The sequence below is a fragment of the Phocoena phocoena genome, chromosome 1 (genome assembly GCF_963924675.1).
Source record: "Phocoena phocoena chromosome 1, mPhoPho1.1, whole genome shotgun sequence".
Lineage (NCBI taxonomy): Eukaryota > Metazoa > Chordata > Mammalia > Artiodactyla > Phocoenidae > Phocoena > Phocoena phocoena.
The window spans coordinates 74,456,275-74,517,222 of NC_089219.1; the positions used below are offsets into that span (position 1 = coordinate 74,456,275).

At 38.1% G+C, this 60,948-nt stretch overlaps 2 protein-coding genes across 2 annotated transcripts; one reads left to right on the forward strand and one right to left on the reverse strand.

Annotated features, from left to right (window-relative positions):
* The first annotated feature begins 32,353 nt into the window (after positions 1–32,353).
* On the forward strand, positions 32,354–51,584 carry RPF1 (ribosome production factor 1 homolog). The gene is made up of 9 exons (XM_065882393.1): positions 32,354–32,644; positions 33,463–33,519; positions 35,676–35,756; positions 43,710–43,805; positions 44,390–44,543; positions 49,638–49,720; positions 50,106–50,287; positions 50,461–50,587; positions 51,274–51,584. Exons 1-9 carry the CDS (start codon positions 32,417–32,419, stop codon positions 51,313–51,315), a joined length of 1,050 nt encoding a protein of 349 aa, XP_065738465.1. The 5' UTR covers positions 32,354–32,416; the 3' UTR covers positions 51,316–51,584.
* A 4,499-nt stretch (positions 51,585–56,083) lies between these two features.
* GNG5 (G protein subunit gamma 5) lies at positions 56,084–59,866 on the reverse strand. The gene is made up of 2 exons (XM_065897160.1): positions 59,786–59,866; positions 56,084–56,209 (listed from the first exon to the last, which is right to left on the reverse strand). The coding sequence occupies exons 1-2, from the start codon at positions 59,864–59,866 to the stop codon at positions 56,084–56,086; spliced, it is 207 nt and encodes a 68-aa protein (XP_065753232.1).
* Positions 59,867–60,948: the final 1,082 nt, after the last annotated feature.

Consider the following 60,948-nt stretch of genomic DNA (forward strand, 5'->3'; position numbering starts at 1 on the left):
ATGAAGCTATCTTGAAAGGTACCATTATTTTTATTGTGAAACTACTGGGATATTTCAAAGTTTTAATTTCTTTTCTTTTCCTCCTTACTTTTCTTTTCCTCCTTTCTTTTCTTTTCCTCCTTTGTGTCTTTTCATTTTTCTTTTACCTTCAACCTGCTTCCCAATTCAGGCACGTAGAAAATGATGCATTTATTGCCTCCTAGTAGCTTTGGGACAAGATGGAAAGCAGAAGAGGTCTGCAAATCTTTTTCATTATTCTTTCAGGATCTTAAGAGAGCACAATGGCTTTGTGAAGGGGATGAATGTTTCTGTGCTAAACATAGAAAAAGTGTCTTGGCCAGAAATAAAAAGGGAAGAAGACTGTCATAGACAGAGATTCCCTCTGTTCTAGGTTGGTGGCTGAGGGGAGAAGAGAGAGAGACGGAGGTCTGCAGGTACTGAGAGCAAAGCAAACCTGAGCCCACGTCTTGCCAGCACAGTAATGCAGCAGTGAGACCCAGGGAGAAAAGGGCTGCGTGCTGTGTCTAGGCTGGGAAGAGCACAATAACCTAAGTACAAAATTTCCAACTAATGTCAGCAGGTAAAGGTAAAGCAGATCATCCCTGCAGGTGATGTATAAACTAAGGTTTTTAGCTTGGAAGCCAACTGCACCTGGTTTGAGCAAGAAAAGAATGTATTATCTCAAAAATGGAATTTACTGGAAGCTTATAGGGAAGTTTAAGGAACCAAAAGCAATCTGGGAAGATCTAGCTTCAGAAAGGGGAAGATTGCAGTGATTTTGATGACCTAACAGGAAGTACGGGCTTCCTTCAGGATGCTGACACCAAGTACAACAGCTACAATCTTTTCCCATCCTTGAGTCACTCCTCACAAAATTTAAATTCCTGGAGGAGTTGGAGGAAACTTACTCAGATCCCTTGCTCAACTTTCAGCTAAGGAAGGTAGAATAACTTGTCTGATAATTGCAGGCAGTGGTAGGCATTGGAAGGGTTAACCGCTGAAAGGAGAATCAAATGCTATTACAGAAAATGACAAGAAAGAATGGATGCTGGGCAGGTATAAACAATATTTGCCAACTACGGATGGCCACTTTATATATATATATATATATATATATATATATATATATATATATATATATATATATAAATGTCATATACATGATTACTTTTTAAGACATTGTTCATGTGTGACAATCAGCTGGAAGAAGTTGAAGCTCAATTTGTCTGAGTACTAACTTCATCGTGTCACTCCCCTGCTTACAACTACTCATTGACTCTTCATTCTCTCCAATAAAGCTCTAAATTCCTTTATATTTCTCTAGTCCTTGCTTATCCCTCCAACTTCAATTCCTTTCCTTCAGGGCAACATACGTTCCCATAACACTGCAAGGAACTTGCAGTTCCTTGAATACATTATCTCATCCATATCCACGAGTCTTTAAACGTGCCACTCCCTGTGTTTGGAAAGGCCTTCCCTATCCCTTGTCTGTCTGCAGAGCCCATTCACCCAATTTGAAAACTTCCTCTTCAGGGATACCTTCTTCTCCCTATCATCCTTTCCCCACCACTTCTTTTCTTCATCTTGGTATCCCCACATAACTTTATTTTACTGTTGTAATTATTTGTTTATATGTTTGACTCCCCTACAGATACACGAGCTTTTGGCGGGGGTAGATTCTGAATAAGTGGTCATTGAATGAACTAATGAACTTCCCAATCAGACACCAAAATTCACCCAGGGCCCATTCTGTTTGTAGTCATATACGGGAGGTGTAGTAGGGAGTCACACAGAATGTTTACTACCACATTAATTCTCCATTAGGGGTATGCAGACTACCAGTGGGGAAGGAAAAATGTTCTAGGTAGGACACAGGTTTTCACTAGAATCTCTGAATATTCACTCTTCCTTAATCCCCATATCCACTTGCAAGCACAATGCACCATTTTCTGCCTACTTTACTTGCTGATATTACTTCTGCAAATTTTATTTGTCTTCATTTCATTTCTGTAGTGGTAAAGTTCAGAGTTCAAATTATTTGTATATTTTTAATTACTAGTGAAACATTGGTTTTTTATGGTGGATTATTTTATAGCATTGTCCCTAAGAATGTGGGTACAGGAGCCAGATTGCCTGGGTGTGGATCCTGGTCCTGGTCAGGTGACTCTGGGCAAGAATATTTTAACTTCTCTGTGCCTCAGACACCTAATCTATACAAGTGAGGTCCATAATAGTACCCAACACATTGAATAGTTGAGAGGACAAATGGGTCACAGATGTAAAGTACTTAGAACACTGCTTAGCACGTAAAAAGTGCTAAATAAATGTTAGCTACCATTCTTTTTTTTTAAACATCTTTATTGGAGTATAATTGCTTCACAATGGTGTGTTAGTTTCTGCTTTATAACAAAGTGAATCAGTTATACATATACATATGTCCCCATATCTCCTCCCTCTTGCATCTCCCTCCCACCCTCCCTATCCCACTCCTCTAGGTGGTCACAAACCACCGAGCTGATCTCCCTGTGCTACGCGATTAGCCACCATTCTTATTGCAATAAAATGTACACCCTAACATATAACCACATTTTTTTTGGCCATTAAAATAATACAGTAAATGAGAAGTATAATAAAAAGTGCATGAAAAGATGAGTTTGTTTCTATGATAGTAGGATTCAGATTCTTTGGTGAAGTAATCATCAGGACATAAGAAACAATTGAAAACCACTGCAACACAGAATGATCCTTAAGGAACTGATAAATGAATGGGGGAAATAGGGTAAACACAAATCCAAATCCACCCAGGGACACTTGAACATACTTTCTCATGCAAGAGCTTAGTGACTGGGAAATAACCAAATATGAGTCCAATGAGGTTATTTAATTTGAAGTGGTTGAGAGAGGAAGGGCATTGCCTTTTAGTTTGGGAAAAAGGCAGGAGTTTAAAAAATCTTGAACTTTGTGAAAAACAATTTTGCCCAATTTAGCATAAGGAACTAGAACTAATTAATGAATCTACTTACTTCATGAGTCAGTATTTATATTTTCAGTCAGTCTTGTTTCCTAGATCAGAGCTACAAAGTTTACTAACCTGTAGTCATGTATCAGAGAAGCCCAACTCATTTACTCTGAAGCTGACTTTTGTTAAAGGAAATTTAAATAACTTATCCACTCACTGTAACAACAGTTGAAATGAAGTTGGTGCCATATAAAACTGGCTTTCCTGGTTTTCTAAGCATTTTGGTCACTCAGTAAAAGTTATATAATAAAATACGCTGTAAGTTTGTTCAGGAGTTTCCAAATTGTCACTCTGTTTATATGGGAAGATGCTTGGAAATCCAAACTTATTTCTGTAGTTTGTGCTTATAACAAGTTGACTAAGGACATTGTATGTTTTGGTAGTTATGAAAATAAGCATTGGCCCTAAAGTCCAGGGTCAAAGCCTATTGATTTTAATGATAATCAAGCCTTAAGACTACTGAAATCCTAAAATATTACCTTTCCTCCTCCCTAATCTCTTATGGTTTAGCTTTTGATGGGATGTGTATTAATGAGTTAAATCAGATTACTGGCTAGGGAAAAATAACTGTGCTGTTTCAGCATGTTTGGAACAATATGTGAGGATGCCTTGGCAGGTGAGAGAGATATGTTACCTTGGAAAATGTCTTAAGTCAAATGGAATTTGGAACCTAACGGCTTCTACAGATGATGGTAAAGCAATAATAATGAATACTCTTGTTTTCAGTTTAGCTAAAATCTCCCCTTATGACCTTACTTCTACTACTCAAAAGGGTCAAAAACTCCCTCAATTTTCCCAAACTGAAGCCTACACATCTAAATAAAGTTATACCAATCCTTTCTTACTTTCTTTTTTCCTAAGGCCATTGCTCTTCCTGTGCTCTGGATCCCACCTGAAATGCCTTTTCTCTTGTATGTTCATTTCCTAACACCCCTGTGTACTCGATCTTTTCCATCAGCTTTCAAATACACTCAGTCTCTTTACCTCTAAAAAATCCTCCCTCAATCCCACCTCCTCTACTCTATACCACCCTATCACTGTCCTGCCTCCCACAGACTGATAAAAGATTTGTCTACTCTCTGTCTTCCTTTTGTCACTACACACTCCTTTTTAAACTTCTATGACCTAACTTCCATTTTCACTCCCCTGAAATGACAGTCACTAAGGTCACCAATGTTCTCTAGGTTGTTAAATCCAATGGACATTTTAGTCCTCAGTGTACCTGATCTCTCAGGAGCATTCAACACGTTGATGACTCTCTCCTCTATGAAACACTCTCTTCTCTTGGATTCTATTCCACCACATAATCCTTGTTTGGTTTTTTTTTTGGAATTTTAAATTTTATTTATTTTTTTATACAGCAGGTTCTTATTAGTCATCCATTTTATACACATCAGTGCATACATGTCAATCCCAATCTCCCAATTCATCACACCACCACCACCACCATTGCCACTTTCCCCACTTTGTGCCCATAGTTTGTTCTCTACATCTGTGTCTCTACTTCTACCCTGCAAACCGGTTCATCTGTACCATTTTTCTAGGTTCCACATATATGCGTTAATATACGATATTTGTTTTTTTCTTTCTGACTTACTTCACTCTGTATGACAGTCTTTAGATCCATCCATGTCTCTACAAATGACCCAATATCGCTCCTTCTTATGGCTGAGTAATACTCCATTGTATATATGTACCACATCTTCTTTAACCATTCATCTGTCGATGGGCATTTAGGTTGCTTCCATGACCTGGCTATTGTAAATAGTGCTGCAATGAACATTGGGGTGCATGTGTCTTTTTGAATTACGGTTTTCTATGGGTATATACCCAGTAGTGGGATTGCTGGGTTGTATGGCAGTTCTATTTTTAGTTTTTAAAGAACCTCCATAGTGGCTGTGTCAGTTTACATTCCCACCAACAGTACAGGAGGGTTCCCTTTTCTCCACACCCTCTCCAGCATTTGTTGTTTGTAGATTTTCTGATGATGCCCATTCTAACAGTGTGAGGTGATACCTCATTGTAGTTTTGATTTGCATTTCTCTAATAATTAGTAATGTTGAGAAGCTTTTCATGTACTATTTGGTCATCTGTATGTCTTCTTTGGAGAAATGTCTATTTAGGTCTTCTGCCATTTTTGGATTAGGTTGTTTGTTTTTTTAATATTGCACTGCATGAGCTGTTTATATATTTTGGAGATCAATCCTTTGTCTATTGATTCATCTGCAAAATTTTTTTCCCATTCTGAGGTTTGTTTTTTCGTTTTGTTTATGGTTTCCTTTGCTGTGCAAAAGCTTTTAAGTTTCATTAGGTACCATTTGTTTATTTTGTTTTTATTTCCATTACTCTAGGAGGTGGATCAAAAAAGATCTTGCTGTGATTTATGTCAAAGAGTGTTCTTCCTATGTTTTCCTCTAAGATTTTTATAGTGTCCAGTCTTACATTTAGATCTCTAATCCATTGAGTTTATTTTTGTGTATGGTGTTAGGGAGTGTTCTAATTTCATTATTTTACATGTAGGTGCCCAGTTTGCCCAACAGCACTTACTGAAGAGACTGTCTTTTCTCCATTGTAAATCCTTGCCTCCTTTGTCATAGACTAGTTGACCATAGGTGTGTGGGTTTATCTCTGGGCTTTCTATGTTCCATTGATCTATATTTCTGTTTTTGTGCCAGTACCATATTGTCTTGATGACTGTAGCTTTGTAGTATAGTCTGAAGTCAGGGAGTCTGATTCCTCCAATACCGCTCTTTTCCCTAAAGACTGCTTTGGCTATTTGGGGTCTTTTGTGTCTCCATACAAATTTTTTGTTCTAGTTGTGTAAAAAATGCCATTAGTAACTTGACAGGGATTGCACTGAATCTGTAGATTGCTTTGGGTAGTATAGTCATTTTCACAATATTGATTCTTCCAATCCAAGAACATGGTATATCTCTCCATCTGTTTGTATCATCTTTAATTTCTTTCATCAGTGTCCTATAGTTTTCTGCTACAGGTCTTTTGTCTCCTTAGGTAGGTGTATTCCTAGGTATTTTACTTGTTTTGTTGCAATGGTAAATGGGAGTGTTTCCTTAATTTCTCTTTCAGATGTTTCATCATTAGTGTATAGGAATGCAAGAGATTTCTGTGCCTTAATTTTGTATCCTGCGAATTTACCAAATTCATTGATTAGCTCTAGCAGTTTTCTAGTGGCATCCTTAGGATTCTCTATGTATAGTATCATGTTATCTGCAAAGTGACAGTTTTACTTCTTCTTTTCCAATCTGTATTCCTTTTATTTCTTTTTCTTCTCTGATGGCCAGGGCTGGGACTTCCAAAACTATGTTGAATAACAGTGGTGAGAGAGGACATCCTTGTCTTCTTCCTGATCTTAGAGGAAATGCTTTCAGTTTTTCACCATTGAGAATGCTGTTTGCTGTGGGTTTCTCATATATGGCCTTTATTAGGTTGAGGGAGGTTCCCTCTATGGCCACTTTCTGGAGAGTTTTTATCGTAAATGGGTGTTGAATTTTGTCAAAAGCTTTTTCTGCATCTGTTGAGAGGATCATATGGTTTTTCTTCTTCAATTTGTTAATATGGTGTATCACATTGATTGATTTTCGTATATTGAAGAATGCTTGCATCCCTGGGGTAAATCCCACTTGATCGTGGTGTATGATCCTTTTAATGTGTTGTTGGATTCTGTTTGCTAGTATTTTGTTGAGGATTTTTGCATCTATATTCATAAGTGATATTGGTCTGTAATTTTCTTTTTTTGTAGTATCTTTGTCTGGTTTTGGTATCAGGGTGATGGTGGCCTCATAGAATGTGTTTGGGAGTGTTCCTTCCTCTGCAATTTTTTGGAAGAGTTTGAGAAGGATGGGTGTCAGCTCTTCTCTGAATGTTTGATAGAATTCACCTGTGAAGCCATCTGGTCCTGGACTTTTGTTTGTTGGAAGATTTTTAATCACAGTTTCAATTTTATTACTTGTGATTGGTCTGTTCATATTTTCTATCTTACTGGTTCAGTCTTGGAAGGTTATACCTTTCTAAGAATTTGTCCATTTCTTCCAGGTTGTCCATTTTGTTGGCATAGAGTTGCTTGTAGTAGTCTCTTAGGATGCTTTGTATTTCTGCAGTGTCTGTTGTAACTTCTCCTGTTTCATTTCTAATTTTATTGAATTGAGTCCTCTCCCTCTTTTTCTTGATGAGTCTGGCTAATAGTTTATCAATTTTGTTTGTCCTCTCAAACAACCAGCTTTTAGTTTTATTTGTCTGTGCTCTTGTCTTCTTTGTTTCTATTTCATTTATTACTGCTCTGATCTTTATGATTTCTTTCCTTGTACTAACTTTGTGTTTTGTTTATTCTTTTTTCTCTAGTCCCTTTAGGTGTAAGGTTAAATTGGTTATTTGAGATTTTCCTTGTTTCTTGAAGTAGCCTTGTATAGCTATAAACTTACCTCTCAGAATTGCTTTTGCTGCATCCCATAGGTTTTAGATCGTCATGTTTTCATTGTCATTTGTCTCTAGGTATTTCTTGATTTCCTTTTTGATTTCTTCAGTGATCTCTTGGTTATTTAGTAACGTTGTTCAGCCTCCATGTGTTTGTGCTTTTTAAGTTTTTTTCCCTGTAATTCATTTCTAATCTCATAGCGTTGTGGTCAGAAAAGATGCTTGATATGATTTCAATTTTCTCAAATTTACCAAGGCTTGATATGTGACCCAAGATGTGATCTATCCTGGAGAATGTTCTGTGCTCACTTGAGAAGAAAGTGTTATCTACTGTTTCGGGATGGAATGTCCTATAAATATCAATTAAACCTATCTGGTCTATTGTGTCATTTAAAGCTTGTGTTTCCTTATTAATTTTCTGTTTGGATGACCTGTCGATTGGTGCAAGTGAGGTGTTAATGTCCCCCACTATTATTGTGCTACTGTCAATTTCCTCTTTTATAGCTGTTAGCAGTTGCCTTATGTATTGAGGTGTCCTATGTTGGGTGCATATATATTTATAATTGTTATATCTTCTTCTTGGATTGATCCCTTGATCATTATGTAGTGTCCTTCCTTGTCTCTTGTAACATTCTTTATTTTAAAGTCTATTTTGTATGATATGAGTATTGCTACTCCAGCTTTCTTTTGATTTCCAGTTGCATGGAATATCTTTTCCCATCCCCTCACTTTCAGTCGTAATGTGTCCATAGGTCTGAAGTGGGTCTCTTGTAGACAGCATATATATGGGTCTTGTTTTTGTATCCATTCAGCAAGTCTGTGTCTTCTGGTTGGAGCATTTAATCCATTTACATTTAAGGTAATTATCGATATGTATCTTCCTATTACCATTTTCTTAATTGTTTTGTGTTTGTTTTTGTAGGTCCTTTTCTTCTCTTGTGTTTCCCACTTAGAGAAGTTCCTTTACCATTTGTTGTAGAGCTGATTTGGTGGTGCTGAATTCTCTTAGCTTTTGCTTGTCTGGAAAGCTTTTGATTTCTCCATGAATCTGAATGAGATCCTTGCTGGGTAGAGTAATCTTGGTTGTAGGTTCTTCCCTTTCATCAGTTTAAGTATATCATGCCACTCCCTTTTGGCTTGTAGAGATTCTGCTGAGAAATCAGCTGTTAACTTTATGGGAGTTCCCTTGTATGTTATTTGCCGATTTTCCCTTGCTGCTTTCAATATTTTTTCTTTGTCTTTAATTTTGGCTATTTTCTTTACTATGTGTCTCGGCGTGTTTCTCCTTGGGTTTATCCTGTATGGGACTCTCTGCGCTTCCTGGACTTGGGTGGCTATTTCCTTTCCCATGTTAGGGAAGTTTTTGACTATAATCTCTTCAAATATTTTCTCGGGTCCTTGCTCTCTCTCTTCTCCTTCTGGGACCCCTATAATGCGAATATTTTTGCATTTAATGTTGTCCCAGAGATTTCTTAGGCTGTCTTCATTTCTTTTCATTCTTTTTTCTTTATTCTGTTCCATGACAGTGAATTCCACCATTCTGTCTCCCAGTCACTTATCCGTTCTTCTGCCTCAGTTATTCTGCTATTGATTCCTTCTAGTGTATTTTTCATTTCAGTTATTTTGTTGTTCACCTCTGTTTGCTTGTTCTTTAATTCTTCTAGGTCTTTGTTTAACATTTCTTGCATCTTCATTTCTTGCCTCCATTCTTTTTCCGAGGTCCTGGTCATCTTCACTATCATTATTCTGAATTCTTTTTCTGGAAGGTTGCCTCTCTCCACTTTATGTAGTTGTTTTTCTGGAGTTTTATCTTGTTCCTTCATCTGGTACATAGCGCTCTGCCTTTTCATCTTGTCTATCTTTCTGCGAATGTGGTTTTTGTTCCACAGGCTGCCAGACTGTAATTCCTCTTGCTTCTGCTGTCTGCCCTCTGGTGGATGAGGCTATCTAAGAGGCTTGTGCAAGTTTCCTGATGGGAGGGACTGGTGGTGGGTAGAGCTGGCTGTTGCTCTGGTGGGCAGAGCTCAGTAAAACTTTAATCCACTTGACTGCTGATGGGTGGGGCTGCGTTCCCTCCCTGTTGGTTGTTTGGCCTGAGGTGACCCAACACTGGAGCCTACCTGGGTTCTTTGGTGGGGCTAATGGCTGACTCTGGGAGGGATCACACCAGGAGTACTTCCCAAAACTTCTGCTGCCAGTGTCCTTGTCCTCATGGTGAGCGAGAGCCACCCCCTGCATCAGCCGGAGACCTTCCAACACTAGCAGGTAAGTCTGGTTCAGTCTCCTATGGGGTCACCGCTCCTTCCCCTGGGTCCCGATGCGCACACTACTTTGTGTGTGCCCTCCAAGAGTAGAATCTCTGTTTCCCCCAGTCCTGTCGATATCCTGCAATCAAATCCTGCTAGCCTTCAAAGTCTGATTCTCTTGGAATTCCTCCTCCCGTTGCCTGACCCCCAGGTTGGGAAGCCTGACATGTGGCTCAGAACCTTCACTCCAGTGGGTGAACTTCTGTGGTATAAGTGTTCTCCAGTTTGTGAGTCACCCACCCAACAGTTATGGGATTTGATTTTATTGTGATTGTGCCCCTCTTACCTTCTCATTGTGGCTTCTCCTTTGTCTTTGGATGTGGGGTATCTTTTTTGGTGAGTTCCAGTGTCTTCCTGTCGATGACTGTTCAGCAGTTAGTTGTGATTCTGGTGTTCTTGCAGGAGGGAGTGAGAGCACGTCTTTCTACTCCACTATCTTGAACCAATCTACAGTCGCGTACTCCTTGTTTTTCTTCTACTATTATTTCTCAGTCTCTTTTGCTAAACTTTCTTTTTTTTTTTTGTCCTCCTCTATTCACCCTTTACTGTTGGTGTTCCTCAAAATCAATCTTAGACCTACCATTCTTCTTATGCTATAACCTCCCTACTTGTTTACATGCATATGAATGCTTTCAGTTATTATGTATACATAAATGACTCCCAAATTTATACCTCCAGCTCAGACTTCTGAGGTCCAGGCCATATGTCTAACTGCCTACTTGAAAACTCCAGTTAGATGTTCAAAAGGCACCTCACACTTGAAATGTGCAAAATCAAACTCAAGGCCTGCCCTCTACCCTGACCACTTGGTCTTTTTTTGCTTTAACCTTTCCCTGTCTTGCCATCCATCCATTTTCTAGGTCAGAAATGGGGAATCATCCTTGTCTCTTTTCCCTCTCACTTCCCATATCCAATATTTCAGACTGGTAAATTGTTCTCTCCCTGTGTTCTCAGAATTGCCACCAAAGCTCTAAAGCTAACAACAACAGGCTCCAAGGAACCCCTATCATCTAAAGAGTGGGTTAATGAGAAGCAGCAGAACTAGCTTTGCAAATGCAAGCATCAGTCTCCCCCACCCTCCCTTTGCATTTTATACACACACACACACAAACACACACACACATACACACACACTAGAGTAACATAAAGAGAGTCCCTGGGGATAAATGATGTGTCTCTTTCCCTCCCCATATGCCGAGGTAATAAAACCAACCAAATTTCTTGTAAAGACAAGAAACGTGTGGAAGAAGGAAATACAAGCATCTCCTTGCTGGGTTGGACATCTACTTAGGCAGTGGACTTGTTAATTTGCTCTCAGCACCACCCTGAGCAGCAGAAAAACAGAACTTGAGAATAAAGGAAAGTGACATCAGTTCGAGTGGCACAGTGGTTGGATTTCCCAGAAGACACTGAAGAAGAAAGCCACACTTGAAGGGAATTGCTGGTAGGTGTCCAAGAGGGCCAGAGCCCAAGTGAGGGTGCCACAACACCAAGAGGCTGTGGTGTACATCGCTAAAGTAGGGTGTCAAAAGAGGTGGCCCCTCCCACATCAGAGAACTATGCAGAGGACCTTGCATGACCCTGTGAAGAATGCCTCATCAGACAGAGGCAGCATTTGATGCCTACCAAACAGAGTATATCAGCAGCAGCTCCAATTAAGTGGGAGACATTTGTAACCTTTCCCCAGCTCTACACTCAGGCCCCATAGGCCACGGAACAGAGAAAAAGGTAAGAAAACAGACCACATGGCAACCCAACTTCCAGAGACATCTTTCAGTCCTTGGGTTATAACTGGACTGAGTGGGGGTGGGTGGAGAAAGGTTTAAATTGGGTATAAGATTGGACTAGGCCAGACAGGACTTTTTAATAACAGTAAATGATCTGCAAACTATGATAATCTGCTAGAGATGTCATTAAGGAATTTGAAAGGAAATGGGATCAGCACATGTGAAGACAGTGGTTAGCAACAAAAGTAGAATCTTTTCATGTTTATATCCCACTGAATTAAGTCCCTTCAACCACCTGGTACACAATCGATCATAGAGACTCCTCTCTGCTTCCAGCACTCTTGGCCCTCTCCACACAGCAGCCACAGTGCTCTCGTAAAACACAGATCTGGTCACATAACACTCCTGGTTAAACTCTTTAGTGGCTTATCATTAACACACCTGGGATAAAGATCTAACTCCTTAACACTGCCCACAAAGCCCTGATTCCAGTCTCACCTGCCCCACCTCCCTGCTCTGTACTCCACCCACTCTGGTCTGTCCAGGCCTCAGGCACACCAAGATCAGCCTTCACATATGCTGTTCCTCTGGTCAAAACACCCTTCCCCACCCCTCCTTTCCCACTTTCCACTCGTCTAGAGTTCCATTCATATGTCACTTCCTCAGGAAACTATTCCTTAAACTAGGCAAGTATTCCCTTGTTACACACCCACAGAGCACAGTATACATCTTCATAACACTTATTATAATAATTACATATATTTATGTATTTGTTCAATGAAAAAAGAGCCTGAGTAGTTTTATTTACCTTTGTACTCCTGACACTTAGCACAGTAGCTAGCAATGAGAAGGCACACAAGAAATATTTGATGAATAAATGAATGAATGAGTGAATGAATGAATGAATTTCCATGCATTTACCAATGTCATTGAGTACATCTCCAACTAGGCATCACTGAACATATTTTATCCTCAGTAACAGCAACAAATGAGATAAGGTTTACCCTCAACACAAACATTGAGCAAGTCCACCTTAGCTCTTGTCTTCTCTGATTACAATAATAGACTACTAGTAGTAATATGAGGTACTTAGTGAGAGCACACTGAGTGCCAGACAGATTGTGCTAAAGTTTCTTTATCAATCTTATCTAATCATCACAACAATACCATGGGCTAGGTGCTTTTATTATCCACTTTTTTTAAAAAAGAGAGGGAAACAGAGGCTTAGTGAAGTTAAGGGACTTGCCCAAAACCACACAGCAAATGTGCATTAAGATGGGACTGGAACCCAGATATGACTGACTCTAAGACCTATGTTCCTCAATAGTCAAGATATGGAAACAGTCCAAATGCCCACCAATAGATAAAAAAAAGATGCGGGAGGAGCTTCAAGATGGCAGAACAGCAAGGCTTGGAGATCAACTTCCACCCAACAAATACATCAGAAACACAACTACATGTGGAACAGCTCCTACAGAACACCTACTGAACACTGGCAGAAGACCTCACACCTCCCAAAAGGCAAGAAACTCCCCACGTACCTGGGTAGAGCAAAAGAAAAAAGAAAAAACAGGGGCTTCCCTGGTGGCGCAGTGGTTGAGAGTCCTCCTGCCGATTCAGGGGACACAGGTTCGTGACCCGGTCCGGGAGGATCCCACATGCCGCGGGGCGGCTGGGCCCGTAAGCCGTGACCGCTGAGCCTGCAAAGAAAAAACAGCGACAAAAGAATAAGGATGAGACCTGCACCAGTGGGAGGGAGCTGTGAAGGAGAAAAGTTGTCCACACACTAGGAAGCCCCTTCGCGGGCGGAGACTGTGGACGGTGGAGGGGGGAAGCTTCGGAGCCACGGAGGAGAGCGCAGCCACAGGAGTGAGGAGGGCAAAGTGGAGAGATTCCCGCACAGAGGATTGGTGCCGACCGGCACTCACTAACCCGAGGGGCTCCGCTGGGGCGGGCGCGGGCTGGGAGCTGAGGCTCCGGCTTCAGCTTCGGTAGGATTCCAGGGAGAGGACTGGGGTTGGCTGCGTGAACACAGCCTGAAGGGGGCTAGTGCGCCACAACTAGCCGGGAGGGAGTCCGGGAGAAAGTCTGGAGCTGCCGAAGATGCAAGAGACTTTTTCTTGCCCCTTTGTTTTGCGGTGCGCGAGGAGGGGTGATTAAGAGTGCCACTTAAAGGAGCTCCAGAGACAGGCATGAGCCGCGGCTAACAGCGTGGACCCCAGAGATGGGCATGAGACACTAAGGCTGCTGCTGCAGCCACCAAGAGGTCTGTGTGCAAGCACAGGCCACTCTCCACACCTCCCCTCCCGGGAGCCTGTGCAGCCCGGCACTGCCAGGGTCGCAGGATCCAGGGACAACTTCCCCGGGAGAACGCATGGCGCACCTCAGGCTGCTGCAACGTCACGCCGGCCTCTGACGCCGCAGGCTCGCCCCGTATTCCGTACCCCTCCCTCCCCCAGGCCTGAGTGAGCCAGAGCCCCTGAATCAGCTGCTCCTTTAACCCTGTCCTGTCTGAGCAAAGAACAGACGCCCTCAGGCGACCTACATGCAGAGGCGGGGCCAAATCCAAAGCTGAACCCCAGGAGCTGTGCGAACAAAGAAGAGAAAGGGAAATCTCTCCCAGCAGCCTCAGGAGCAGCGGATTAAATCTCCACAATCAACTTGATGTACCCTGCATCTGTGGAATACATGAATACACAACGAATCATCCCAAATTGAGGAGGTGGACTTTGAGAGCAACAATATATATATTTTTCCCCTTTTTCTTTTTTTGTGATTGTGTATGTGTATGTTCCTGTGTGTGATTTTCTCTGTATAGCTTTGCTTTTGCCATTTGTCCTAGGGTTCGATCTGTCCGTTTTTTTCTTTTTCTTTATTTTTAGTATAGTTTCTAGCACTTGTTATCATTGGTGGATTTGTTTTTTGGTTTGGTTGCTCTCTTCCCTTCTTTTTTTTTATTACTTAAAATTTTTAAAATAATTATTATTAATTTTAAATTATTTAATTTAATTTTATTTTCTTGTATCTCTTTCTTTCTTTTTCTCTCCCTTTTATTCTGAGCCGTGTGGATGACAGACTCTTGGTGCTCTGGCCAGGCATCTGGGCAGTGCCTCTGAGGTGGGAGAGCCAAGTTCAGGAAATTGGTCCAACAGAGACCTCCCAGCTCCACGTAATATCAAACAGCAAAAATCTCCCAAAGATATCCATCTCAATGCCAAGACCCAGCTCCACTCAGTGACCAGCAAGCTACACCCTATGCCAAACAACTGGCAAGACAGGAACACAACCCCACCCATTAGCAGAGAGGCTGCCTAAAAGCATAATAAGGTCACAGACACCCCAAAACACACCACCAGACGTGGACCTGCCCACCAGAAAGACAAGATGCAGCCTCATCCACCAGAACACAGGCACCAGTCCCCTCCACCAGGAAGCCTATGCAAGCCACTGAATGAACCTTAGCCACTGGGGAGAGACACCACAAACAACGGGAACTATGAACCTGCAGCCTGCGAAAAGGAGACCCCAAACACAGTAAGTTAAGCACAATGAGAAGACAGAGAAACACACAGCAGATGAAGGAGCAAGGTAAAAACCCACCAGACCTAACAAATGAAGAGGAAATAGGCAGTCTACCTGAAAAAGATTTCAAAATAATGATAGTTGTATGTTCTCCATTCTATTTCCAAGATTTTGGATCATATACAAGTAATGTTTAACAAGGACCTAAAAGAACTAAAGAGCAAACAAACAATGATGAACAACACAATAAATGAAATTAAAAATTCTCTAGAAGGGATCAATAACAGAATAATAACAGAATAACTCAGGCAGAAAAATGGATAAGTGACCTGGAAGATAAAATAGTGGAAATAACTACTGCAGAGCAGAATAAAGAAAAAACAATGAAAAGAATTGAGGACAGTCTTGGAGACCTCTGGGACAACATTACATGGACCAATATTCGAATTATAAGGGTCCCAGAAGAAGAAGAGAAAAAAAAAAAGGGACTGAGAAAATATTTGAAGAGGTTATAGTTGAAAACTTCCCTAATATGGGAAAGGAAACAGTTAATCAAGTCCAGGAAGCACAGAGAGTCCCATACAGGATAAATCCAAGGAGAAACATGCCAAGACACATATTAAACAAACTATCAAAAATTAAATACAAAGAAAAATTATTAAAAGCAGCAAGGGAAAAACAACACATAATATACAAGGGAATCCCCATAAGGTTAACAACTGACCTTTCAGCAGAAACTCTGCAAGCCAGAAGGGAGTGGCAGGACATATTTAAAGTGATGAAAGGGAAAAACCTACAACCAAGATTATTCTACCCAGCAAGGATCTCATTCAGATTTGACAGAGAAATTAAAACCTTTACAGACAAGCAAAATCTAAGAGAATTCAGCACCACCAAACCACCTTTACAACAAATTCTAAAGGCACTTCTCTAGGCAGGAAACACAAGAGAAGGAAAAGACCTCTGATAACAAACCCAAAGCAATTAAGAAAATGGGAATAGGAACATACATATCGATACTTACCTTAAATGTAAATGCATTAAAGGCTCCAAACAAAAGACACAGACTGGCTGAATGGATACAAAAACAAGACCCATATATATGCTATCTACAAGAGACTCATTTCAGACGTAGGGACACATACAGACTGAAAGTGAGGGGATGGAAAAAGATATTCCGTGCAAACGGAAATCAAAAGAAAGCTGGGGTAGCAATTCTCATATCAGACAAAATAGACTTTAAAATAAAGAATGTTACAAAGGGACAAAGAAGGACACTACATAATGATCAAGGGATCAATCCAAGAAGAAGATATAACAATGGTAAATATTTATGCACCCAACATAGGAGCACCTACTGCATAAGGCAAATACTAACAGCCATAAAAGGGGAAACCAACAGTAACACAATCATGGTAGGGGACTTTAACACCCCACTTTCACCAATGGACAGATCATCCAAAATGAAAATAAATAAGGAAACACAAGCTTTAAATGATATATTAAACAAGATAGACTTAATTGATATTTATAGGACATTCCATCCAAAAACTACAGAATACACTTTCTTCTCAAGTGCTTATGGAACATTTTACAGGATAGACCATATCTTAGGTCACAAATCAAGCCTTGGAAAATTTAAGAAAACTGAAATCGTTATCAAGTATCTTTTCTGCCACAACGCTATAAGACTAGATATCAATTACAGGAAAAAAATCTGTAAAAAATACAAACACATGGATGCTAAACAATACAATACTTAATAACCAAGAGATCACTAAAAACTTCAAAGAGGAAATGAAAAAATACCTAGAACAAATGATAATGAAAATACGATGACTCAACACCTATGGGATGCAGCAAAAGCAGTTCTAAGATGGAAGTTTATAGCAATACAATCCTACTTTAAGAAACAAGAAACATCTCAAATAAACAACCTAACCTTACAGCTAAAGCAATTAGAGAAAGAAGAATAAAAAACGCCCAAAGTTAGCAGAAGGAACAAAATCATAAAGATCAAATCAGAAATAAATGAAAAAGAAATGAAGGAAATGATAGCAAAGATCAATAAACTAAAAGCTGGTTCTTTGAGAAGATAAACAAAATTGATAAACCATTAGCCAGGCTCATCAAGGAAAAAAGGGAGAAGACTCAAATCAATAGATTTAGAACTGAAAAATGAGAAGTAACAACTGATACTGCAGAAATACAAAGGATCGTGAGAGATTACTACAAGCAACTCTATGCCAATAAAATGGACAACCTGGAAAAGATGGACAAATTCTTAGAAATGCACAACCTTCTGAAACTGAACCAGGAAGAAATAGAAAATATGAACAGACCAATCAGAAGCACTGAAATTGAAACTGTGATTAAAAATCTTCCAACAGGGCTTCCCTGGTGGTGCAGTGGTTGAGAGTCTGCCTGCCGATGCAGGGGACACGGGTTCGCGCTCCGGTCCGGGAGGATCCCACATGCTGCGGAGTGGCTGGGCCCGTGAGCCATGGCCACTGAGCCTGCGTGTCTGGAGCCTGTGCTCCACAACAGGAGAGGCCAGAACAGTGAGAGGCCTGTGTACCGCAAAAAAAAAAAAAAAAAAAAAAAATCTTCCAACAAACAAAAGCCCAGGACCAGATGGCTTCACAGGCAACTTCTATCAAACATTTAGAGAAGAGCTAACACCTACCCTTCTCAAACTCTTCCAAAATATAGCAGAGGGAGGAACACTCCCAAACTCATTCTACAAGGCCACCATCACCCTGGCTACCAAACAGACAAAAATGTCACAAAGAAAGAAAGCTACAGGACTACATCACTGATGAACATAGATGCAAAAATCCTCAACAAAACACTAGCAAACAGAATCCAACAGCACATTAAAAGAATCATGCACCATGATCAAGTGTGGTTTATCCCAGGATTGCAAGGATTCTTCTTCAATATACAAATAACAATCAACGCGATACACCATATTAACAAATTGAAGGAGAAAAACCATATTATCATCTCAACAGATGCAGAGAAAGCTTTTGACAAAATTCAACACCTATTTATGATAAAAACCCTCCAGAAAGTAGGCACAGAGGGAACTTACCTCAACATAATAAAGGCCATATATGACAAACCCACAGCTATCATTGTCCTCAGTGGTGAAAAACTGAAACAATTTCCACTAAAACCAGGAACAAGACAAGGTTGTCCACTCTCACCACTATTATTCAACATAGTTCTGGAAATTTTAGCCACAGCAATCAGAGAAGAAAAAGAAATAAAAGGAATCCAAATCGGAAAAGAAGAAGTAAAGCGGTCACTGTTTGCAGATGACATGATACTATACATAGAGAATCCTAACGATGCTACCAGAAAACTAGTAGAGCTAATCAATGAATTTGGTAAAGTAGCAGGATACAAAATTAATGCACAGAAATCTCTTGCATTCCTACACACTAATGATGAAAAATCTGAAAGTGAAATTAAGGAAACACTCCCATTTACCATTGCAACAAAAAGAATAAAATACCTAGGAATAAACCTGCCTAAGGAGACAAAATACCTGTATGCAGAAAATTATGAGACACTGATGAAAGAAAGGATACAAATAGATGGAGAGATATACCATGTTCTTGGTTTGGAAGAATCGACATTGGGAAAATGACTATACTACCCAAAGCAATCTACAGATTCAATGCAATCCCTATCAAACTACCACTGGCATTTTTCACAGAACTAGAACAAAAAATTTCACAATTTGTATGGAAACACAAGTGACCCTGAATAGCCAAAAGAATCTTGAGAAAGAAAAAATGGAGCCGGAGGAATCAGGTTCCCTAACTTCAGACTATACTACAAAGCTATGGTAATCAAGACAGTATTGTACTGGCACAAAATCAGAAATATAGATCAATGGAACAGGATAGAAAGCCCAGAGATAAACCCACGCACATATGGTCACCTTATCTTTGATAAAGGAGGCAAGAATATATAGTGGATAAAAGACAGCCTCTTCAATAAGTGGTGCTGGGAAAACCAGAAGCTACATGTTAAAGAATGAAATTAAAACACTCCCTAACACCATACACAAAAATAACTCAAATTGTATTAAAGACCTAAACGTAAGGCCAGACACTATCAAACTCTTAGAGGTAAACATAGGCAGAGCATTCTATGACATACATCACAGCAAGATCCTTTTTGACCCACCTCCTAGAGAAATGGAAATAAAAACAAAAATAAACAAATGGGACGTAATGAAACTTAAAAGCTTTTTGCACAGCAAAGGAAACCACAAACAAGATGAAAAAACGACCCTCAGAATGGGAGAAAATATTTGTAAATGAAGCAACTGCCAAAAGATTAATCTCCAAAATTTACAAGCATCTCATGTAGCTCAATATCAGAAAACAAACAACCCAATCCAAAATGGGCAGAGGAATAAATAGACATTTTTCCCAAAGAAGATATACAGATTGCCAACAAACACATGAAAGAATGCTCCACATCATTAATCATTAGAGAAATGCAAATCAAAACTACAATGAGATATCATCTCACACCAGTCAGAATGGCCATCACCAAAAAATCTAATAACAATAAGTGCTGGAGAGGGTGTGGAGAAAAGGGAACCCTCTTGCACTGTTGGTGGGAATGTAAATTGATACATCCACTATGGAGAAGAGTATGGAGATTCGTTAAAAAACTAAAAATAGAACTACCATACAACCCAGAAATCCCACTACTGGGCATAAACCCTGAGAAAACCATAATTCAAAAAGAGTCATGTACCACAATGTTCATTGCAGCTGTATTTATAATAGCCAGGACATGGAAGCAACTTAAGTGTCCATCAACAGGTGAATGGATAAAGAAGATGTGGTACATACATACAATGGAATATTACTCAGCCATAAAAAGAAACGAAATTGAGTTATGTGTAGTGAGGTGGATGGACCTAGAGTCTGTCATACAGAGTGAAGTAAGTCAGAAAGAGAAAAACAAATACCGTACGCTAACACATATATATGGAATCTGAAAAAAAAAAAGAAAAAATGGTCATGAAGAACCTAGGGGCATGACGGGAATAAAGACACAGACATACTAGAGAATGAACTTGAGGATATGGGAAGGGGGAAGAGTAAGCTGGGAGAAAGTGAGAGAGTAGCATGGACATATATACACTGCCAAACGTAAAATAGATAACTAGTGGAAAGCAGCTGCATAGCACAGGGAGATCAGCTCAGTGCTTTGTGACCACCTAGAAGGGTGGGATAGGGAGGGTGGGAGGGAGGGAGATGCAAGAGGGAAGAGATATGGGGATATATGTATATGTATAGCTGATTCACTTTGTTATAAAGCAGAAACTAACACACCATTGTAAAGCAATTATACTCCAATAAAGATGTTAAAAAAATGTGGTTCATATACACAATGGAATATTATTCAGCCAGGAGAAAGGAGGATATCCTCCCATTTATGACAACATGGATAGACCTTGAGCACATTATGCTAAGGGAGATAAGTCAGAAAGAAAGACAAGTACCGTATGGTACCACTTGTTTGTGGAATCTAAAAAAGTTACACCTATTAAAAACAGAGAGTAAAATGGTGGTTACCAGGGCATGTGGGGAGGAGGTGCTGTTAAGAGAGATGGTGTTCAAGGGTACAAACTTACAATGAGTAGTAAATAAGCCTCAGAGATCTAAGCACAGTAGAATGATTTTAGGTAATAATGTTGTCCAAAAACTTTTTTTTAGAAACCTATGTTCCTAACCATTATAATACATTGTTTCCAAAACACAAGGCTTTCTCCCTCATTTAATATTTAAGATTGTATCTGGAGATATAATCTTCTAATCCTTACAGTACTGTTCTTTTCCAGTGCTATTTAACACCTGGGTTAAGATATAAGACTTCATGTTTGTATGTTTTGATTTTTCATTAAATTTTAAGTTACTGGCAGAGAGGGGCCTTTTATTGTGTTTTGCTTCTCTGGCTTCCTCACATGGCCCATGCTTGGTTGTGAGGGCTGAGAAATATTTATATGGAATGAATGAATAAATGAGTACTGGAAGTACCTTACTTAATAGTTCATGTGGACTAAATGTGCTATGTTTATTAAACACAATTCCAAGTTTAGGGAGACATATTTTTAATAAAGATGCCTATGGATCAATGCCATGACTCCTATTTAAGTGTTTGATATGACAATATAATGTTCCTCTGGAAAAGTTAACACGCTGTATTTTCTTATCTAGAACATCAAAACCTGACCACTTTGTTAGATGTTAGTTTCAAAACAATTGCCGAAATATTTATGTTAATTTGAGATAAAATATTAAATAGACAATACCTTTTATCAGCTATGTAAAGTACATTAGGTTCACCTTCATTTTGTATAAGGCTAGAAGGCACCATTCAGATAGTAAACCTCCACTTACCTGCTCAAATATTAAATCTCCCCATGAATGGTGTGAATGTAAAATCTTATTCAGGTATTTGAAAACTATTTTGTTACTGAGAAAGAAACCTAGAAGAGAAATCAATAATTCTCCTGGCTTCTGACCAACAATTTTGTAATTGTGTCAACCAAATAATTTTCAATTTATTACCTCACGTCAGGAAATCATAAAGATAATTCTTTCCCACTTACTACAACTGGGAGCCCCTGAGGTAAATCTCCTTATTTAGTCATCGATATGGGAAACAATACATCAAATATATACATTTTTGCTTAAATTCATTTTGCCAAAATTGTATGAAGCTTTATCATCTCCACAATAGAAAACATGGGTTGAAATAATTAAATGAAAAACAAATACTGCTCTCACATTCACTGCTTCCAACTTCATGCATCTGCCTCTTTAAAGGATCCACAGCTTACTTCATCAAGTGCTTTGCTCCTGAACATTCACTGCAGAGTCAAGAAAAGAAAATGAGTTATATGCAGCTATATGAGGTTGTGTTCACTTAATCATTTACTCTAAGTAATATGGACCTAAGGGCATGACACATTGTAAGTTAAAAGAGCAATGGCCTAAGAACTACAATTTGTGGTTTAATCTGGATGCTGTTTTAAATCTTTTTGAATTTCCGCTTTCCCACTGGAAAAATGGTGAAATTCCTGACTTGTATCTACTTATAGGAATTTTAGGAGGACTGAGATGATATATCAGAAACGCTTTGAGAATATCTGTTAGCTGTATCATAATTCTTGGTATTTTTAAGTAGCTTTGGCTTTATTTTACATAGATGCTACTGAGGAAGACTGGAGAGATAAATGTTTCCTTCTATTACAAGTCTTTTTCAGAATTTCTCAACACATATCAACAACCAGAGCAAAATAATATTTGTGATCCTTGATTACTTTAAAAAACAAAATACAATTTTTAAAAAGCACAAAAGAAGTAAGACTGGTAACTTTCTATTGAGCTCAAAATTTATTTTAGAAATGTTAACTTCACCATGAACTATTCACCTTCAGTCTTAAGTGTATTTCATAGGGATGATTTAAATTTCTGATATTCTGGTTTCCACTGATGAATTCTGCATTTTGACAAGTTTTGATGAAGTCTATTCACTCTAGACAATTAATACAAACCTAACTTGAATAGTTGATTTTGACTTTATCCCCTTGAGTTCCTAGAACTGCCTTGATTAAATTTTAAAATATAATTACAGGTAGCACATTGAGTCAGTCAGTTAGTCAGAGAAATCTGAGCTCTGAATGCCGGCTTCCTGCAGCACACTGCATTAAGTGCTCTGGAGGAGGGTGGCGGTAGATGGGAACAGTCATCATGAAATGATTTAAGGATTATTATTAACACAACATATCACCAAGTACAAAGTATTCAAGTGGAAACTGTATACACAAAAGTTCAAGAAATGGAGAATAAAGGAAGCACCTTTCCTGCTTTAACTGCCTGTCCTATACATTTAGTAAATGTGTTTTGTGACTGCTAGTAGCTTTGCTGGCATCCCAAGAAAACAAATTAAACAATGTTGGTCGACTTACAAATGGGCAGCCTGGGTTGGTACAGAGCAGTTCTTTAATTTGTTTTACCTGGTAATACTGCAACAGTTTTGTTAAGTGAAGGGTCAGGGAGAGATATTTTTAAGAAACTTTTTGTTTTGGAATAATTTTAGATTTACAGAAATGTTGCAAAAATAATACAGGGTTCCTATATACCCTTACCCAGTTTCCCCTAATGTTAATATTTTGCATTGCCATAGTACATTTTTCAAAACTTAGAACCAACATTGGTATATTACTATTGATTAAACTTTGGAATTTATTCTAATTTCATTCATTTTCCACTAATGTCTTTTTCTGTTTCAGGATTCAATCCATATATCACATTGCATTTAGCAGGAGTGTCTAACGTCTTGCTGCTGCTATTTAAAAAATCAGTCGTTTCTGGACAATGAGGCTAATCAGTCAAAATATTAATGTGAGCAGTAATAAAAATGAATTGAGTGTCCAAGGGCCACCTGGGCACACCATAGTATCAGATTCTTAACTAACTTTGGAAAAAGTTAAATATGGTTTTGTAGGCAGTCATTAATCTTTTATTTTTTTATTTTATTTTTTTGCCGTACACGGGCCCCTCACTGTTGTGGCCTCTCCCGTTGCAGAGCAACAGGCCCCGGACGCGCAAGCTCAGTGGCCATGGCTTACGGGTGCAGCCGCTCCGCTGCATGTAGGCTCTTCCCGGACCGGGGCATGAACATGTGTCCCCTGATCGGCAGGCGGACTCTCAACCACTGCGCCACCAGGGAAGCCCAATCTCTTTTATTTACCTAAAGGTGACGATTGTATCAATACAAGCTCTATCATCATTTCTAGAGGGGTTTTTTTGTTTGTTTGTTTTTTGTTCTGGGGTTGTTTTTTTTTTTTAGTATATCCATGAGAACATTTTGATGTGATCATTCTTTTGGTATCACCTGGTGTAGGCACCTAGATTTTCCAAACGAAGACATGGGAAGAGGCTGATTTGGTTCCCAGTTAAGGAAGCTTACCTTAGACACTAGAGAAAAAAAAAAAAACCTTAAATGGTCGGCTTATATGTATCAGAAGATAATTATGGATCAAGACCAGTGGGTCTCCAGTTTGGGCATGCACCAGGATCACCTAGAGGGCTTATTAAAATACAGATTTCTGAGTTCCATCCCCAGAGCCTGACTCAGAGGGTCTTGGCTAGCCCAGGCATTTGCACTTCTAACAAGTTCGCAGGTGATGTGATGCTGCTGGTCCTGGTACTAAACTTTGGGAATCACTTTTGTTGGTAGTTGCATGAAAGAAAAATAAAGCTATTTTGTTCTGACAAGGTATAATCATAGGTCCCTGGATTTATCTGTTGCCTACCAGTCAGATAAGGGGTCTGTTAAATCTCATTGCATGTATGTGCAACGACTAAGTTAGAAAAATAAAACAAATATATTAGCTTTCTGCAGTAGTTCTACCAGTCTGTCTTCCCTTCAAGCAATGTAATCATTTAAAAAATAATATTGTTTTTAACAATAATATTATAAACCAACAATAAATTTTTGGCCTGAAACAAGGCCTCTGACTGATCAGTGGAAATTAATATGGGTGGGGGATGTAACGCATAGCTTCAGCAGTGTTTCTCAGACTTTAATGTGTTTACGGATCACCTGGGGATCTCTCGGTCGGCCTGGGTATGGACCCCGAGATTCTGCATTTCTGTCGAGCTTCCAGATGATGCCACTGCTGCTGGGCCATGGATCATACTTCAAGTTAGCTCTATTATGCCTTCTGAAGGTTTTAGCAAATACAAGATGTTCTAGCATCTAGTGCTCCCTGGAGAACCCTGGAACTTCCTAGCATGTCTCTGTCATAGGAATAGTGCCTTGGACTAAGGCAAATTTTGGAATATACTAATCTGCCTCTGAACTCTAGACTTTAGAATAAAGAAGGGATAATTGTAGGGAAACTAAATCAACAAAATCTTCCTGGAGGGTACTGGTACATGGTGGAAACTTTTGGAACCTGGTCACTTACTGAGGGGTCCTTTATTTCTAATCTCCACTTTTTTACCCTAGTTAACCTAGTAAGTAGGAGTGACCTAGAGAAAAAATAGAGAAGAGTATAATCCAGTTCTGCAGTTTCTGCCCACATCGCTGCTGTGAATGCTGATCTTATGAACACGTCTTCAGTTCCTCAGACTGTTCTTCCATCTCCTTACCTCTCTGTCCCAGAGGTCCTACTGGCTCGTATGATGGAGATTCCAGGAAAGCTACCGACTTTTGTTATTTCCCCTAAATGAAGCTTAGCTTTCTTTCAATTTTTGTGGAGCCAAAGGCCAACATTATGTAAGACCTTATCATCCCTATTAGAGTGTAAAGGGATAAAGGATAAGGAGTCTTTTATCTCTATTTCAACTGGTTGCTATAAGAAAAAAAAAAGGAAACTTCAGAAAAATTGAAAAGGTTTGTTGATTGCCTCAAGAAAGGTTTGTTGATTGCCTCAAGAAGAAGAGTGGCTATGAGAATGATTCTTTTCCATCGTGGGTTGGAAAAGAAGAAAAACCTTAGTCAGAAACAGCTAATAGTATAAACTTTGGCTCTCCCAAGATGCTGCCTAATGATCCATCATAGGGTGGGATGGTGATGTGCATCTTGCACAAATGAACAGGGTAGAAGGACCCCCACAAAGCACCCCTCAGACTGTCTCTATCGGTGGACTCCCAAAATATTTTCAAGTTAATGATAAGGTGGCTCTAGCTAACTAATGGTGGCAATGGAAAAGTCAGACAATTTTCAGGGGTCCATAGATGAAAAAGGTAACAGTGAGATGGCCTAGCCTGAGAAATAGCCAAGGGAAGTATATATCAACAAGAGGCCCTCACCACTCACAAATCTCCTAATTCCCTGCTTCCATCCCCTGCATTGCATTATAGGTACTACCATCAGTGACCTGGAGCCAAAGGAAGCCCCTATTCAAGAAAATCAGAATTTCAGAAAACCTCTATCCCCCATTGTAAGCTTGGCAGCTTACTAGTACCTGAAGACTTTTCTGATGAGACTAGTAGTGATTTTAACAAACGTGATTTTTTGATATTGTAAAATATAGTGTGTCAACTTTTAGAAGAAATGCATAACTCAGTGAACCAATATTTTCCAGATGACCAGTGAATGCATGATATTACAAAATCATGCATGGGTAAAAGATCCATTAAAAATGAAAAATGGACTATTAGATTTTAATGTAACAGAGCATAAAGAGCTGCTTAATATGATTTCAGATTGTACATTGCAACTAACCTTTAAAAAACTTACAACTAGTCAAATTTTAATGTAATATCAAAGACGAACATCCATGGCTATCTGAAGAAGTTCTTAAATACTCCTCTTTTCCAACCACATACCTGTTTGAGGCCAGGTTTTTCTTTATATACTTCAACCAAAATGGTATGTCACAACAGGTTAAACACAGAAGTAGATATAAACCCAGGTACCTCCTATTAAGCCAGACATAAAAGAGATTTGCCAAGCATGTAGAATAATGTCACTCTTCTCATTAGCTTTTTTGTTTGGAAAAATACAGTCATTTTCGTAATGTGTGTATGTTATCACCTAATGGGTTTATTGTTATTATTTTTAAGTAAAGTATATTTTTTCTCAGTTTTTTTTTTTTTTGTGGTACGCGGGCCTCTCACTGTTGTGGCCTCTCCCGTTGTGGAGCACAGGCTCCGGACGCGCAGGCTCAGTGGCCATGGCTCACGGGCACAGCCGCTCCGCGGCATGTGGGATCTTCCCGGACCGGGGCACGAACCTGTGTCCCCTGCATCGGCAGGCGGACTCTCAACCACTGCGCCACCAGGGAAGCCCTTTTTCTCAGTTTTAATTTCTACATGGTAAATATTGATAGATAGAAACCACATAAATGAAAGTTCTTTGGGGTCCCCAATAATTTTTAAGGACAAAAAGTTCTAAAACAAAAAGTTTGAAAACTGCTAGCCTAAGCTAAGGACTATGCTTCATTAGCTTTCATTTTTAATATTGTGTCTCTGATAATTGTATAGAATGTTTGCTATATTTTATGTTCATGAAATGATATGGTAGAGAATATTTTATTTCACATAGTAATTCTTTCTATGATTATGGAAAATTAAGACAAATATGGGGAAAATAAACAGCATCGGTTGAAAACAAATACATGAATGAGTATCTGTGTCTCTGGTCTGAGTGATCTAATCACTACATGCAGGTTAATATCGATGGGAAATACATCCTGAGCTACCAACAAGGGACTTACAAACACACCTAATCTGGCTCTTTGAAGAAGACATGAGAAGAAACTTGGTCTTCATTATAAAACAAGGTAGTGGTTATAGAACCTCTCATACTTTTGGGATTTGCTTTCTTACTTGGGCTCTCCCCACTGGAGTTCTTTGAAGGCAGGGAGATAGGTTTGTTTGTTTTATAATTCTATAGCCAGAGGATCTGGCATAAAGTATGACTTAATAAATATTTGTTTAATGAATGAATCAAAAGAACACTAGATACTTAGATATACAAAAGCCATTCCAGGCTGATATTTAAATTATATTTACGGTTGCTCCATAGTCAGAAACACCACTCAGAGGCACAGTATACCTTACAAAGAAATAAATAAAAGTTCCTTTGATGAACTCAAACAATAAGAAATCACTTTAAGAGATGATATTTTAGTGAAACTGCATTTTTAAAAAAATTATTTATTTGGTTGCACTGGGTCTTAGTTGCAGCAGGCGGGCTCCTTAGTTGTGGCATGCAAACTCTTAGCTGTGGCATGCATGTGGGATCTAGTTCCCTGACCAGGGATCGACCCTGGGACCCCTGCATTGGGAGCACGGCGTCTTATCCACTGCGCCACCATGCAAGTCCCTGAAACTGCATTTTAATTGTGGTGCTGCTTTCCCTGGTCAGGTAAGGATCAGAAATATGTATCACCATTTCTGACATGGTGGACCTCTACGTGCTCTGGAAATATTAACAGGCAGAAAAAAAAACCCTGTTTATTCAAACATCTCACCTTATTGCTAAGGATCAAGCTACCTGGAAAATAAAGAGAGCACTGTCCTTGCATCCTACACCATCATGGCCAAGTTTAGAGTCTACCGAAAAAAAGTTAAAGGTCTCAAGGAAATGATCAGAAATTATTCCAAAGATACAATCTAGAGACTTATTTCTGGAGGAAAACTTCTGGTTTCCTAATATATTTTTGGTTTCTGGAAAGGCCAGGAAATGCATTGTCTATTTCACAGTGTGGAGTATATAGGGATGATAGTATTCACCACACAATTACTCTCCAGGTTTTCAGTATCTGAGAAGTCCCTGTATTTGAGTCATTCTAATTCAGTTTTAGATAGGAGAGGGTGTGGTTCTAATATCTCCTCACAAAATTGTATTCATTCTACTCGTGTGGACTTTAATTTCTTTCAAAGGAGAGCTGACATTGTGAGAGTCCTATCGACACTTGGAATCCTTGTAATAACTTCTCAACCAACTTCCTGTGTCAGTACAGTCTGGGAAACAAACCTCATTAGTCACTAAGGTAACTTAAGGTAAAGAATACTGTAAATGAAAAAGAGAACTCTCAAACTTCCATTAGATAAGTAGTTTAAGTGCCCAAAACAGGTCTTGGGTACCAAGGAAACATTCATAGATGAGACGCTAGCTTTGTAATAGTTCTATTGTTCTGTCAAAAGAAAATTTGGAGAGCTTTACTTGATGTAAACATTTTATCAAGCAAGAAACACTACTCACAATCAGGGCGATTTGAGCTGAAAGGTGGTTAGAAGCTCAGCATTCAGCAGTTACAGCTGAATTTATAAAGCATGGATGAGGGAGTACATTTTTTGTGTGTGTGTGATTGGTTACTAGAAACTTAACGTCTTTTTATGGGAGTAGCACCTGAAGAAAGCTTTTGTGTTTTAGGTCAGAGGCAGTACTTTGGGGAAATCAGGATTGTTTTAGGTCAGAGTCAGTACTTTGGGGAAATCAGGATAGTTTAAGTTTTGGTTATTTAACTATGAGTGTTTGGTCAAAAAGTATATTCAAAATGTGGCCTCTGTTTTGGTTTTTCTTTTAACAATTCTGAGCAACAAACTGAATGGCATAATTCAAGCTCAGAAAGCATTAATTTATTACTTTGTGTTTGCCCAAGGGTTATACCACATTGCAAATAAAAAATCTTCCATCCCTAAAACTGATATTCCTTTTTCTCATGCAATGGATTAATATTTTGAACTTTTGGAATGGTTTCTGTGGTATAAAGAGCTTAAGTCATATTGTAAAATACAGATCAAATTTTCTCAACAGAATCTTAGGTCATATATTTATTTAGATCACTGAACTCATCTGGTGTCCAAGTGTTGTATTCCATGGTCTCCCAAATGTCAGAACTAAAACAAGTAAAAGATATTTATTAACTATCAAAAATAAGTGTTTTATTTTAAAATAATGTATACTCTATTAGAAGGGGGCCCTGAAAATAATGAACAATGAAGCAGTTACTGAGAAAAAACAAATGGAAGAAATGGACCTCATATTAAGCAGCACTCTACACTGACCACTACTGAATACTTACACTAGAATTGTGTTTTATCTTCTGCTGAACTGTAAGGTACTTGAGGGCAAACATGATGTCTTTCTTTCTCAACAATGTTTAGCTTAGTCTCTAGATCTAGACGTAATAAAAATAGCTAGTTAGCATTTATTGGGTGTGTGTATTTCTTTAATGTACATTATCTCAACAACCTATGTGGTAATATAATTAGCCCAGTTTACAGATGAAGAAAATGAGGCTCACAGAGATTATGTGATTTAACTGAGATTTTATAGCATCTGAGTCAAAATCTGAACACAGCTGAATATAGAGCCCACTGTTTCCATCATACTTACTCACTCTATTCATTTATTGAGTAGCATTAAATACACATTTGCTGAATTGATCAATGCTTTTGTGAACTTACCCTATTCATTTATTGAGTAGCATTAAGTACACATTTGCTGAATTGATCAATGGTTTTATGATTTCTTCCAGATAAGAATTTTATTCTGATCATAGAAATCGTCTTATTCAACCCACACAACTATTATTACCAGTAAGTCATGAAGGCAGTCTCTATAAGCAGCCTTTTTTTTTTTTTTTTTTTTTTGCTGTACGTGGGCCTCTCACTGTTGTGGCCTCTCCTGTTGTGGAGCACAGGCTCCAGACGCACAGGCTCAGCGGCCATGGCTCACGGGTCCAGCCGCTCCGCGGCACGTGGGATCTGACCGGGGCATGAACCCGTGTCCTCTGCATCGGCAGGCGGACTCTCAACCACTGTGCCACCAGGGAAGCCCTTAAACAGCTTTTGGTCTCATTTGTAGGGCACCACTGAATAAATTAAAGACAGTTATCTAGTTCAGGATTATTTTGTATTCTTATAAGGAAAGAATGTATTATATGTAGGGAGATAAAATATTAAGGCTAGAAGAGACTTCCAAAATATTTTTTTCAGTCTATGTTTTTTAGATAAAGGTTGGTTTGTCTCCTCCTGCTGCCCCTCCTCCTCCTCCTCCTCCTCCTCCAACTCCTCGCTTTTGATCTGATTTTTCCTCTTTAAATAAACTGCATAATATTTTATAAATTATTACAGCCAAACCTGTATGTCAGTGATTTTTTAGCTCAACACTATTTGTTCCTTTCTACTGTATTGTACAATTCAAATCCAGTTTTGGATCTAAACATGATAGGTTTGTCTTCTAATCACAATTTTGCAGTTGTGGCTTGGTAGTAAGTTTTGGTGGGACTCTTATTCTAAAAGACAGTTTTGATGTTTTTAATGTCCTGTTTAAAAGAACTTAAAAAGGTGAAAAACACAGTATAGACACCAAAATGTTGGATTATCAAAACACCCAATGTCAATATTGAAATATATAACTTGAAATTAAGACAATTTCTGGAAAATCAAGTGCTGACTCTAAACCAAAAGGAATTCTGTTTGGAGGGCACTTTCATAAAAAATTAAAATGAGAAATACAGCAAAATTTAACCACTGGGGAAACACTTTCTTCACTTGGTTTCCATGACACTCTACTCTCTTGTTTTTCCCTTCTCATTCTCCTTTACTAGGTCCTCCTTTTCTCTACAGCTCTTCATGTGGGACTGCTCCAGGATTCAGTCCTTCATCCTCTTCTATTTTTCAGTTCTTTATCTACACTCATTATAATGGTTTGAAATACTATCCGTTTGCTGATGACTCCCTAGTTTTGCTCTCTAGCCCACAGCTCTCTCTCCTGCTGCAGAATCACACATCCCAACTGACTACCTGACAACATGATGATGAGTAAGCATCTCAAACTTAACATTCCGTTACTGAAGTCTTGATCTTACCCTTCAAACTTGCTCCACATGAAGTCTCTCCCATCTCAATTGATGGTAACTCCATCCTTCCAGTCACTCGGTTAAAAAATCTTGGAGTCATCCAAGATTCTTCTTTCTCTCATGCCTTTTATTCAATAGTAGGAAGAATCTGATCACTTCTTACCACCTCCACTAGAACCACCCTGGTTCATGACATTCATTTCGCCCCTCCTGTCACTTTCCCTCCCCTACAGTCCTTTTTCAAGAGAAGAGTCTGAGTGATGCTTTTAAAATGTGTCAGGTCACGCCATTCCTTTTCTCAAAATCCTCCAAGAAATCTTCACGTCACATAAGAGCCAAAGTCCTTACAAAACCCTACACAATCTGGCACCCTAACCCCCACCCCACCCCCGCCAGCACTTACTCTCCTCCTTTCTCATTTGACTCCTGGCTTCTGTGGTGTTTCCTTAACAAGCTAGGCTTGCTACTGACTAGGAGCCTTGGAGCTGTAAGTATCCTTTGCCTGGACAGCTTTCCTCAGATTAACAGATCTTCCCCCAGTTAACTGCATAGTATGCCCCATTACCTCCTTCAAATCTCTGCTCAATAATGAAGCCCACTCTGAGAATCCTATTTAAGAGTTGTAATCTGCCCCTCTATCCCCTCATTTTCTTTTATCCTGTTCTAGTCTTTCCACACCGTGCACTACTTAATATTAATAGCTTACCACACTAATTATTTTGGAGCTCATTTTTGTCTCTAGTAGAATGTAAACTCTCTATACTTCAAAGATTGTTTTGTTCTTAGGTTTTAGGGGGTCGGCACACGGAAAACGCTCAATAACGGATTCCACCAACTCATCATTTCATTGTTCACACTGCTGGGCAAGCTCCCTAAACTCTCCTTAAGCCTAAATTTCAGCACCTTCTTAAACCGCTAGAACTCACAAAACTATACATTTTCCTTTAAGAACTTTCCGACCCCGGAAGTAATAGCTTAAGGACGGGGGTCGGAGGAGAAAGCTACTTCCGTTTCCGTACAGACCACAAGGAGCAAAAATACCATGGCGAAGGCCGGGGCAAAGAGCGGCGGCAGCGGAAACAAAGGCTTGAAACGCAAAGCTGCTACTGAAGAACCTCAGGAGGCTGCAGTCGCTGAGGATGGGACGACGGAAAGTAGGGTCCAACCCTCGAAGGCGGCTGCCTTTCCTCCAGGCTTCAGCGTTTCGGAGATTAAGAACAAACAGCGGCGACACTTAATGTTCACGCGGTGGAAACAGCAGCAGCGGAAGGTATGAGGCGCGGAGGCGCCAGAGCGCGTGCGCGATGTCCCTTTCGCTCCCCTGGGGTGGAAGTTGGGGGATGGAGGGGATGTAGAAGGGGCATCTAACCCATTCTGGTGTGCACGTATGGGGGAAGGGTGTCCTAGAAGATTTATTGGGACTATAATTTCTAATCCGAGATCTAATGGATTGAGGGTCAACAGGCGCTGCGGGAAAAAAAAACAAACCTATTTTATATTGTGTGTCAAGCATTCTGTTCAGAAGTCGACAGAAGTTACAGATTTACGGTACATCTTGCCGGTTCTTGATCATTTTAAAAGCATGTTTTGTTTATAAAATATTTGAGTAACTAGTGATGGTTTTATTGGAAACAACCTGAAAACTCCTCTCTCATTACCGTTTATTTTTAGTACTTTTCAAGACAAGCAACCAGCATAGCCACGGTTTTCTTTAGGATGCAACTTGCAAAGGAATGCAAAACAAAACAACAAAAACTATTTAACTTGTTTAGATGTACATTTTGCACTTTCACTTAATTTGAGGTTTTATAGTAAAAGATAAAGCTAGTGAAATTTTAAACATTTAAACTTGTCAATTTAGATTAGTGTTTTGAAGGAGAAGAATCTTTGAGAAATCTTATTGATTGGCTAGCTCATTTGGTTTACAATAACAGCTACGAAAATATAAGTCAGGATGTTTCTTTTAATACATTTCTAAGATTGCTCAGTTTAAATATTCATAGCATTAGTAATTTGTAACTTCAGTATGTGTTTGTGATATAACTGGTGGTTTCTCAATATTGTTCTTTTCTTTTTCAAATCCTTTAGGAAAAGTTGGCAGCTAAGAAAAAACTTAAAAAAGAGAGAGAGGCTCTTGGTGATAAGGTAAATGAAACTTTTAGTCCTCTGCTTTCTGTCTGGTATTAAGGAGTGCTCCCTGATACTTACATTGAATCACTTTCTTTTAAAATTTATTATGAAATATTTTGGATATATAAAATGATATAAAAATAAGGCAGCATACCCCTTTCTATCCTTTACTCAGCTTAAGAAATTATGCATTAGTAGATAGTGTTCAAATTCTTGTATACTTTTTTCTGATTGCTTTCCCCTCCAGAGAAACACTCATTGGGACTTCCCTGGTGGTCCAGTGGTTAAGAGGGTTAAGACACCGCGCTTCCACTGCAGGGGGCACCGGTTTCAAACTTAGATCCCTCTTGACATGTAGCATGGCCAAAAAAAAAAAAAAGATAAGCACTCATGAAATTGCTCTTTATTGTTCCCATGCACTTCCTTTATTACCTTTACTATGTTTGTGTCCCTAAACAGTAAACCCAGTAGTGGTGTTTTGCATGTTTTCAAAATTTCAAAATGGTGTGTCTACTTCAACTTGCTTACTTTACTTAACTTTATGTGTTTGAGAGGCAGAGACACATCTCCCTGACTGGGAATGGGGAAGATCCCCGGTTTAGGCCTGTAACTGGAGCTCTTCTGACTTGATGCACTTTGTTATGCAAGGCTGGGGAATGGCTGGGCACAGCCTCTTCTGTTGTAGGGTTGGGGCATGTAAGAATGAGAGCTGACTCTGAGGTTAGGAACCTGCGAAGAGTGAGAATGGGGAGTGGGAGGAAGGTGAGATACCTGAGTGGATTATGGCAAAGAAGAGAGAAGAGATAATGCATCAAGAAAGGATTTGGCTATTTTTGTGATATTAACAAAAAGTGAAATCTTTCTATTGAAAAATTTTAAAAGAACTACTAAATACTTCTGCATTATTGCACAGCTAAGTTATTTTCATTTTAGTTTCATTTTATTTATAGTTAGTTCTAGGTTACAATTTATACTTGCAAAATTTTAAAAATGTTCAACTTTTCCCCCCTCCCATCTCTTAAGATGAGGGACCAAGAAATGATAAGCATTTTTGAGAAAGTGAAAAATAATAGATTATATATATATATATATATATATATATATATATATATATATACATATATACACACACACACACACACACGCACACACACAAACTAAATGCTTCTTCTTCATGAATTCTATTTATAGTATTAGGTTAAATCACAGGAAGTTGCCAATATTAGACTGTTTTGACCTGTGAAATCCTATGAAGCAATGTTAGTCTTTTTTAAACTCTCAATAATCAGTCAGTTATAGCAAATTAATATGCTGATCACCATTTGAAAATATCACCTTTCTTGTTTTTGGATTGAAAGATGACTTCCTAGAACTGCCTCTTTTAAAAAAATTACTTCAAATTTAATATTCATTTCATAGAATAATAAAAAAATCCTAGTTTGTCAGTTCATATTCATCTCTGTTAGTGTACATATATTTTGGATTAGTTTTAGTCAGTATATGGTTACAGTTCTGTGTTCTTGCTCCTTAAAATTTCATTTACACAATATTTTGGTCTAAGCAAACAATATTGTGCATGATTGCTGATTCTCATGGTATTCCATTATGCTGGAAATGCTGTAGTCATTATCCTGTTGTTGGACATCTGCCCTATTTGCTGTTCATTTCCACTAACCATAGTGATAATACATATTTCTTTGTATAAATTGCTCCCCCTTTTCATTCCTTACCATAAATCCCCCAAACTAGAATTACTAGTTCAGTAGATGGAAACAGATTTATAGCTTTTCTTATATATTTCTGAATAGCTTTCTGAAAGTATTGAAACAAAGCTACATATATATGTACCTTTGTAATTTTTTCCCATTTGATATTTTTCTTCTTCATGAATAATTATTTTGATTCCAGTTTCTTCTCTCTGCTACTTCTGCCTGGTTTTAAGCCATTTTATTTAGTGTCAGCAGTTCTTCCAGTATGTGCATGTGTCTGCTCAGAGAATTAAAAAGCCTCTTACTCAATATTGTTATTAGGATTGATGTAGCAGTGGGTTGAAATGAGGAACAGATTGAGTTTTTGTATTATTTGCAGATTTCTGTTATTCTTCCCCAATCATAATGCAAAATTATTAATGTAAAATGCTCCTAAGACTTAACCCTTTTTCTTTTATTTAGGCTCCACCAAAGCCTATACCAAAGACCATTGACAACCAGCGAGTATATGATGAAACCACAGTAGACCCTAATGATGAAGAGGTAATGTTAGAAGTCTTAAATGAATTTGGATGACCACACTTGATAAATTGTCTATTCGTATGTCAATGTTTAAATTAAAGTACTAAGTGGTAAAGATGTATAATGGACTGATTCAACTGTAATGTTGGCATATTATCATTATTTGTTGTAGATTATTTCATAATTGAGTTTCCCAACTATGCTGTAGAAAAAGGGAGTAATTATTTATTTCCTAGAAAGGTATTGTATTTGATGCCTAGGTAAACTTATTTGTCATTTAATCTCTATAATAGTTCCAGTGTTTTTTAATGTCATTTGAAAAGCATTCCTCATACTATAGATTTTTGTAGTATTTGTTATACATTTTGACACCTAAGGATAACATTTGATGGTATTTTTGTGTCCTCATAAAACTCTTGGTTTCAAGATAACCTTCCACTTTTCACATTTTCCCTTTAAATAGTTTGCAACAGTACAGTGAGAGAATCAAGGTTTTAAAACTTTGTATATATATGTATTCTTTGATTTGTGTACAGGAAACTTGTTTTTGTTATATTTATTTGCTTTCAAACAATGCTGTTACCAACATTCTTTCACATATTTCCTGGTATAGCCATTCATTCATTCAGTTTGTCAGTCAGTTTTCCAGCAAATGCTTCTTGATTACCTGCTATGTATGGAGATCTGTTTTAGGGACATGGGATTCATCAGTGCACAAAATACACATATACACACAAAATTTCTGCCCACCCAGAGCTTACTTTCTAGGAAGAGAGACAAACAATGAACATAATAAAATAAATTACCATAGGTTAGCAGATGGTAGGTTACTAAAATTAAATAGGGTAAAGGAGATTCAGGACAACTTGGTGTAGAGCGAGTTTGCAATTTTACAAAAAGGGAGGGTGCGTGAGAGAGAGTATCTGTGTGTGTGTGTGCCTGCATTTTATTTATTGTGACATAATTTCAGACTTAATAGAAAAGTAAGAATTCATGTATACACTTCACCTGGATTTCCTAAATGTTAAATTGTATCACACTTCATTTTCATTTATGTTCTCTCTGAAATGCTTGAGAGTAAGTGGCAGATATAAGCCCCTTTACTCATACACGCTTAGTGTGTTTTACCTATAAACTTTTTCTTTAATAAGCACAGTGTACAGTTTCCAAAATTAGACAATTAACATTGATATACATTATTATCTGATCTGTACAGCTTACTCAGATGTCACAATGATGTCATTTTTCATAAAAGAAAAATCCCAGTTCTTGCATTTCATTCCATTACAATGACTCTAACCTCCTTTAGTTTGGAACAGTTCTGCAGAATTTGCTTTTAATGACATTGACATTTTTGAAGAGTACAGACCAGGTATACTTGTAGAATGCCACTTAATATGAGTTTGATGTTTGCTCATGATTATATTCAGCTTATGTACTTTTGACAGGAGTACCACAGTTGTGACGTTATGTTCTTTTCAGTGCTCTTAGCAGGAGTCACATATTGTTGATTTTCCCATTACTGGTTATATTAACTTTCATCACATGATTAAAGTGGTGTCTGTCAGGTTTCTCCACTATAAGTACTATTTTCCCCTTTGAATCTAATAAATATTTTGGGAGGGAGATACTTTGAGATTATATAAATAAATATATGTTACTCTTTCAACTCTCACTCAAGATTTTGCAATTACAAATAATTTTTTCCAGTCTGATAGGTGAGAAATTGTATTTCCATGTAGTTTTAATTTGCTGTTCTTTTGTTATGAATGAGGTTGGACATCTTTTCATGTTTTCTTCCTTTCTTTCTAATCAATTGTTTGTTCATGTCTCTTGCCCATTTTTCTGTTGGTTAGGGTTGCAAGTTTTATACAATGGTTAGGGTAGGCTTCATTGAGGAGATGACCTTTTAGCAAAGACTTGAAGGATGTGAAGAAATCAGCCATCTTTGGGCAGAAAGTAATCCAGGATAAGGGGACATGGCCAGTGCAAAAGCTCTAAGGCAGGAACATGCTTAGTTTATTTTTGAGAATCAATAAGGAAGCCAGTATGCTGAAATTAAGTGAGCAAGAGAGAGGGTGGTAGAAGAGGTGCCAGGAAAATACGGGGAAGGGAAGAGGCCAGATCAGTGACTTTGCTGGCCATTGTGAGGACTTTGGCTTTTATACTTAGTGAAATGAGGAGCCATTGGATGGTTTTGAACAGGGGAATGATGTGATTGTATTTAATTTTTTTAAGTAATTGGTTGCTTTACTGAGATAGCAGTCAGAGAGGTAAACAGGCTAGTTAGGAAGCTAATCCAGGAAAGAGATGATGATAATGATGGTGGTGGTGGTGATGATGATGATGATTGGGACCACAGTGATTACAGTGAATGTTGAGAATCAGTCTGATTCTGAGGTTTGAGTTTTTGGCCTTGGTGTATTTTGATATTAGAGCCACTAAGAATTTCTTGATATGAGGTGTTAGAGAAAGAGGATTCAAAGATGGCATTGAGGTTTTTAGCCTGAGCATTTAGAAGGATAGAATGATGGGATTATCATTGACAAGGTATTTTGGCCTGAGCAATTAGAAGGATAGAATGATGGAATTATCATTGACAAGGTATGGAACAATTTATCTCCTTGGCTGGAGATAAATTGGGGATCAAAAACATGTAATGTAAAAGTTTCCCTAAATATTTACATAGGGGAGAATTTGTTAGGTCATGGGATGTATAAATGTTCAACTTTACATGAAAGTGCCAAAATGTTTTCCAAAGTAGTGGTTGTATCATTTTGCACTCCCATGGTGTAAGAGCAATATTCCTGGTCATCCACGTTCTGTCCATTGCTTGGTATATTCAGGTTAGTGATAAAGGGCTATCTCATTGTGGCTTGAGTTTGCACTTCCCTGATTCCTAAAGTGGTTGAGCATCTTTTTGTGCATGTACTGTGGTTTTGGTAGAGATATGCCAGCTCATGTCTTTTGCCCTATTTTCTATCCTGTAGTGTATTTTACTGATTTGTAGAATTTCTCTAATTTCTACTAATCCTTTACATGTATTACAAGTATCTTCCAATTTGTGGGTTCTCTTTTTACTTTCTTCTCTGGTGTCTTCTGATGAACAAAAGTCCGTAATATAGTTGGGTTTAATTTTTTTGTTTTTGTAGTGGATGCTGTTTTTGTCATGTTTAAGAAATCTGTCTCTATCCTGTAATCATATGATATCATACTTTTTTTCCTAAAAGAACTGGAGAGCTACTTTTCACATTTATGTACTTAATTATCAGGAATGAATTTCTCTGTTTGGTGTGAGAAAGGAAACCAGTTTCTCTCTTCCACTGCTCCCTCCTTCCCCCCATACGTAACCAGTTTCCCCAGCACCATTTTTGGAGCAGTACAACCTTTTCCCATAGTAAATTGTAATGCTGTGTCATATATTAGGTATCCGTATATGCTTAGTCTTTTTCTGGGCTATTTTTTTGGTAGTTTGTTGCTGGATCAGTTCTTTACTTTCTTAATTATTTAGCTTCATGATAAGTTTTGATACCTGTTAGGGCAAGATGCCCCTCCCCATTACCATCCTCAAATCCCTCTGTTCAGGACTGTTCTCTTCCTGGACCTTTGGTCTTCCATATAAAACTATAAATTGTACTAAATCAGATCAGTTTGAGGATATATATATATTGCTTAATTAGGTCTTATTTAAATACTGAAAATGTATTTCAGTGAATTTCATTGTTTTCTTAATACAGGTTGTACACATGAATCTTGTTAGAGCTATTCCTGGGTATCTTACATTTTTTCTTATTAGTGTAAAGCACATCTCTTTGAAAACTGTTTAAATTGCTGATTTACAAAAATGCAGTTGATTTTTTTAATACATTTAAAAAAATATCTATCTATCTATATTTGGCTCCGTTGGGCCTTCGTTGCTGCGTATGGGCTTTCTCTAGTTGCTGCAAGCGGAGGCTACTCTTCGTTGTGGTGCACTGGCTTCTCATCGCGGTGGCTTCTCTTTCTGCGGAGCACAGGTTCTAGGCCTGCAGGCTTCAGTAGTTGTGGCACGCAGGCTCAGTAGTTGTGGCTTGCAGGCTCCAGAGTGCAGGTTCAGTAGTTGTGGAGCACGAGTTAGTTGCTCCACGGCATGCGGGATCTTCCTGGACCAGGGATCGAACCTATGTCCCCTGCATTGGCAGGCGGATTCTTAACCACTGTGCCCAGGGAATTCCCTGCAATTGATTTTTGGATCATCATCTTCTAACCAGTAGTTTACCTAAATTCATTTCTAATAATTTGTCTGAATGTTGTTTTCATTTCATGTTTAATCCTTTCTGCAAATAAGTTTTTGTTAATTACTTTCAATCCATTAACAGTTTCTTTCGTTCTTACTTAGAACCTCCAACATGTCAAATAAATTGAAAAAGCAATATTAGCATCTGTGCCATGTTACTGATTTTAAAGAGAATACTTCGTGTATCATTATTAATATTTGTGTCATTAATGGTAGATTCTCCTTATGAGTTATGGAAATTCCATTTTTTTTTGCTGGATTTTTTGTTTAATAAATGAATGTAGAAAGTTAGATGCTTTTCCTGCAAATATTAAGATAATTTATGCACTTTTTCTGCAGATATTGAGATGAATGTGCAGTTTTCTCCTTTATTGCACTAATGTAGTAAACGAAATAGATTTTCTAATCTTAAACCTCTTGTATTCATGGGATAAATACAATTTAGTTAAGATGACACAGGCCTACTAGAGAATGGACTTGAGGATACGGGGAGGGGGAAGGGTAAGCTGGGACAAAGTGAGAGAGTGGCATGGACATGTATACACAGCCAAACATAAAATAGATAGCTAGTGGGAAGCAGCCGCATAGCACAGGGAGATCAGCTCGGTGCTTTGTGACCACCTAGAGGGGTGGGATAGGGAGGGTGGGAAGGAGGGAGACACAAGAGGGAAGAGATATGGGAACATATGTATATGTATAGCTGATTCACTTTGTTATAAAGCAGAAACTAACACACCATTGTGAAGCAATTATACTCCAATAAAGATGTTTTAAAAAAAAAAGATGTTTTATCTTCTTAACATATTGTTTTGGTTTTTTAATACTTTGTTTAGAACATGTACATGTGTGTTCATGAGTGAGACTACAGTAATGTCCTATTTTCATTCCTAATTTTATTTATTTGGGCTTTTCACCAGAGGTGTATCTGTTTTGTTTTTCTTTTCAAACTATTGTTTTCTTTAATCTTCTCTATTGAATCTTTGTTTTCTAATTCATTTATATCTCCTCATACCTTTATTTCTTTTACACTATGAGTTTATTGTTTTTATTTTTTTGATTAGCTTATTTTCATCTTTTTTATTATGAGCAACTAAGGTCATAAAATTCACTTTTGCTATAGCCCCCAAGTTTTAAGATGCATTTCTTTCATTATTGTTTAAATCTGAGTACCTCTTTTAATGAAAGATGATTTCTTCTTGTTTGCTATATTTTTTTATTTCATTAGTTTTCCCCTGATCCTTGTTATTTCTTTCCTTCTGCTTACCAGGAAGAGCAAATGAAAGCTCTTCCATTTGCTCTTCTTTTTCTAGCTTCCTAAGATGGAAGCTTAGATTATTGATTTTATACTTCTTTCCTAGTATAAGCATATAAAGCTCTGGTTTTCCCCTAAGCACTGCTTTAGCCACATCCCATACATTTTGATATGCTTGTTGTGTTTTCATTTTCATTCTGTTCAAGATATTTTCTAATTTCTCTTGTGATTTCTTCTTTGGCTTATGATTTTCAAGAAGTGTCCTGTTTAATTTCCAAATATTTGAGGATTTCCCAGATTCCTTTCTGCTGTTGATTTCTAATTCAATTTTATTGTGGTTTGGGACATATTTTGTTTGATTTCAGTCCTTTTCAATTAAAGAAATGTCTTAGCATTTATGTCCTAGCATAAATAAGATCTATTCTGAAGAATGATTTATCACAATCTACTTCAAATAAATACTGACACGATTCTGGTAAAATACAGCAAGTTTGCACCAGTATAGCTTCATGACCCTCCACTCTTAATCATGCTATTATTGTCAGCACACGTTGTTATATATTACATCTGTCTATGTTATAAACCCAGTGTTGTAATTACTGCTTTAAACATCCTGTTTTTTTTTTTAAAGAAATTAAGAGCATACACACACAACACACCCACAGAGTCTTTTATGTTTACCTTCATTGTTACCTATTTACAATGCTCTTCTTTCCTGTTTCTGGATCAGAGTTACCATCTGGTATCATTCTCTTTCAGCTTCTAGGACTTTGTTAAGCCTTTGTTTTTATAGCAGGTCTGATAGCTAATTATCTCAGCTTTTGTTTATCTGAAAGTGTGCTTATTTTGCCTTCATTTTTGAAAGAATTTTGTGGGATATAGAATCCTTGGTTGACTTTTTTTTCTTCTGGTACTTTGAACTTGTTCCATTGCATTTTGACCTTCATTATTTCTCTTGAGAAAGCAGCCATTAATAATCATTGTTCCCATGTACATGATTTATTTTTTTCTTCTTTCAAAATTTTCTGTTTTTTGGCTTTTACCAGTTTGACACTGATATGTTTAGGTGTTGTTCTTTCTTTTTATTCTACTTAAGGTTTTCTGAGTTTGGACCTTAAGTTAGAGTTTTTCATCCTTTATTTCTTTGAAAATTTTTTTCTGCCCTCTTCTCTCCTTCGGGGACTTCCTTTTCACACACACTGTTGAAATGGTTAAGAGTGTTCTAAAAGTTTCTGCAGCTTTGCTCCTTTTGCTATGATTGTGTTCTCCATTCTTCGGATTGGATACTTATTAATCTATTTTCAAGTTTATTGATTATTCTGTATCTTAGATCTGCTATTAAGCCTGTATTTTTCCTTAATTCCTTGAATATATCTGTTATAGCTGCTTTGAAATTTTCACTAAATTCAACATCTGGGCCCACTCAGTTTTTATTGACTTCTCTTTTCCTGATTATAAGTCATACTTTTCTGTTTCTTTGTATATCTGATATTTTGGTTGAAAATTGGACATTTTAGAAAACATTGCAATAACTCTGGATTGTTTTATTTTTTTAAGGGTTATTGATTCTTTTTGTTTTAGTAACTTGTCTGGACTTAAACTGGAATCTGTCTGACAGTAGCATTATGTTACTACTCAGTTTGTTATTTTTAACATGCCTCCCTAGGGACTGTCCCAGTGTTTGTGTGGCTTAATGGTCAGCCAGTGATTTGGGTAGAGGTTGTGGTGCGACACCATGAACCCCTAAGACATACATACCCTCTGCCAGCTGAGCTGTGTGTGGATTGAGGAATGCATTCAGAGTTGCAGCCATTTCTCAAGTCTCCCTTGCCTTTCAGGTGCACTGGATTCTCAGGTCTCTCTCGTGTAGTTTAGCTGTCAGTCAGGAATTTTGGGAGAGATTATGTCAGTCCCTCTATGATTTTTACTTCCAGAGCTCTCATTAAATTTTTGGCTGGTCCACATCTACCCTGAACTAGGCCTGTAACCTTGGATTGGCAAAGATAGCATCTTCACACCTGCCCCTCCTTGAATCTGGTCCACCACCTCTGGATTCAGGATTGCTGGTTCTCGCCTACTATCAGTCCTGAAGTTGGTAAAGTTACTGTTTTCACCAATCAGGTTGACAGAGGAAATGGAATAGCTCTAGGCAAGATTCTTGATGTTCTTGCCCACAGATGTATCCATTTTTCAAGAATAAACGCATCTCAGTGTGTGTCTTGAAATTGTTTTTGACAGTTTTTTTCCAGTTTTATATTAGTATTCTTCAAATAGAAAATTACCCAACCTCTTCATGTTGCCATTAACCTAAGTCCCTCCTGGGCCCTCTTTAAAAAATCACCAGTCAGCTAGGTAGTCAGTGTTACAGAATCCCTACTGTAACTATTTTTAAAATGCTGGCCCAGTAGAATGTTTGATGTAAAATTATCTCTTTTTCTGTTTTCAGGTTGCTTATGATGAAGCTACGGATGAATTTGCTTCTTACTTCAACAGACAAACTTCTCCCAAGATTCTCATCACTACATCAGATAGACCTCATGGGGTAAACATATCAATTAGTATAGCTCTTGAATTCTTAATTTTCTTACATTACTTAGATTATTTAAAAGAACTCTGTTCAGAAGAGTTAAATTATTAGTAATTGCCTTAGATTATGCCTGTAAATAAGCTAAATAAAATGTAATGCTGATGTGATATAGGTTCACTAAGCATGATTCTTCAGGATAGGCTTTCCCAGCCTCAGCACTGTTAGTATTTTAGGCTGGATAATTTTTTATTATGCAGATTGTCCTGTTCATTATAGGATGTTTAGCAGCATCTCTGAGCTCTATGCACTAGATATCCGTAGCAGCCAAACCCCACACTACCACCAGTCATAACCACCAGAAATGCTTCCAGATGTTGCCAAACATCCCTTGATGGCAAAATTGTCCCTCGTTGAGAACCACTGCTTTAGGTTGATCAGCCTTTGATGGATGAAACATTGTTTAGGTTTCACTCTTTCCCTAGCCTTGCTCTCTTTTAATAACACTATCTTATAATAATTACTTCTTTGCTTATAAATATGTGCTACACAGATTTGTATTCTTTTTCACTTTTGAGGATTTTTGTTATTTTGTTTTATAGAGAACAGTACGACTCTGTGAACAGCTCTCCACAGTTATACCAAACTCACATGTTTATTACAGAAGAGGACTGGCTCTGAAAAAAATTATTCCACAGTGCATCTCAAGAGATTTCACAGACCTCATTGTTATTAATGAAGATCGTAAAATACCAAGTATCCTTTGTTTTTTTACGGAAGTTCTCCTGTCTAAACAAGAGACAGCTTCAGGGAATTCATAATCTAGTAGGAGAAAAGAAACATGTAAACAAACAAAAATATAGTGTGGATAGTACAATTGAGAGAGAAATACAGGATACAGTGCAAACTCTGGTAAAATCTGCCCTGGGGATATCAGGGAGGAAGTACTTGATAGAAAAAAGTGCTTAAACCCCGTCTAGGTGGATATGGGTGAATGAGGTAAGGAAGAGGAAGAGTACCCACTGCAGAAATAACCATTTGGAAAGATAGAGGCGTGAAGGTGCTGACCCAGTTGGGGATCTGCAACTGTCATTTGATATGACTAGATTTTATGGTGCCAGAGGTGGTATCACAAGATTACATTTTTGAAGTAGGTATTTGGGCCCATATTATGTATTAACTAGTATATCAGATGCCAAGAATAATCTATCCTTTTACCATGAATCACAGATCTGAGGTGAATGTGTTCCCTAAACCCTAGGTGTTTCTTCCTGTTGTGAGGTAAGAGATCATATAAAGGATGCCTAGATTTTTTGTCATTGCTGTTGTTTTACTTACTCATCTCATGGTGGCCTGTGAAGTCAGTAACTTTAAAGATGGCCAGTTGAATGAGTCAAAATTATTAAAACAAGATTATTAAGGACTTATAAACAATAGGGACAGTACTTCTCTGCTGCCAGGTTAACATTTTTTTTCTTAAATCAATGAACACTTTTTAAAAAATAATGGTTTACAAGCTGTTTTTTTTTTCATCTAAATAATTTTTATGGCTTTTATTGTTTTCAGTGTAAGTTAAAGATTTTACCCACTTGTACAGGTTGCTTTTCAGAGACTTTTAAGACTAAAACTAGCTTTGTATTGTGGTATATTGTTGGTCATTTTATAATTTGGCCAGATCGTGAGTTACTGTAACAAAGTAACAAAAATCTCTTGAATACTTAACTATTCCAGAAGAGGTTTGTTTTAAGGTAGTTGTTGCCTTTTTAAAACTACCCTCCCAACATAAGGTGGCAAGGTCTGCGTTCCTCTATTTTTGGCAGTCAAAAACCCATCATCATTTCATTACTAGCAAGCCTGCTAGTAACTCTTTGCTAAGAAGCAAGCATTTATCAATTCAATAAACATTCTATCCATCTTTTGCCTTTAGAAAGCCTATATTCTCTTTACTTTATAATACTGTGTTGTCTTTTTACCCAAAATGTATTAATATTTTTCTGTTTACCATATTGGACACCCTAGAGGGTAAGTTAACCGTCAGGTAATTAAGGTACCATCAGTACACAGACCTGATTTAAGGAAATAATTAGGCTACTTAAGTAATCCAAATGTGAAACTGCTTACTCCTATTCATATAACATATATATATATATATATATATATATATATATACAGCCTGCCCTCCCTGTCCACGGGTTCTGCATCTGCGGATTCAACCAACCGTATTGAAAGTTGGAGGGCTTACTCTACTATGCCAGTTTATATAAGGGGCTTGAGCATCTTTGGATCTGCCCTCCATGGTGGGTCCCAGAACCAGTCCCCCACAGATACTGAGGGAAAATTACCCAAGACTTAATTTTTGGATACAGAATCATGCAGCAGTTTCTAAAAGTCCTCATGATTGGAAGTTTTATAAGTATAATCCTGCCTGGATGTTAATTTTTATAATTTCAAAGATGTTTCATTTTCTTTTCTGATTAACATCTAGTAATGCAGCTTATGTCAGAGTATCAGTGAAAGACACTAGGAAAACAAATCTCTTGATTTACTTGATCACATAGAATGATCTTCAGACTAATGCACATTGGTAAGCTGGACTGGAAGTCCATCTTGGATAAGAAATTGTAAGATAAGGCAAGGAATATCTGCAGAAACTTGTAAATGAGACTGTTGCTCTAAGGAAGATATGAGACAGGTAAATGGAGGAAGGACAGTGGCTAATCTTTGCCATGATCCCCCCCCCACAAAATGTAGAATTAAAGGGAGAATAATTTGTAAGCACCTAATAGAAATGGTGATTCCTAGAGACTTAACATGGGCTCACAAATAACAAATCATGACTCCTAATGATGGCACTTGGAGAAAAGTTGAAAGAATTGAAGATATCCAGCCTGGAAATAAGAAAGTGGGAACATGACAGCTGTCTAAAGATATATTGACAGTAGGAAGGGCGACTGTGTGCCATATGGTGGAAATTTATAGGGGTATACATTTTTGACTTATTCTAGAAAAGAACTTTGTTATCCTACCAGTAGCCTTGTGGCTTTGGGTCAGGCAGATGTGATATCAAATTCAGAGTTCATTACTTGCTATTTTTGTGAATTTAGTCAAGTTTCTTAGTTTCCTTATATTTTAAATGTAGGAAATAATACCTATCTTCGGGGTTCCCACAAGGATCCCATTAAATGTATTATGTTTCAGAGGCATAGTGCCTGGCCTGTACTAGGCATTTTATTAATTGTGGTGCAGTGGGAAGCATGAAGGCATTTTCTGGAGAGAGACAGACTTCCTCTATTCATTATTTCTAAATGGAAATTTGAGGTAGGATAAGTCTTTGTGCTTTTGGCAGCTTATAGGGTGTTTTACATTCCTAGCCTTTGTATCAATCGTAACAAAATGCCTCTATACATTTCTAAATGGAAATTACCAGTCAAGAGTTTGGGCTCAGGTGTAACCCCACCCCAGTTGTGATCTACTGCCATGTAGCACTGAAACTTGGGTTGAATCTACCTGACCCTTCTCAGACTCTTCCTCATTGCTAAAATCAGTATGACTCCTATTTTACATGGTTTGGGTTAGAGATTAGCAATAACATAAAGCCTTTTTTTTTTTTTTTTTTTTTTTTGCGTTACGCGGGCCTCTCACTGCTGTGGCCTCTCCCGTTGCAGAGCACAGGCTCCAGACGCGCAAGCTCAGTGGCCGTGGCTCAGGGGCCCAGCCACTCCGCGGCATGTGGGATCTTCCTGGACCGGGGTACGAACCCGTGTCCCCTGCATCGGCAGGCGGACTCCCAACCACTACGCCACCAGGGAAGCCCCATAAAGCCTTTTGTACAATGCAGGTACTTAGGAATTGATACGTCTGGATTCTGTAGTTTCTTTTGACACAAACCACAATTTAGTGGGAATGTTCTGGAAAGGATTCAAGCCTTGATTTAGGTTGAAACTAATGACTTCTAAGACTCTCTTAACCCCCTCAAGATTTTATGATTTTTTCAATGTGCAAATGATACAGAAATACTTTTGCCTGTACCTCATGAGGTTGAACTTTTGGTGAGTCCTTGAAGGGAAGGAAAGAATTCAAACATTTACTGATAATCTGCTATGTAGTAGGCACTAGTATCTGTCAGAAATTAGTTAATAGATTTGTTGGGAAGAAAGGCATTTTACATGACTGTAACTCAAATGACAAGTGCTGTAGTAAGTAACAGTGAGATCGATACTATTTAGAGCTTAATTTTGACTGTAAAGAGAGGTGGCATTTGAAGTGGGTCTTAATGGATGAGTAAAATATTGTAGATATTTGAAATACAATGAGCAAAAATCACATGATAGGATTAGTGTGCGTGGTGTGTGAGAGACTGTGTCAGTGTCTACCAGCTTGGAAGCAATATGGGGAGACAACAGGTTAGAAAGGTAGTTTGGAGCCACAGTATGACTGCTATGACGATGTCTTAAATCTATAGATGAGTCTGTGGTGAGAGTAGTTTGAAATTAGCTACAGCTGTCAAACTCTCACAGTATCCAGTTTTTCACATAGCACACGAGGAGCTATGGTACAGATACAGTGACACAGCCGAGTCCCATAGCTTTAGTAACTGTAGAACCAAGGCCTGAATCCAACTTGATTTAGTCTGTATTAGAAGATGTACTTGAAATGGTGAGAGAGGTCAAACCAAGCAAAATACTGTTTTCCTAATCTGGGTGGAAAATCTCAAGGACCTCAATTAAGACAGTAACAATTGGGGTAAAGAGGAAGCTATAGAAGTGAGGAATTTAGGAAGGTAAAAGCAGTAGATAGGATTTGATGGGAGGAGGAAGGTGATGATAATAACCACCATAGTTTTTCAGTAGATGAATGGGAAAATGTCGATGGCTTTTTTTTTTAATCTTGAATTTTTATTTTTTTATATAGCAGGTTCTTATTAGTCATCCATTTTATACACATCAGTGTATACATGTCAGTCCCAGTCTCCCAATTCATCATGTTGATGGCTTTTAAATATGGCAACATCTGTTTTATAAAACTCATATTGTGTGCAGAAAAAGAGTTTAATTCTGACCTCCTTTTAAGGTTAAGTATTTGAAAGAATCAAGTTGTGCTACAAAGACTTGAGGTATGTTGTGTAGTTTAGCCGCATTCCAAACTTTTAAAGCCCTTGGGCTGCTAATCCTGCTGATTGTAGGTAGTTGTCTTATACTTCATTTGTAGTTTAGAGTGTCTAGCCTAATTCTGTTTGTGGTAGGGTAAGTGTTTAATTAATAGGTTGATTTTTAAATTGTGGTACAGTAATCCCAAGAATTAAGACCATGTCTCTTGAGAACACTAATAACCTTGATTTCCAGAAGAGAGTTTGTCTCTGGTCTTGTAGGATGATATTCAAAACTGCATATCCTGACCTTAACAAATGTGTAAGACATATATATGTATGAAAGTGTGCCTTTTAAGGGTTATAAAGCCTCTGAACATAGAGGTAAACTTATATTCCATTCGCAATGCTACAATTATGCTAGAATCTCATCCTTTTAGAGTATTATAGTAGTGGATTTTAGCTCTTTTCACCTACTTCAGTTGAATGCCGAACATACCCTATAGCTATTTACCATATTGTGAAGAGAAAAAGTAGGACTGCTGTAGGTTAGTCTATTTTTCTGAAAGATTTAGGTTGACTTCTGTGTCTTGAGTTTTGGGTATGGTAAGAAAATCTGTTAAGCCAGAGGAATACATGCACCCACCTATTTACCTAGCTACAGATTTTAGGCGGCTTTGGGCATACAAAGGACTAGTTATTTAAACAGTTTAAAACTTAGATTACAGAATGTAATCTAAATGTGTTCTTAGCTTTGTGAACAGATGGATTAATTCTGAGTCACTTGCCAAATGGCCCAACTGCTCATTTTAAAATGAGCAGTGTTCGTCTGCGTAAAGAAATTAAGGTAAGTTTTATGCATTCCTTGATTGGCCTTGGTCTTCTCACAGTATTTGATCAGTAAATGCTATAACCTATATATATCTAATTGATTTTAATAATGGTATTTGCTCTTCTGGTTAAAGGGATACTTTCGTGTACTGACTGTTTTCTTGTGAGATTATAATTGAGTTATGGCAGACAAGCAATAGCCTTCGTTACTATGAAACATGTCACTTTTTAGTAGAACTTTCTTTTTGGTGCATTCACTGCATATTAAATAATTTTAGATAAATCTTATTTCATGGGTTTGATTAAGCCATTAAGATAACTAAAATGTTTCAATGTCATGTAAATTCGAAAACTTGAAATTGCAGTGAGATCGTTATTGTGACTTTTCATCATTTTTCTAGAGAAGAGGCAAGGACCCCACAGAACACATACCTGAAATAATTTTAAACAATTTTACAACACGGCTGGGTCATTCTGTTGGACGTATGTTTGCATCTCTCTTTCCCCATAATCCTCAATTCATTGGAAGGCAGGTTGCCACATTCCACAATCAACGGGATTATATCTTCTTCAGATTTCACAGGTGAGAAACTCCTTGGACTTCAATGATGAAATACATTTTGCACACAAACCTGTTTTCTAATGTATTCTGACAAGTATTGTAGATGAGAAATTATCTTTCAAACTGTCATATTAAAGAAATAACAGTTTGGGTTCATTCACACTAATTTCCTTAACTCTATTTTATCTTTGAAGATACATATTCAAGAGTGAAAAGAAAGTGGGAATTCAGGAACTTGGACCACGTTTTACCTTAAAATTAAGATCTCTTCAGAAAGGAACCTTTGATTCTAAATATGGAGAATATGAATGGGTACATAAGGTATGTGCTTACTCTTTGAAAAGCCATTTAGATAATTTTAAAAGGATGGAATGAGAATAAAACGACGTACTTTAAGCTTTGGGCGTTTATACCTTAAGTTAGGCTTCTGAATTTCTTCCCAGGAGCTAGCAATAATCAATCTCTGATACAGTGTTCTGGTCTAGAGATTAACCCTGGTTCATCTGAAATATCCCTAAAGATCAGTGGTTCTCAAAGTGGGACCAGTAGCATCACCTAAGAACCTGTAACGAAGGCAGACTGTTGGGCTACAGACCTGCTGAATCAGTAACTTAGGGAGTGGGCCAGCAGTCTGTTTATGAGCCTGTGTTATAATGATTCTGCAGCATGCTTGAAAATTATTTTATAATAGTTATATAGAAGTTACATTAAAGTTAAAATTATTTTATAGAAGGTTTTATAGAGGTTTGGAGATCATTTTAAATTATAAATGAAAACTTTAATACTTTAAAACACATAATTTTTAAACCTAATAAGAAATATTTCACCTAAGTATGACTAAAATTTTATATCTGTTATACACACACATATTGGAGCAGTAGTTTCCAGTACTTTTTATATTAGAGCTAAAGACTTAAACTGTCTCAGAGATAAACCTAGAGGTCCTTTTTCTACAGCACTGTTACAGACTGTTTACTTTTGTTGTTGTTGTTTTTTCTAATTTTCAGCCCCGGGAAATGGATACAAGTAGAAGAAAATTCCATTTATAAAGTACTGAGGGGATAGTATTGGATTGTGCTGAACAGGCCTATCTTGAATTTATGAAAGAAGAACCTTTTCAAAATGGCATTTACTGATTTCACAAGCCTTCTGTCATGTCTGGATAAAGTACCAAGTGCCATGAATTGCCACTCACTATTTATGTAGCAAATAAAAGGTCATTTTGGTAAGAGTTTATAAATTCAAGTTTCCTAAAGCTTAATTCTCTTATTTTTAGGTAACTGTTAATAGTTGAAATTGGGATCAGCATTCAAACTAACATTCCTGTTTGTACTTTCATGGAACATGTGGGCTGGAGAGAAGTACAGTGCTTGGTAAATACTGTGTAGCCCACTGTTTTCTATCAGACTGATCTTCATAGTTTTAATTCTGTTCCCCGAAAATACATCTATTTGGGGGTGAGGTTTCTAGGCTGTTTTAACATTTCCTTAAGCCTTTCAAGAAGGGTAGAAATTTTTAAAGCAAAGTGTTTTGCCAAGGACTAAAAGCAAAAGTTGCAAATTATTGATGCTAATCTTTGGTTCCCTTTTCCTTGGTACTTCTTTACCTCATTACATTGTACTGTAGTGCTCCACAGGAATTACCTCGGGCTCTGAAATTTTTCTCTTCCATCTTGTAATGGAATTCTTATATATCTAGTCTTTACTATCCTTACTAGGAGAGCCATGTGTTATGAAGTAAATAACTTCTAGGTGTAATGGTAATACCCCACAAAGTAGTTCATTAGAAAACAAAGTTAACCCTGTAAATAACTCATCAATAGAAACTAGTATTATTAGCAGCCTCCTCCTGACCTTAAAAGAACCAATTTGCAACTTACCTTTAATTCTCTAACAGTCTTGCAAATGTATGGCATAAAGTTATGTGAGATGAGTTGCTGGAACAAACACTAAAACTTTTAACCCCTTAAAGATGATGGGAAAATTGTCATTTTGTTCTTAGGTGTTCAAAACAAATTAATATTATACATAGTATATTTAATACCAGTAATTAATCCAAAAACTTGTATACTAAGTATTTTATTGTATGCTGCCACCAGTGTATATAAAATAATTACCCTTGTGAAACAGAAATTCATGAATATTCAGAGAGGTAGACTGACAAAAGTAGAAGTTTGTATAGTATGGCACATGTTATAGAGACAGGCTTTTGTACAGGCTTCAGATTTAGCTTTCCTTTGAATATTCACCGGTTTATGAAAAGTGGTTTAAAAACCTGAAATGAAAAAACAAACAAAAAAAAACAGTGAATTAGGGTAAAGTATCATAAGAACAATAGCTTTTTTTCTGAATAACAGTACATCGTACATTACATTTAAGGTATTCATCTGAATGTCAGATTATAAAATGCTTTCAATTAAACTAAGCCTGTTTAAAAAAGAAAAAAAAAAACAGACGTCACAGGGTTTCTAGGGAAAAAAATGAGAAACAGGATAGAAAATGCCTGTGGTGTAAAATGTAACTTTCTCTTAACCACTCTCAAGTGTATATATATAACTTATGATTTATAACCACTCTCAAGTATATGTAACTTAGGGTTTAGAAATAAACAGACTTAAAGTTTGACTTGCCAATATCATTGCCAAAATACACTCCAGATCCGACTTTTTAAAAAGGTTAATATAAAAATCTCTGAAGTTGAGAAATATCTGAACACCTCTAGGAAATGAGCAGTAGTATTGAGGAGAGCAAGATGCAATCCCTTCTCTTTACTCACATAAATCTATATACAAAGAGAAATGTGTACATGGATATTGACTATAGTAATGGTTTAACAGCAGAGGACTGGAAGTAGCCTAAATGCAACTCAATAAGCCAATGGATAAATAAACTAAGGTTCATACACATGACAGAATACTATACAGCAATTAAAACGACAAAACAATCTATGGATTAACACAAATCTCAAAAGTAATGCAGTAATAGTTGTTCCTTAAAAATAATACCTATGGTTTAAAACTATAAAACAATAAATATATATAAAAAGTAAAAACGGGCATAACAACTTCAGGTTAAGTCATCTATATGGAAAGGTAGGAAAAGTATCTTTTATTTCTTGAAAGTTGGGAACCCTGGCAGTCCAGTGGTTAGGACTTGGGGCTTTCACTGCCAAGGGCCAGGGTTCAATCCCTGATCTGGGAACTGAGATCCCACAAGCCACACAGAGCAACCAAAAAAAAAAAAAAAAAGGTAAACCATTTAATTCAGAAGAGTAGACACCTGGTTTTTTATACTTAGTTAAAAATTTCTGTTACTTCATTACAAAAATGTGTTACTTCACCACAAAAATCAGTGGTTTTTTATACTTAGTTAAAAATTTCTGTTACTTCACCACAAAAATCAGTGGTGAAAAAAACAATGTGTAGCCTCAGTTAATCAGTGCAAATTACAAAAATGAGATAGGCAGAAGAAAGTAGCAAAGAATCTGAGATCTATTTGGCAAGGGCTCAGCAAAAAAGTACTCTTAAGCTCCAGGTGGAATAGCAAAGTTTAATTTGGCAGTTTTCAAGGTTATTACATTTTAAATGTCATTCCTTATTGTTACTTCTGGGAATTTATCTTAAAGAAATGGGTAAAGTATACAATGGGTACCAAGATCTTCGCCTCAGTGTATCCTCAAATTTGGAAACCTCAATATTCGATGAAGTATAATTTAACTTATAGTACAACCACATTTACAAGGACTATTAAATGAAAGCACCAAATCCTAACCTCTAGACCACCAGGGAACTTACAAAGACTATTAAATGAAATAAGAAAATTCAAGTGTAGAAAAAAACTGTGCATACTATGATCACTATTTTTCAATGATTGTTTTTTTCTCTTAAAAGGAAGTATCTGTTAACAGTGGTTATTTCTAGGTATGTGGATCATGATAACTTCTATTTTAATACCTTGTACTATCTGTTGCTAAATTATCTATGCTTTTAAAAAAATTATATAAATATATATATTTTTAAAAGCTATGAGTATAAAGACTTAAATACAGACTCTTTGCATCCATGCCACTCAGTGTACCTAGGACAACCAACATCAGCATAACATCCCAGACCTACTTTCAAGTTTGAGAAGAAATGCTTTTACACCCAAATATTCTTTTCCTAGCCAAAAGTGTTTCAAATCATAATATCCACAAAGCTAAGGGCTTATTATACTGCCAGAATTAACACCATTATTTTACTTTTAAATCTAGATTTTTATCCCAACCATATTTTAACCTTGAGCAACTCATTAAACACTTGTCTGCAGACTCCTATGAAATGAAACTATTAACAGCCAATTAAGAAGCCAGGCTTAACAGTATTTTAAATGAAAATAAACAATTTGTGAAGAGAATACAAGGGGAACCGTAAAAATATGAAATTTCCCAAAACTGCCATGAAGAATTAATACTGCCAGGAGCAAACGACTTTTAACCTGTTAAATATGAAGGTGCTAGACTTAAAAAGAATTACTTCCCTTAAACTCAAAGGCGGGTTTTTTTTTTTCCTGTGTTTTGAAAATCTTAACCAATTCAACCAATCATTGTATTTACTGGAAACATGTACTTATACAAACTTCCTGGACACTCCCAAGTCTACAAAGTTTAATTAGGGAGGGCACAACTATGTAACATGGTATTTTAGGAAGCAGCTTCCTGCACGTGGAGGAGTCAGAATGTCTGTAGATGGTATGTGCCATACACAGTCTTTTTTTTTTTGAAGCACTATTTAAGTTTGCTTCTTGTAGGTCAATATGAATAAATGCTCTGACAAAAGTCCTATGGATTTATGAAGGTAGTACCCTTGGATTACATTTTCAATTATCCACATCATGTTTTCTTGTCACATCTCTTTTGGATTGACATATGTTTTTGCACACACTGACATTTGTTCTGTAAGTTACACGTTAACATATAAAAGTATGCTTTAAACCAGCCCAAAATTTAGTTTCTTAATCCTCTGAAAACCAATCCACTGTCTGCCACCATGAACATATATACTTCATTTCTCTCATTTTATCTTTACCTAACAACAATAAAATTAAAACCTGTTGTTCCCCAGTCCAAATGCCAACACCATGTCAGCTTATTCGGCTATCTCTTCAGTTTCTCTTGCATTCACAACTCCCAATTATTTGCTATGCTGTTCTATTAGATCATCATTAATCCAAATCCGTTGATAGTACTTCAAAAGCCACCACCATGAACACTGCAGATTTTTTTTAATGTCTAATTTTTTTTTAATAATGTGCTGTTATTTACTGATTTATCCTCTTTGTTTTTTGGCTGCACAGCATGTGGGATCTTAGTTTCCAGACCAGGGATCAAACCTGTGCATTGGAAGCACGGAGTCTTAACCACTGGACCAGCCAGGGTAGTCCAATGTCTAAATATTTGCTAGATACACAAAAATAAAACTAACCTAGTATTTGGGGGCACCAGAATACACCATTAGGCCAATGCTATAAAAGGTAACATGACTTGTCACAGCAGTGAAATTTTCTAGTAACTCCTGTATCCTCTTTATGGTTATTAAATCCTCTACTTAATCCTTTATGGTAAAATAGAAACAATTAGTCTTTATGACTACTAAATCAGCAAATTTCATCAATCCTCACAAAACAAAGACTGGAAACTCTAAGTGCCAAACAAAAGTGTATGGGATGATTTTGCTCAACTTATAAGTGCTGCAAAGAAAGAGACCTGACTAGTTATCCCTACTGTGTGGGGCTTTGTTGTTTTCATTTAAGGAAACTTACCTTGCAAAGATTCATTTTACTACAAAAAGGAACAGACTTTCTGCGGTCTGAAGGGATTTGTACTTGAAGATACTCCAGTCAGCAGGGGGTCATGTTGAGCATTCTGCAGACAGAATTGTTTCAAATCTGCAGCTGCCTGCGAAACCTGTATATAACAAAGGGTGGGGGAAGTGGGTGGGAGGTGGTGACAATGTTTTAATGAAGTTTTTCTCAAATCTTCAAAAATACCTGCCAATAAACACTTCTCTTAACTCAAAAAAGAAATATACTAATTGAAGCTCAACAGTCATACACTGAGCCTTTAAAACACTGCATGTAAATAAGTATGAACAGTACAATTCTGTTTATTTGTAAAGCACAGCACATCCTGCTAGTTTATTAATAAATAGGTTGTTCTACTGTAACCTTGAGGGTACTCAACATCTTGTCTTTTATTAAAAGCAGTACACAGGATATTATAGGTTAAAAAGTGTTAAAATGCTAGTAAACTATCACTCTGTCTTGAAAGCAGTATGGGAAATGGGAAAATGCTACTCTGAGTGAAGATCATGTTCAAAATCTGAACCATTCAGTTTATTGTTTTGGTATATGTACCATCAGCTGTTTAATGTTACAAAACTGGACAGTGACAGTTTCTGCTCAGGGTCATGTGACTGAAAGGCTGATTAGCAAACTTCAGTTTATTTTAACAACTTTACCAAGCAGCCTGCCTTTGTGAAACTGTGTATGCCTTAAATGTGATTTAATAATTTTCATATATGTATGCAAAGCCATTTAAACAGGACTTAGGAACTTCTGTGGCTTCATAGTTAAAATAACTTTATATCATGTATCACTTAAACATCTACTATTTGTATATATTCTGGTAAGGTGTGATACAGGACACCAAAACAATAAACTGAATAGTTTAGATATATAACATGAATGACTAAAGGATGCCTCAAATACATACAATATCCTAACTCTTGAATTGAGGTTTAAGAAGATGGAGAAGATAATCATTTATTTTATTATTTTAACTTCCCTTAAGGAGGGTGAGAACAGGTGTCCAGTCTGGCTGGGTAATATTTAGCCTTTGAAAGGGAGCTTAGGGCATCACAAATGCTCTCTACAAAGAACTTCTGCACATGACAGCTGTACCCCAGACATTAACCTGATAAAAGGATCCATCATCATGAGATAAATCTAAACTCTTCTTGGAATCTAATTTATATGTTTGGCTTATATACCAATCCAGGGTAATGAGTTCCATGAATTTATTTAGCAACTGTGTGAGTAAACAGTTTATAAATTCCTGGTACCAAGTACTATAACAAATGGGTACCCTGCTCCCCTAAAAGGTGTAGCTACAGTGGGGGAATGGTGGTATAATTTTTCACTGTTGTATAACATGGTTTCATTCATTCACATTAACCAGCAGTAAAGAATGTGTTAATCATCTGCCTAAAGTGTAGGTAGGCGCCAGCTTAACTCCCTTTCACAAACTTCTTATCACCTCTATGTGCCAAATATAATTTTAGGGACTGAGAATATGTAAGAACAGCCAGATCCCTGCTGTTATGGAGCTAACAGTTCAGATGAAAAGAGACAAGGTGCTCTGCAGAAAAACAAGTGTTTTTTTTAGATCAGGACCTAAGAGAAAGTGTCTTTGAGGAGGTGACATTTAAACTGAGATCTCAGTGACAAGAGATCCAGCCAAGTGACCATCAGTGAGAAAATGATCAGTGACAATTCCAATCAGTGGGAAAATGGACACAAAGGCTTAAAACTCTAACAAGCTTCTAGCCCCTATGGCACTGTAATAATCACCATCCAGGAGGCTGAAACCCTATAATCCTGGCATAATAATCAGCGCCCTCTTTCAAAAGTGCCCTGGGTAAGTGTATGGTTACCCAAAAGTGGGAGAGTCTGTCAAGCATTTGTGATAATTTCTATCAACTACTCAAACATAAAGGTTTAAAAAGTAAAGCTGTGGTAATTCGAAAGTAAAATATCACTACAAAAGCATCTAGCATAGTGTCACGGGTAAAAGAGAAGCACAAAATGAAATCCAACTAACCACATTTTGCAACATGTCTAATGAAAAGCTCATTTAATGTCCCAAGGTGTAATGCCTCCTCTCCTTGCTACACACAGCCCTGGCATCAGACAAACAGATTTCTAAATAAAACCAAATCACTTGTGGTGCCTTTAATGATTCCGACGAAAACCCTCCTAAGAACAGGAGGAAGGCATCATGCTGGGAGTTATTGGAGGGGCTAGAGTTTTCATGGTAAAGCGTGAGCCTGAGGACTTCAACTCATTTTCTTTGGCGATTAGGGCTAAATACCCCTACTTAACACTTTCTGCTTTCAACCAGCATTTTTCCCCTCCCCCCATTTTTTTCTTTCCCGGGCCACTCCAATCTATGATAAAGACACGCCTGAATGATAAGATAGTGATTTCAAAGTTAAATCCAGCCAAGACTAACCATAAATCACTGGAATGAGGTAAGAATCTGGAGATCAGAGAAATGGATTCGAGACAGCAATGGAGTTTACAACACTTAAAGAACAGGAAGAGAGGAGAATCCCACCCCAAGACTCATGGGAATTTCCCTTCCCTCCCGAGATGACCACAACTGAGTAAACTAAGTCCCTGACATTTCTACTTAAGGAAATGGGTAAATAGGAGACCATCTTACTCCACAAAACATTTCAGGGGGAAGTAAAAACTAGCCTAATGAGTACAGAATCAAATCATCTTGGAAACTGGCTTTTTCTTTCAACAGAGTGCATGCTTTATACTCTTCTCTGTTTCTTTTTTAATTACAAGTGTTTCACACGTAAACTGACCCGCACCAGAAAGAAGCCAATCCACGCAGGATTTAAAAAATCAGGAAACTCGAAATAGCACTTGAACTTCAGGTTGTCATATCACCAGACACAAAAGGCTTTTGCCCCAAAGTAAATACCCCAGGACAAGATCAATGCTAAACAGATGCCAAAATAAATAAAACTGGTCCACCCTAATTACTTTTTCGGGTACGCGCGGACCAGCAGGTATACCCAAAGTCACAACACAGCAAATGGTGCCAAACAGATACGAAATGCACGCTTTGTACGAGGCTGTACAGGGCACCAGTGGTAACCTTAGACATTGCGAACGTTTCCAAAACAGGCTTCTTTAAAGTTATGCAAGAATTCGTTTTCAAGTGTGTGTTCGGTGAATGAGAGGAGCTGGAAGTAAGACTCTACTACTAAAGGGAGTGGATTTGGGAAAGTTCTGAAATGCAAAGAAAAAATACTTCTGAATCAAAAGTCGGGTAAAACCCCGTCGGGTGACAAAAAACAGAAGAGCTGGTCGAGAGGGCCGGGAAGGGTGCGGACTGCGCGCGGAGGAACAGCTGTTGGCGAGCACGGCCGCGGACTCACTACGGAGGGAGGGAGACCGAGAGGAGGACCGGAATGCGGAAAGCCGCTGTTCAAGCCAGGGCCAGCTCGCCTTGGAAAGTCTTGGGGCGGAAGGGCACACTAACCTGCCCTCCAAACCACAGCGCCGACCCGCGCCGCTACTTTTCTAAAGCTGGCCGCAGAGATCGCCGCCGCCGCCGAGAGCGCGTCCTCCCTAGGGGTGGCGAGAGCCGGACGCGAGCCTCGCCCGCCGCGCCAGCTCGCCTGCCAGATCCCCCCCGCCACCTCCCCCGCCCTCCCCTCCCCCTCAGCCGCCCGCCCCCGCTCACCTTCACGCGGTTGAGCCCGGCCTCCAGCCGGAGTTGTTGAACCACTTTCTTCATAGCGGCGACGCTGGAGGAACCAGACATGGCGCACGCGAGAGCTGGGCAGATCGGCAATCCGTCGGTGGATCGGTGGTGGGTCCGCAGTGCCAGACGGCGGGACGGCGGGGCGGCGAGTCTGCTGAGCGGGAGGCGGGGCTCGGAACTTTGTCTCTAAGTTTCCGGTTCTTTGCCCCGTGGCTCCACCCGCGGCGCGCATGCGCGCCCTTCTCCGCCTTCTGTTTCAGCTCCTCACTCGGGCAGGAGCCCGAGCCTCAGGGGGGTGAGGGGAGAGCTGGGAGCGAGAAGGGGCGGAGCGGATGGTGCGCGCGGCAGCTGTGGGTTGCTAACGCGACCAGACACCCATCCTCTCCGCTCTCCCTCTCTGGAGAGGACGATTTGGGAGAGGTAAGGAAAGAGCTTGTCGTTATCCTCCAAGACCCGAGGGGACCGGTGAGAGAAGTCAGATATTGAAGGACTTTGTAAAAGGCCTGGTGGCGGGACGACGAGGCGGTTCCTGTTTTCCTGACGGAGTTGGCGGCAGAGGTTGAGGGAAGGGAAGGGGAGAGCCTTACCGAGGCGCAAGAGCTAGAAATACGGGCTTGAGTCACTGCCACCCTGTCCCCTTAGAGACGCATCCCTAAGTGACCCAAGTTTGTCCAACGGGCGGCCCATCCGCAGCCCGCTTCCCCATCGTCGGACCCAATAGGAGTAGATGCAAGGTTAGGGACCTCAACAGCAAAAAAAATTTGACTCTTCTCTTTAGTGCTTAGCTATAAACATGAATTACCTATGTATCTCCTCAGCCGGTATCTCACTACTGGTTCAATCAGTCATTCTCTCTAGTCTTTATCTCTTTTTCTGTTGTGGTTTACAAATAATTACAGCTTTCTCATAACATGGGCTTGCTTCATGGATATGATACTGCTTCATGACTTCCCTTTATACATTCATTTTGCTTCAGTATCTACTAACTACATACTTGAATCTTGAGTTCTTCTCCCAATTTTAAGTCCTAAGGGCTCATCTATACATGCCAGGCCACTTTGTCTCTGGCCAGCCAGGATTTGGTCTTTAGTATTGATACAGTCAGGAATGACAAAGGGAATTGTAGCTCAAAACACAGCTTG

Coding starts and splice junctions, on each gene's coding strand:
- RPF1 (XM_065882393.1), top strand. CDS start 32,417: ATGGCGAAGGCCGGGGCAAAGAGCGGCGGCAGCGGAAACAAAGGCTTG. Junction 33,520..35,675: donor GAGAGGCTCTTGGTGATAAG/GTAAATGAAACT, acceptor TCTTTTATTTAG/GCTCCACCAAAGCCTATACC. Junction 50,288..50,460: donor ATCTTCTTCAGATTTCACAG/GTGAGAAACTCC, acceptor TTATCTTTGAAG/ATACATATTCAAGAGTGAAA.
- GNG5 (XM_065897160.1), bottom strand. CDS start 59,866: ATGTCTGGTTCCTCCAGCGTCGCCGCTATGAAGAAAGTGGTTCAACAA. Junction 56,210..59,785: donor CCGGGCTCAACCGCGTGAAG/GTGAGCGGGGGC, acceptor TGTTATATACAG/GTTTCGCAGGCAGCTGCAGA.